The 72,089-nt window shown below is 44.1% G+C and overlaps 3 protein-coding genes across 5 annotated transcripts in view; 2 read left to right on the forward strand and 1 right to left on the reverse strand.

Annotated features, from left to right (window-relative positions):
• The first annotated feature begins 982 nt into the window (after positions 1–982).
• On the forward strand, positions 983–54,113 carry LOC112226845 (solute carrier family 22 member 23-like). 3 transcript variants are annotated; one of them, XM_042308152.1, is made up of 10 exons: positions 983–1,831; positions 19,525–19,628; positions 19,829–19,983; positions 35,940–36,108; positions 38,307–38,434; positions 43,962–44,064; positions 45,221–45,459; positions 46,196–46,228; positions 48,130–48,253; positions 48,833–49,402. In XM_042308152.1, the coding sequence occupies exons 1-10, from the start codon at positions 1,385–1,387 to the stop codon at positions 48,879–48,881; spliced, it is 1,551 nt and encodes a 516-aa protein (XP_042164086.1). In that variant the 5' UTR covers positions 983–1,384; the 3' UTR covers positions 48,882–49,402. The 3 variants fall into 3 exon arrangements, with proteins under 3 accessions (XP_042164086.1, XP_042164083.1, XP_042164084.1); XM_042308149.1 differs by lacking the exon at positions 48,833–49,402 and adding an exon at positions 49,412–54,113 and having other exon boundaries at positions 1,002–1,831; XM_042308150.1 differs by lacking the exons at positions 983–1,831; positions 19,525–19,628; positions 19,829–19,983; positions 48,833–49,402 and adding exons at positions 22,122–22,362; positions 49,412–54,113.
• Positions 54,114–55,053: 940 nt separating this feature from the next.
• Positions 55,054–61,248, forward strand: LOC112226844 (tubulin beta-2A chain). Its single transcript, XM_024391444.2, has 4 exons — positions 55,054–55,262; positions 55,714–55,822; positions 57,370–57,480; positions 59,803–61,248. The coding sequence occupies exons 1-4, from the start codon at positions 55,206–55,208 to the stop codon at positions 60,894–60,896; spliced, it is 1,371 nt and encodes a 456-aa protein (XP_024247212.1). The 5' UTR covers positions 55,054–55,205; the 3' UTR covers positions 60,897–61,248.
• Positions 61,249–70,770: 9,522 nt separating this feature from the next.
• Positions 70,771–72,089, reverse strand: part of LOC112226846 (desmoglein-2) — a 7,768-nt gene continuing 6,449 nt past the window's right edge. The window contains exon 14 of the mRNA XM_024391446.2: positions 70,771–72,088. Within this exon, the coding sequence (XP_024247214.1) occupies positions 70,883–72,088 (1,206 nt within the window). The 3' untranslated portion in view covers positions 70,771–70,882. The remainder of the gene's footprint in view (position 72,089) is intronic.

The raw sequence follows: 72,089 nt of genomic DNA on the forward strand, positions 1-72,089 counted from the left end.
GGCACACCTGTTAGTTGAAATGCATTACAGGTGACTACCTCATGAAGCTGGTTGAGAAAATGCCAAGAGTGTGCAAAGCTGTTATTTCATCATTTTGATGTCTTCGCTATTATTCTACAATGTAGAAAATAGTAAAAATAAAGAAAAACCCTGGATTGAGTAGGTGTGTCCAAACTTTTGACTGGTACTGTACTTCATATTGATTTTGTTGTGTTGATTTCAATTAAGTAATTTCCTCATAGTTTACATTATTTTATCTGACCACACAAGACAGTGTAGCTGAGAGTTACAGTTAATCATTACTTAAATAATAATGTGATAAGATCATAAAATAATGTGGTTGACTGACTGTATTGCACAGGTGATATTAATTACTCTCTCTGTATATCTGTGGTAATAATAAAATACCCCCTGTATGTGTGTGTGTGTGTGTGTCTCCACCCCTACATTTTTCTTCTCAACTCTCAATTGCATTCTCTCTTCTCCTTTCCCTTCACTATGACAGTCCTATTGTCACAGAACTATAAAGGGCAGGCGTATGGCCTACTAAACGTCTCCTACACACATTACAATGGGGACGTTCAACAAAAAGAGCTGTTAAAAAAAGCGACGTTCTTCGCAAACGACCCACCACTAGTATATTATTATGCACCTTGTAGGTGTATGCGACGGACAAGGGTGGAGGGTTGCTCAAAGTCCTGCCTATCTTATTCTGCAAACAGAATCCGTAGTACTCCACCGCTGTGTAAATTATTAAAAAAACATCAACTTTCGATATAGCGGATGACTTGACAGGAAAGAGGGAATAGGCTTGTGTTTACAAGAAGTCAGAGCTCAATGAGTGTATTGTACTCTGTAATTACATCTGCAACCTTGTACATGTGACTATTTAACTCTAAACGCTATAGGCTACTCTAAAGGACTGTATTTGGGCAGGTGTGTTACCTGTACGTGCAACCGTGTAAGGGACAAGGTTGTATTCCCTTCCTTGGTTTACTACTTCTTCCGGCACAGCTCACACAGATAGGTTGATCAAATTCTATGCAAATTAGATGTATCCAGCAGATGGGAAATATTGGTGATTAAAAACTTCCCTCGCCGCATGTTGTCGCGCTTGTCTGTTCTAATGTAGGACATTTGCCAGCCTGCATTTAAACCTGCTTGCTGTCAGCCAAATAAGCGCTTTTCCTTCAGTGACAATAGTGCGGGGAGTCCACCTAAACAGGATCACAGGGAGTGAGCAGCTTCCTGGTCATAAAGAAGTGCGTCTTGCTTCAATTTCAGTGATTGCCTACGTACCGCAGTCACCATCAGAGCGGGGTTATTGACGCAGTGTGGAGTCTCCCGGCAGCATTGCCAACTCGGCTGCACTACAGACGCATCCATGAGCGAAACCGCGATGGCCGTGGTACAGCTCGATACCGAGGACCATCAATCGGAGAACGGCTTTGTGTCCCCCGAAACCGAGTCGCCGGGATTGCTCACACGCATTGACAGTTGTGTCTTGCCTTTTCTTGGGGGATTTGGGAAATACCAGAGACAGCTAATCGTGCTGACATGGATTCCGGCGTTATTTATTGGATTCAGCCAGTACTCTGATGAATTCCTTCTTGCCCAACCGAACAACACATGTGTTCCGCCTATGGCAAACACGACCAATTTGAGTAGAAGTCCTTTATTTCATGGGGCAAATAATAGTTTTCCGCGAACAGCGGCGTACGTTTATACCAATGGCACCCACAATGATACGGCTAGGCATCTGCAACATTGTATGTGCAAAGAGTGGACGTTTGAGCTGCATACCGGACTCATTCAGAATGTGGTTACCAAGGTAAGTTTCGTGGCCTGACATTGAGCAATTAGGACTGCATTTCCATAGTTTATATTATGTCATATACATTCCTCCCTCTTTTCAGACGAGGTGCATTGGGTCAATTGATTTATAATAGGCTATTAGCATATTGTTGCGGGTTACCCACAGCCACGAGTAAAGGCTGTTACCAGAGGGCTTTTGTCGTTTTCACATAGGTTAATAGTCGTACAATAAAACAATTCCATGTATTGTGGTCTCACAATATAATGTTTTGATTACAGACCAGCACCTGGTTTAACCGTCACACCTTCATATGAGTCAAAACATATGGCTGGTTCATGCATTGCAGCCTCCAATACTGGCGCAACAAGCCCAGGAATGGATCATAAAATGAGCTGCTGCACTGAGTACATGAATAACCTGTTCGTGGGGCTAAGAATAATAATGGTCAATAACTGGCAGTATGTTGGCAGTTCTGTGATCTTAATTTTAACATGCCAACAGTATTCTTAAACGAGGGATGGCATGATATTACTCTTCCGAGCAGCTGACGAGGTGTGAGCTAGAGTGGAGAGATCTCTGACCACGGCGGAATGTGCCTGTGGCCATAAAGACCCAGACCAAAGTGATACTCGAGTTTTGATTTAGAGCAAAGGGCATGTACTGTCATGCTCATTAGTGCTCCTCCGCGCGCGCCTCCCGAGAATAATGACTTCCCTGTTTTGCTATTGCCACCTGCCATATATTTAACTTAACACGCCAACACTAGTCTGCCTTTCTTTCTTTCTGAATTTATATCTGAAATGTATACACGACTACTGTATCAAGGACTGTAGTCATCAGGTAATGGGATTTTTGCCCCGTTTCCATTGTATTTTTAGTTGTTGATAGTTCAGATTAGGGCTGGGAGATATGGCCCAAATATTATCTCATGGTATTTTAAAAAACATTGAACGGTATGACGGTATTTTTCGTTTTTGAATAATGAAAGGTCTACATTTGCTTTGAGTCGTTAGTGATCCTAGGGTGGCAACAAATACATTCTAAGTGATTTCAATTAGTCTTTCTCCAGTCTGATTGTTTTATACTGTTCAATTCAACTTCAACAAAACAAATGTCCGCACTTTTATAATTTCTGAAGTTCCTGCACCCAATTGTCATACTTGAGTAAAGATCAGCTATAGAAAATGACTCAGGTGAAAGTGAGTCACCCAGTAAAATACTACTTGAGTAAGAGTCTAAAATTATTTTGTTTAAAATATACTTAAATATCAAAAGTAAATGTCATTTATACAATGTACTTAAGTATCAAAAGTGAAACTATAAATAATTTCAAATTCCTTATATTTAGCAAACCAGATGTCATAATTTTTAAAATTTTACATACGGATAGCCAGGGGCACATTACACCACTCAGACATAATTTACAAACAAAGCATTTGTGTTTAGTGAGTCCTCCAGATCAGAGGCAGTAGATGTCAAGAGAACATCCCTGGTCAAGGGTGTGAATTTAGCCATTTTCCTGTGCTGCCAAGCATTCCAAATTTAATGAGTACTTTTCGGTACCAGGGAAAAAGTATGGAGTAAAAAGTACAATATTTTCTTCGGGAATGTAGAAAAGTATAAGTTGTAAAAATAAAATGACTTAAGTAAAAATACTGCCAAGTACTAAAGTGCTTTACACCACTGCCACGTAGAGCTGCACGATATGGGCAAATAATCTCACACTTATTTTTAACCAAATGTTGCGATTTGACTTGCGAATTAGAGAAACTGTTGGAATCGTGGAAATATAATGACTATTCTATAGTTAGAATATAATAGTGGGCACTTTTGAATACAGTTTTAGATGACAACTAATTAAAATGCCAGGGAGGAGTTATTGTGACAGGGTAGGAACTAAAGTGTTTCCTAGGGGACTCAGGAAGCTTTAGCTGCATTGCATGTTTTCTCTTAGCTTCATGTAGCTAACGTTTTCTTGCTTTGCATATTCCTCTTTGATTTAGAAGATACGTTTGCACAAACAGCATGCTGATTTAGGGCTACACTATCGCTGGTATTATCAGGCCGTATTAGCTAGCTACGTTTGCTCTTACTCATTACATGTATTAGCTAGCTAGCTATTAGCATATCACAAGATTTAGGGCAACTTGCTAAGAAAAGACAAACTCAAATCAATCAAATCAAATTTTATTTGTCACGTACACATGGTTAGCAGATGTTAATGCGAGTGTAGCGAAATGCTTGTGCTTCTAGTTCCGACAGTGCAGTAATAACCAACAAGTAATCTAACTAACAATTCCAAAACTACTGTCTTATACACAGTGTAAGGGGATAAAGAATATGTACATAAGGATATATGAATGAGTGATGGTACAGAGCAGCATAGGCAAGATACAGTAGATGGTATCGAGTACAGTATATACATATGAGATGAGTATGTAAACAAAGTGGCATAGTTAAAGTGGCTAGTGATACATGTATTACATAAGGATGCTGTTTGCTGATGTAAGAAACAAACTAATACTGTCATTATAGAATGCTAGTGGATTGATATTAAGAAGCAAAGTGAAAACAACATTGTTATCAACATTGTCGCATGTGCTGCATTGACCTTGCAGACTGAACGACCGCAAGTCTCGTGGTGAGGAACATCAAATGCTCTCCTTGAATGACAGGGGGCGTGGCTAGGTCTGTGTGGAAAGTGGTGCTGAGGGAGATGACTCAAGTAGCGAAGTAAGCTATAAAAAATGACATTACACATGGCGTATCACATTTAACAAACCAAACATTCTAATACCGGTGGAGAAGTTAAAGTAAAAACCCAAACCGGGCCCTGCATCAATAACAGTATGTCAGAAAATATGGTATACTGCTTAGTTCAGTTGTAGTTCAATTCCTCTTCCTCTGGTGTTTATCGATCCGCACAGGCCTAGATCTAGGCCTCCAGCATCCATGCCTCCGGAACTTCCTGTTTAGCCTATTGCAACACTCTCCTCACTGGTATCCCCACCAAATGACATCAACTGAAATCTGCTGCCAGAATCCTCACCCGCATCAGGCCAACCGAACACATCACACCAATCCTAATCAATCTACACTGGCTCCCTGTGCAATCCCGTATTAACTTTAAGACACTCCTCACATACAAAGCTGTCCACAACCTGGCACCCACCTCCTCCCAGTCTATGCCTCCCACTACCTCTGCTCCTCCTCTGCTGGTCTCCTTGCCACCCCCCTCTCCAACATTGGTGCTCGGCCTTTCAGCTGCAAGGCACCCAGGTCCTGGGAATGCACTCCCCCCACACACACACAACATGCAGAGAGACAGTCATCTCATTCAACATCCTCCTAAGAAAACACCTCTTCAAGGATTTCGATAACATTAAGCCTATAGCAGGGGTAGGCAACCCTGTTCATGAAGTGCCGTAGACTGCGTGAATTTGTTCCAACTAGTCACCACACCTGACCAACTGAGCTAAGGGTTGCCTACCCCTGGCCTATAGTTTAGGATTGATTCTGCCACCCCCCCTTCTGTGTCTTCTCTGTATACCTATGTGTACCCACACCCTTACCCTAAACCTGGTCTGTAACTTATTCACAACCCAACCCCCTAAACCCTTACCCTCTAGTCTAAACTGTATCCTCTATCCAACCACTCTTTTTATCGCTCCTGTTTTGTCTGGTCCATTAATTTAAAATTGCACTTTGAGGCACTTGATTTGATGATCTTATGTACCAACTGCTCTTGATTTGATGTAGCCCTACCTTTTAATATAAGATGTTATTGAGTGCCCTGGAAGGTGTCCACCAAATAAAATGTATTTATTTATTATATACAAGGCTTAGATATACTTAAAAAAAAATAGTGACACAAAACAGGATTTTGCACTTTCAAAATAGACCTCACAAGGCCTACTATTTCACAAAAGGGTGTCTTTCTGTGAGAAGATATTGAGAAATCATTTGGCATTCTTCTCATGGACCCCTAGCGGTATAAAAGTACATCCATAGCAGAGATGCCATTTCTGGAGGGCTGCACATCAGCAACAAAACTACGACTGTAGGCCAATGTTGTACACCCCCAAATTGTTTGCTGGGCTTTGACATTACACTTTGTCCCAGTGAGTCCTTTCTAATGAGTAGTAAGTTCTTACATAGATAAACTAAACATCCTCTGGACTGAGTTAATGATTTTTATCAAAAAGGTTGAAAACTGAACTTTACGGTCACGTATTACTACATTCTAAATGCTATGTCCTGTGTCCCTGTCATTTGTGTTTTATGTGAGTCAATGGTGTGTGTTTACACCTGTCGAAAGCAAACTTTTTTTTTTTTAAAGTAGCCTAGTATCTCCATCTCCGTGGGGCAGGGAAGGAAGGGGCAGTAGAGTTTGTTAGGTTTCTGTTGAAGGTAAACATTCGTAATCAAACACTGTACTTCAAATACACCAGTTTACCCACAGATGCGTCATCCAGTCCAGTGTTTCTCAACTCAAGTCCATAAGTACACATTTTTGTTGTTGCCCCGGGGACAAACAGTCCTAATTCAACTCATTACATGCTTAATTATTAGTTCACATGTTGAATCAGGTGTGCTTGTTGATGCTTACAATTTTTTTTTTACTGTTGGTACTTGAGGACTGGAGTTGGGAAACACTAGTCTGGTCTATATTGACCTGACATTTTGCCACTCAAAGACATAAGAGGACCAGCTTGATAAAGAGGCTGGTTTTGAAGCCTCAGTACTATACGTATTACCGGCGGCCACGTGTCACAAAGGCAGTCAAATTCCACATGACTGTTTAGTCACGGTAATAAGACTTCTCCAAGCTCTGTTGCTGCTGCTGGTAATTAGTAGCTTACCAAACTTGCCTTGTACTCGGCACTCTATTGTTCCTCTAATCACTCTGACATCAATGCAATTGTATTTGAAAATTGAATTCAAACACTTCATGAGAGCCCATGAACTCATGTTGTGCAACATTTCTATAGGCTATGCAATTGCGGGAGGAAACAGAGTTGATGGCCACTATTAAAAAGAGGATCCCATCAGCTTTCTATAGGCTTACTATATTTATTTCTCAACTTTCCTAATATTAAGCACATTGCTTATATTTACAACCGGAGAATAGCCTACCTGGCTGGCATGAAAATGAACCATGGGGAAAAGCGTCCTGCATTCGCTATTTAAGTGCATAGATGACATGTATTTTTTCCCCTGCCCATTTCGATACAGGTGCATGATAATGCTCTATTCTACATCTAAACAAATGTCACACACACACAGACTAAATAATATATATATATTATTTAGTCTATGTAAAGACCAGATTAAATCAAGAATAGTCTGATCGGAGCCAACATTATCCTATCACTTGTGAGTTCTATATTATCACTTTAATGATGCCCTGCATAAGAAACAATGCGTTTTTTTGTGTAATTTTTTCAAATCCGAGTCACACACCTCATGTTGCCTAGCCCATAGGCCTATGTGTTTTAATAAGGTTTGTATAACTAAAGTGGCAAAATAAATTCTTAAACTGAAGCATAATAATCTGCTTTACAAGGGGTGTAGAGTCTAACTGACATATATAAGCAGCGTGTGAGTTTCAAGTTTGAGGAAGATCATTTTCACCATAAATGCACCTTTATAATAAAATCTGTACATTTATAATTTCATTTCCGGTCACTTTTGATAATGGAGTTTCCAACTAATGGAACATTCGAACTTAAAGCCTACCAACGTGCGCATTGCTGCGTTTATTATTTTAGTGTAAGAGCTGTTTGAAAAGACTACCTGTTTTGGTGGGATGGAGTTTTGGCCTGCATGTCGACGTCATCAGAAGGTAAATTAGTTAATAGACCATTAAAGGGCATTCCAAACCTCTCTGCCAATAAGTAACAGCTAGTTTTCAGTTTTCTGCTCGCCACTCAGAATTCTGGTTTGGGAAATTGCTCTTTGCTAAGAAGCTATTTTTGACAAACATTTTTTGAAAACAATCACAGTAAGGTACTTAATTGTTGCCCATAAATAATTTGATAGAGATACAAATGTCTGCATTGGACCTTATTACATTTTTTTTTTTTAACAATATCTAACAATGTTGCATCATTACACCTCCTCTCTTGGACTAAGTAGTATAGCTACTGATATTTGTGTTGGTTTTCCTGTTGACACTGGCACCAGGGCAAGGCAGTTCTTGACACGGCCGAGCAGTTGGTGACAAAAACTAGGTGTCCTTTTTTCCCAAGCAAGCATTCCACAAACCAACAAGGTCGTCCCCAGAAGGAATTGATTCTCGGGCTAATGGACGAATCCAATCCCACTTAAAGGACCTCCATTATAAGCCCACTCCCTTTCCCTAGACTCCTGGTCTGACATGCGATAACCAGGAAGTGACACACACGATGACATAAAGTGATGACACCGCAGTCCTTGGTGTGTTTATATTACATAGGCATAACGGCACATGATTCCGTCTGAATTCTGTGTCTCCCTATCCTTCAGGAGTGGAGCAGAGTGCCGACACCATGGAATGGTGGTTTCGTTTTCCTGTCGCAATGTACCGGAACACACCGAAAACGTCTCATCTCAGACTTAACTCTTTCTAAAAGAAATCAAAGGAATTTCTTTGGCAAAGTCTCTGAGTAGGCCTTGGCATAGCAATACAGTAAGAGGATATCTCCTTGAATAGTAATAGTACAACATAGTAATAATGCAATGAGAGTTTGGCTATATCGTCTTTAAATATTAATAGTAGAGCAACAGAATGGATTTCCATGGTAACGTCTCCTTGAATAGTCATGGCATAGTAACTGTGCTCCTCAGTGCAACTCTCCCCCTCATAGCTTTGTTCAGAGAAGGATTTGATAACGCTAGGCTCAGAGGAGGAGCGGATAGGGGCTGATGGGGGATCCAGACTGGCTTGTGTGGATGTGGAGGCCCATCCTAATTGAGACCTTGGGCTCCTCGGGGAGTCTGTTAATTGGACTGAGCTGAATAAAATAAAACGAGCCTGGATCATTACAGTGAGACAGAGGGTCTCCCACTCTCCCTGCTTAATCTCATGCCGCTCATATATTCTACCTTACATTTAGATGGCAGCAGCATCACACAGCCAGTTTTATGGCTCTACTCCTATCATCACATTCTATCTAGACCAGTGGTCGCCCACCGGTCAATCATGATAGACTGGTCGATCTTCAAGACATTCCAAGTTGATCACCAGACATGCGCTCCGCCTACTGGGCGGGCCCGGGAGATCTGTGCGTCTACTGCACTGGCCAATCGGATAGCTCAAATCCCAGGTTCCTACAGAGCTTCCACGTCCGTGGCCACAGCAAAGTTTTTGATGGGCTACTAGCCTACGTAAGATTTAATACATTTTAAAATCATGACCAGAGAGAGACTGTCAAAGTATACAGCAAAGAGCTGCTGTTTTTATGAGTTCACGTTTAAGTTTTTATTCAGCACTGTATACACTGTTTTCATTCAACACTCTTACAAAACATAAAAGCTGCAATAAATAAGTAGCCAAGTGTATCGATAGCCCTGTGTTTTTATTATTATTATTTATTATCACCTCGTCAAGTGTATTTTAATATCGATCCCGCCAGCTAGCTAATGATAGCTAGCCAGCATACTAGCCATGCATTCAGTAGCTAGCTAGCTAGCTTACCTAACAGATATGCAATAAAAATATGCTCTTACTCAGAGATGCATCAATTTCTTTAAAGTACGGGCAGTAACTGGGGGTTTGAGCAATTTGTTGTTGTGCTTAATGCTCTGTCTAGTTTATTTGTTCACAGTACTTCGCTGCGTCGCCAAATGTTGACTTGACGGCTGGACATTCCTCACACACATGCTTAAATATTTATTCCCAAACTTTTTATGGTTGTGAATCATTTCCTCGAAATGGCGCTGGAAGCGCAGCTCCCCCAACACAGATTTGAGGCATAATGTCTCCTCTCTTGCCCAGTTCCTGGTTTTCTTCGACTTGGGTGCCATATTTTGAATTGCCGCTGCGGTTTCCACGTGTGTTGTTGTGGTAGGCGGAAGTAGTGTGTGACAACTACATCTGGGAACAGACCAAACATACTATCAAACTCCCTCAGTGATATTTGTTTTTTTTTGGGGGAGCCTTATCCCATGAGGCTCGTTCATTAAAATCACTGATGTGCAATAGTGAAACACACATCACCCACATCCTGTAATACTAATTCTGACCGACTAGGGCTCAAGACAACTGGGAACGCTTGGGGAAAAAAACTAGATCCAACTTCCACGTCAGAAACTCTTTCTAGAGCTCCGACTTTCTAACGTGAAGATTACTGACCTCATGATTTGACTTCACATTTTTTGGGGGGTGGGGGAGAGTTCCTAGTTGTCTTGAAAGCACCATGACAATCAGAAGCAGTTAACATCAGTCCAGTAAAATAAAAAAAGCTAGTTATTTCAATTCATCCTCTGCAGTTCCTTGCAAATGCTACAGTAACTGATTTATTTTGTTATCAAAGCATGAGCATTTAAATATAATATGGTCTGAGAATAAAAAGTTTGGCTGGCCAGGCATATAGCCAATATACTGTGATCATGAATTAAGCCTACTGCCCAAACCACATTTCTACAGAACTGTTGTATTAAGTTCATGTTTTTTTAAAGTCATGTAAAAAATAAAATCTGAGGGTTAGACCTCCAGCTTGCTTTTTGACTGTGAAAGTGATCTTGACTTAGAAAATGTTGGTGGCCACTGATCTAGACTATACTGACTTAAAACCCCCAATGTGGTCAAGGAATGTTGTGGTTGTCCATATTAATTGCAGAGTTAGTGGTTGGAGAAGGCAGAGAAGGGGGAACAGCACTTCTTAAAATGTAGCTGTAGAAGTATCTAGGTGGGACTGTTTGTATAGTAATTTCTCTAGCATAAGCCACCTCCAACATCGTTTTAGAGAATTTGGCAGTACGTCCAACCGGCCTCACATCCGCAGACCACGTGTTTGGGCGAGTGATTTTCTGATGTAAACAGTGCCCCATGGTGACTGTGGGGTTATGGTATGGATAGGCATTAGCCACAGACAACAAACGTAATTTTGTTTGATCAGTGGCAATTTGAATGCACAGAGATACTGTGATGAGATCCTGAGGCCCATTGAGCATGTTTGTGATGCTCTGTATGTCAGCCTGTTCCATTTCCCGCCAATATCTGAGGCAATTGGTTATCACACCAGATACTGACTGGGTTTCTGATCCACGCCCCTACCTTTAAAAAATAAAAAGGTTTTTGTGACCAACAGAGGCATATCTGTATTCCAAGTCGTGAAATCCATTGATTATGGCCTAATGAATTTATTTAAGTTGACTGATTTCCTTATGAACTGTAACTCAGTAAAATATTTGAAATTGTTTCGTTTATATATTTCTGTTGTATAACAGCATGCAGTAATTACTCAAATTTAAATAAGAAATGTTAGAATATACAGCTCCCCAAGCTTGCACCCCTATTCTCTCATACACGTTATGTGTATATGTCCAAGCAGATATCTTTTTTGTTTTTTACAAAAGTCTTAATCTTTTTCTACAGGTAAAGAATAAACTGTATGTTATGACACCCAATTCCACTGTAGTGACAGAGTAGCAGGACTGGATAATGGCCCCCACAATGCCCTGCGAGTGAATACAAGAACCCCTAGCCTTAGAGATTCTCAATCTTCCATATATTGGCCTGCCCTGTCTTATCCACAGACCCAGGATCAGGGTGGAACAGCAGGAGACCGACACATCTGTTTTGGATAGACGCAAACACACACGTCAGGTGGGAGGAAAAGAGGCCTGCCTGTGGCACTGAAAGATAAAGCTTTGTACAGGCGTATGTGTGTGCTGGCGGGAGTTAGATTCTGATAAGAGGTGTGTTTTTGAGCAGAGAGGCCGTAAACATGCAACTAAATATGTGACCCGGCTCAGCCTTTGGCCCTGGTCACAGTGGTTTTAGGATGAATTGATGTCATGCAAGGATCAGAGGGAAGTAGCTAATCACGCCCTCTCTCTGCAGGATGACAAACCGTAAGATTTATATATTTTTTTAAACATTGAATTATATGGTTCTTCAGTTCTGGTAATATAGCTGATTAGACTGGAGCACTTTTTGTAAGAGACAGAGAGGAGCTATGAGAGTCAGGCAGTACAGTAATCGTTCACTGCATGCCGACACACTACAAGGACAAAAGCCTCTCGTTTCATCCACTATCCACCCAATAATATTGTATAGTCTCTCTCTACACAGTACATGGTGACTCATACCCAGTATGCTATTACCTTAGTGTACACACACCCAAACTGAAGAATGTCTTCTGATCCTTGATGTGTTTGACTATGTCTTGTGTATACACTTTCAGGATATGGTAAGAATGTCTCGAGTGTCGTCATGCTTCCTGCAGAACTCAAAGACAAGTCTTTTTTTTTTAGTTTGATCTGATCAAGTCTCTCTCTCTCTCTCAGAAAGTGGTCTGACAGACACTGGTACCATTTTTCACTGTGTGCTCTGTCATGGAAACACACACACACACACAGCAGGCCTTCATAATGAGATTGTGGTGTGGTGGTAGAAGACTGTTTTCCCTTTGCTGTCACTGAGCGTGCCATTGTTCTCCAAGGCTAAAACCATTCATTTCAGTAGAGGAATAATGGTACTTTTCTTCAGACTGTTCATTTATTTGTGCCCCCGAGAGAAAAGGTGCCCCGTAATTTCCATGAATGTTAACAGTAGAGACTTGACCTGAGCTGGTTTTTGAATGGATGTCACCATTGTCTGCTCAGCATGTAAATTGTATGTCCCAGACAGTCCTGTTGAACATTTCTGTAATTTGTTTAACCTTTTGTGTAACTTGAGAATTGATTCTGGTATGATATTTATCTGGGATATGATATCAAAATCTTCACATAATAGCTCTAGAATATGGCATTTCTAACCTAGGGGATTTCCAACCTAGGGGATTTCTCAATGAGTTGCATATTAATTATCGAAATGATCTCACTGATGGTACAGTTGTGGGTTTATATTTTTGGATATTCTTTCTATGACAGATGTAATGGAAGGTCTTTGACATCTCTGTCACTCACACCTCCACCTACTCTCCTATATTCCCTGATCCCAGAGATGAAAGAATCCTTCTAAACGTAGACTGTTAATTAGGAAAGAACTGATAACCAAGGTGAGTCTGTTGCTAGGTGGTAACTATGCATCAGTCTCTCCACTCTCCCTCTCTTCACAGTCCCTGTCAGGCATATCATTTCTCGCTCTTTTTCCCTTAATATAGTTCCTTATTCTCTCTCATTCTTTCTCTTTCCAATCCTCATTCACTGTCAAGCATTTGATTACCTCCCCCACCTCCCTCTTTCTACTCCCACTCTTTAGTTAGACATGTACTGTACATGTAGCTGTAGTTGGTGCATAAGCATCCTTGTCAGGGCCAGTCCGAATCACTGATGCAGAGTGACCATTGGGGTTAAACGAATCAGAATCACTGATGCAGGGTGACCGCTGGGGTTAAACGACAGACACAGCAGCGGGGTTTATACAGGGAGGCTCCTGTCCCCCTCTGTCTCCTCCCAGAACTGGGGCTGTCACTCGGGGCCAGTGTTCAGGCCCTGATGCCCTCCACTGCTGCCACACACAGACCCAGAGCACAAATAGGCCTTTTGTCCTTCCACTTGCCTGTCAAACTAATGGATTAGTAAGGCATTGCCTTCTAACACAGAGCCTTCAATTCAGCTCTCTGCAATGACCCTTACAATAGTGTGTGAGTGAATGAGTGCACGAAAGGAAGCATGGTTAGGCTTTTTATTATGGTTAACATTTTAAGATTAGCTTTAAGACATACTGTTCCTCTAACTAAGATGTGGTCAGGCTTCTTGCCCGGTCATCTCTTTCTTTGCTGATTTAATGGTTAAGGTTACTTTCAACCTTGCAGTCGTCAACTGCTTTGAACCGCATTAATCGGTCATGCTTAGTCAGTCACCTCGACCGCGTGGTCTGGTTGGTCCCCCATTCTGCACAGTCATGAGTTCTCCATATCCCATGGTCTTCTTCACAGTCCCAGCGCTGAAGCGCAAACACACACACCACACTTTCAACACGCTAGTTTGACACAGACCAAGACAGAGCAGACTTCCTTGGCTTTTTTTTGTGGTATTGCGCAACATTGAGTAACTTGTTTGCCTCCTGTCTTGGTCTTGATCCATAGTGACATCGATACTGAAGGTATGAATGACATGGCATACATGTGTCTCATGATCACTGCATGGTGGCAATGAGTAATCCTCCAGAAGTTTCCACTCTGAACACAACAGGTCACTATGCCAGAGGTTATAAACCCTGATCGCCTAAAGACATTGAGTTTCAAAGGAGAAGTGCAAACCCAGTCCCCATTTCATATCCATTGTTATATTCCTTCCTCATATTTGTATGCACAGAGGGGGCTCCAGACCAGAGTACCAGGAACCTAGGAACCATCCCCAATAGCCTGCTTCTCAGTTCACAGCTGCATTGGACTCAAATTGTCGGGCGATAGTGGAGTGGATAAGTCAAACAGATTTGGGGTGAAATTATCATCAGTTTTCTCAAAAGTGAGTTTATTCATCTACTTTATGTACTGTACACATACAGTACTTGTACAGGAGCTATGACTCCGTATACGATTAGTTGTACATCATGTCTAATAAAGCTATCTCCTTAATTCATGTTGTGTGAGATTTGTTCAAAGTTGATTTGTTCTGTTCATATATGTATGCACCTACTATATCTATAAATAAATCAAATGCAAATCATCTAGAGTGGCAGAGTATGCTTTGCATTCTGGGAATCCCACTGTTGCTGGGGTAGTGGACTACAGTACACAGCCGGAGGGAGAGTACACAGACGGGGTATATGTAATTATAGCCTACGCACAGAGGGAGATCTAGGCACTGGAAGAGGAAACGCTGCATTATAGGCTATAGTACATTTACATGGCTGAACAATTTTTAATGGAGGCTTTAAAACAACGTTTCTGTGTTTTGCTGAGTCTCTGGTAAAGGCAGGGTTGGCAAAGTGGGAGTTTGGTTAGGGGAAACTGGATTGGGAACAGGGGTTTTGTTGCCTGTTTCAAAGCCCTATAGCAAGGTAGCTAATGCGTTTGGTCCCCATACTGTCTGACAAATAATGTATGTGCTTCATTTTAGTTATTGGATGCATTGAGTAACACACGCAGAAAATCCTCCTAGTAATAGTCTGGGCTTGTTTATTCTTTTGAGGTGCAATGCCTGCTAGAGGGGGGGGATGGGCTGCCCACTGCTCTTACACCATAACTGAAGAGTGCATACTTGACTGCAAACTCTGGACACTTCTCCTAACATGGTGGGGTGCTAGTGTGTCAATGTGAAAAAATGATACTTTTTACTTCCTCCACTTCCACCATTATCAACACTAGTACTAACAATTCAATGCTGTCTGTGTGTGTGTGTGTGTTTGTGGCAATAAATGAGTGACTTGAGTATCTCCTGCTGCATCATTGTCCCTGTGATCGGGGACCCGGGGTGATTGTCTCTAGTTTAAACCTGCACCTTTCTGAGTTCACCGACCAACAGGTGGCACACTTTTTTTTTTTCCATGGTCATTCGAGACGGATTAGAGACTATTAACCCTGCCTGCCTTGCTGAGGCTCAAAGGCAACACCACCACTTCAGGTGACTGCCACTCCGGGAGCTGAACCAAGTGACACCTCTGCTTCTCATCAGTGCTGATTACTCACACCTCATCACACTAGTCCAGCTTGTTCGATCATGTATTGCAGGCAGTCCTGTAGCTGTTAAGACTACAAAGTTGGGCTGGTTGGTCTAGGGACTCACGGGTCTGCCTTCGCGTGTCTGCTCACCGGCATCCTGATTCGAGATGGATTAGAGACAATTAACCTGGAGAAATGACCAGTAGGGGCTAGCCACTGTCCTCTCAGCTCCCCAGCCAACTCTTGGCCTTGGATCAGGGCGGTCCTGACCAGAGTTATGCAAGCACACACTGGCGAGAAGAGGAGGGCGGGAATGACGGCGGCCTGCTCAGGAGGCTCACCTACCCGGAGAGATCTTTTGACGTGCTCATTGAAGCTTTCGACCGGCCCAATCCTTAGTCACAGGCCTCAGGCGTCCAAGGTCTCCTGGAGACGCTGGAGATGGAGAAGCTTACTCTTACCACCCGGATGCAGCCGCTGTGGCTTCCACGTACCCACCTCAGTAGCTAGTACAGCCCCTGAGCCAGCAGCTGCACCAGCAGAGATGACCAGCACAAGCCCCGAGCCAGTAGCTGTATCTAGGTACTACCGCCTACACGTACCCACCTCTGCATCCAGTGTTACCCACCTGACCAGCCTCGGCCCTGGCCAAGGTTGCCACAGTACCTGCCACGGATCGGCGCCTTCTTGCACCTAGAGACACTGTCGCTCCCTGATTTCAACAAAGATGACAGGAGGTTGCTCTCTTCAAGATGGCCCTTGAAAACCTGTTGCTCCCCGATGAGGATGCATTGGTCAAGTTTCACCACTTTCTCGACCACCTCAAGCTGCCTGATCCCCGTCTCATGGCCATCTCACTCCACGACCCAGTGCCATATACCGCTGCCATGGCAGACCTTGAGCAGCAATGGGGCCAGCTACATTACCTGGCCCTGGAGATCTGTCATCATGAAGTTGCAAGACATCCGGCCAGGGGACACAAGGCTACTGTCAGTTTTCTTTTCTCATCAAGACCTTAGTGAGCATGCCCTGTTCACTTTGTCCCAGGGGTAATCGAGTCCTGTGGCTCAAGTTGAGTGTCTTCTGGGGAAGCTCTGAATACAGGGCCAACGTCAGTCACATGCATACATACATACATGCATGCCTGCCTGCCTACCTACCTACCTACCTACCTACAAGCAAGCACTTGTACTTAGCACAATGGCTGAAGATGGAAACAGAGTGCCAGAGCAGCCAGTGCCCTTAAACAATGGGACAAGCCTGCAGCCTTTGAGCAGAAACACCCCGGTGCCGCTATACTATGGGGCTTCAAAGACACCTGCACAGGAACTACCACTTACACAGCCCACAGCAGAGGCCAACGCGTATTGCCCCTGTGCAAAAGCAAGGACGACTACCTCATCAGGTGTTACAGATTCAACTCAATGACTGTCGAGCAGAGCCTCAAGTGGCTGAAGAACAAGAGCCACTGTCGACGGTGCAGCCAAGCTCACCGTGAGGCTCTGTTTAACTTCAGGAGACTATCTGTGGTGGATAGCACCTCGTTGTACTCCATTAAGTGCACATGTAGAAGTATAGGTCCAAATATCCCGACACCTCTTCATATCCAACGGTTGTTCAGATGGCTCAGGCAACACGACCACCTCAGGCGACTGCCACTTCAGGAGCTGAACCAAGTGACACCTCTGCTTCTTATCAGTGCTGATTACTCGCACCTCATCACCCCAGTCCAGCTTGTTCGATCATGTTTTGCAGGCAGTCATGTAGTTGTTAAGACAAAGCTGAGCTTGTTGGTCCAGGGACCCATGGATCTGCTGCATCCACCAGACGAGATTCCCCACAGCAAATGCAGCACCCGCTGCTGTGCTCACAGGGCAGCTATCCAGGCAATGGACACCAGCCTGCAATCACCCTGATCACACAGGGCGGCGCAGCGCTTCTAGAGACAATCAAATTGTATTTGTCACATGAGCTGAATACAACTGGGGTAGATCTAACCGTGAAATGCTTACTTATAATCCCTTATCCAACAGCTGTGACTGAGCCTGGGCTCAGAACCCAGTGTCTCTGGTGGCAGAGCTGGTTAGGCAGTTTTCATGTTACCAGAGCATTGGTGACTGCAACTGTGCTGCTGGCAACAATTTAATTACGCTTTTTTTTGCCGACGTTTACTGACACTGGCCATATTCAACGGGTGTTGAGCGTTTGTAAATGATTTATTCTGCACTGTGGACACTCAAACGCGAGAGCTCCGAATTCAGAGTAAATAGCCAGAGCAAATTTATGGAAGCACCCGATTTGTCAAATGAGAAAGCAGAACAACTATACCATTTAGCTAAGCTAAGAATGATGGGAATAATCAAATCAATAAACGTTGGGTAGGTAGTGAGCCTATAGTTAATATACTGGCAAGTATGATGTTTAAGTAGCCAACTAACATTAGGTAGCTAGCTACAACATACTGCTATACTGAGACGCTATGTGGTTCGTAAGGACAGTGTAGCTAACAAATTGTCAGCCAATATAACATATAAGTTAACTTATTTGAAAAGTAATTAGTTTATTACATTGGCTCAACATTTTCATAACATTTGTCATAATTAGTTAAAGCAATGAATTTGTATCTGCTCTCATTGTACTTCGACTGCATATTTTCTGCCATTTTCTTAAAATCTGGAAACAATGTGAACCATGTCCATTTCATGAAGAATTGAATTATGGTTCTAAACTACAGAATTAGTGTCCTTTGCGTGTGTGCTTCTTATTTGGGGAATTTAGTACGGCATCCGGAAACCTTTGTCATACTATGACCAATAAACATACTATATACTCAATCACGTCACAGATAGTGCTGTAAGTATGAGCACTTGGGTGACTGGAGTCTTTGACAATTTTTGGGGGGCCTTCCTCTTACACCATCTAGTATAGAGGTCCTGGATGGTAGGAAACTTGGCCCCAGTGATGTTCTGGGCCGTACGCACTCAAAGTCGTTAGCATTGTCATGCCCTCTTCACGACTGTCTTGGTGTGTTTGGACCATTTGACGTTTGTTGGTGATGTGGACACCAAGGAACTTGAAGCTCTCAAACCCGCCCCACTACAGTCCTGTCTGTGTGTTCGGCCCTCTTTCCTGTAGTCCACAATCTTCTTTTTTGTCCCTTTTGCCTTCTGGTAGACAGTCATTGTAAATAAGAATTTGTTCTTAACTGACTTGCCTAGTTAAATAAATAGTCAGGGATTGTTTATTTTGTGTTGTAAGGCCTGCTGGAGGGACTATGGGCTGCTCTAAGAACATGCTAGGACATTTCTCCCAACTGTTGAACCAGCCCACCTGATCCCAGGCCAATGGGCGGGTGAGGCAGGGACAATTACAAAAACATAGTTCCACCCTAACAGGTCTTAGTTCTTCCAAGAGAGATGTGGATACCTTCATTCAAGTGGAGTACACTTTAGCAGAAGATTGCATACTGTACTGCAAACTCTGGACACTTCTCCTAACATGGGTGGGGTGCTAGTGCATCAATGCAAAAAAATAAATTTAGCTTCCACCATTATCAACAATAGTACTAACAATTCAATGCTGTGTTTGTGGCAATAAATGAGTGACTTGAGTATGTCTCCTGCTGCGTCATTTTCCCTGTGACCGGGGACCCGAGGCGATTGTCTGTAATTTAAACCAGCACTTTTCGGAGTTCACCAACCATAAGGTGGTGCTTTTTTTCCCCCACCTTGGCTGAGATAATTAATTCCAGTCTGAATATAAAATGACTGATGTTAATGTGTTCTTTCTCCCTACGCCGTATTGTGTGTGTGTGTGTGTGTGTGTGTGTGTGTGTGTGTGTGTGTGTGTGTTTCAGATGGGTCCGGATAAAGCAGAAACAACACATCTGTTGTTTACATTGGATGGCCAATAGTAGCCTAACCTTCATATGTTCTTAATCTTCCTTTACAGTGGAGTTTGGTGTGTGACTCGGCATGGAAGGTCCACATCGCTAAGTTCTCTCTGCTCGTGGGCTCCATATTCGGATACCTGGTCTTTGGGGTCCTGGCAGACTGGTGAGTTTTATTTCTAACCACTACATAATAAAGTTAATATATTTGAATTGACAGTTCAGGAGTGTTCAGTGTGTTTCTTGCTAATGCACCGAAACAATAAAATACCTTAAGGGGCCGACTCGAAGTCTTTAGCTTGTATTGTTTTAAATATGGGACATCTCCTCACCCCCCTTGTGTCTCTCCCCTCCCTCCATCCTCAGGTTTGGTCGCCACCCGGTCCTGATCATCTCGGTCCTGTTCATGCTGGTGTTCGGTCTGACCGTGGCCTTCTCGATCAACGTTCCCATGTTCAGCACCTTGCGCTTCTTCGAGGGCTTCTGCCTGGCAGGCATCATCCTCTCCCTCTACATCCTCAGTAAGTCTTCAGTAAGTCCTGCAGGCCTAGTACACCGTGCTTTTCTCCATGCCTTTGCTATGCTGTACAGTCAATGGATTTATCTGTTTTGTGAGAATTTCAATTAGTGTTGTGGTAATGGATGTGCTGCAGTGTGGGCAGTTGTTGGTTTCCATAGCCTTGTCTTTGTGGAGTGTGTTATATTAGACAGACCCCCATGTCTTGAGTTGGCGTTGGGATTCTATATATCAACAGATGGTGTTATGACTATGAGTAGGGCCATATTACCTGACTAGGGGCTACATCCCAAATGGCACCCTATTCTCTAGGGCTCTTGTTAAAAGTGGTGTACTATGTACAGTAGGGAATAGAGTGCCATTTGGGACCCAGATTAGGGAAAACCTTAGTGACGAGGTGTAAATATGGTGTGAGGGGTGTGTTCTTTCCAACAGCTGCTGTTCGTTCTAGTTGCCTGTAAACTGTTAGGACAGGCCCCTGTATCACTGGAGATGACTGCAAGCGTTTCAGAAGGAGCTGTGGAAACCAATCGCCCCACAGAGAGAGACGCTGCCTTTCCTATGTGGGTTATGTAGATGCTGTTGCAGCAGCTTCCATAGGTCCTAGCTATCGATCTGTGTTGTCACTCATCCCCATTTCCACCAGGCCTCTGCGTTGATAGAGATGACTGCAAGTATATGTACCTGTGTGGAAACCTAAGTTGTGTCTAAAATGGCACCCTATTCTCTATATAGTACCCTACTTTGAACTAGGGCTCTGTGTCAGTAGTAGCACACTATATAGGGAACAGAGTACCACTTCAGACGCAGCCCTAGCCTTTCCAATGTGGGTCATGTTTGTGGAGGGTCAGCAGAGGGTCAGAGGCTGTTGAATATGTACTAAACACAGAGGGAGGCAAAGCAGCAATAAGGTACCTGCAGCCTGTCTGGTCTATTACACGGAACACTGTCAGAGCTGTGTCAGGCTCACCCTTTTGATGGTGTCAGTTACACTAGGTTTGTTTTGGTCTGGGTTATAGTTCTTGGAAAGACGACATCGCATTACTGGTGACGGAGTGGAAAGTTATCAAAATGTTTTTAATTTTTTTAAAAGGTCATCCCAGCTTGACTTTGCCTGTGTTCCTGTGGAGCCAAATACCCTTTGATCAAAGTGCCTTTCAGTGTAAATGTAGCCTCTCATAGCATACAGCTTCTATGTTAAAGGGCGTGACCTCCTGAGGAGGTATCAACTGACAGAGAATTGCTGACTTTCCACTTTTTGGAAGTCCCTCTGAAGCACTCTCAACAAGTGCAGAACAGCTTTGAAATAAGTGCAGTTTTTCTAAATCAAGCTCACTTCCTTGGTTTGTCCTCTCATTACTGTTAACCAATAGACTGAGTGACAGATACTGAGATGGAAACAGAAGAGGTGGCAAGGTGATATCTGTCCGCTCCGCTGTACTCGCTGGCCTTGCCCACTGCAGTGCTTCACTGGAACTGTGTGTACTGTACACTCCATAACAGTCAGAGCGATGAATCCTTGTGACCTTTTCTCTCCACAGTAAAGGTTTGATGAGTGATAATCTGCCCTAGAAAGCCGTTCCAGTCGGTCCTGGCGCTCATTCCCGTTGAAATGCATTTACCCAGCTAGCGAGGAGAGGGTGGGTAGGGGGTGGGGGGGGGATAACGTCCTGATAACTAGTCTTGTGGTTGATGCGCGGGGGGCGGAACGGAAGGGGGGCAGAGCCAGGGGGCCCCTTCTTGTCATTCTAATTTACTCCACACCGTCTACCTTGAAAAGCCTTGCATTGTTCCCAAAATAGACGGCTGGGACCTTCTGTCAGTTTGTTTTGTGTTTGATAGTTGCATTCAATGGTTGGTTGTTTACATAGCTTTCGCAAAGTCGTCTCACTGTATGCTGACTAGATACTGTGTATGTATGGACACACTTAAATTAAGGCCCACCCTCTTGTCTGTCTCGCCAACTCTTTTGTCCCCCTCCACCCTCTTTTTCTCTCGCTCTCTCTCTCTCCAGTCTCCACCTCTCCGCCCTGTCTTTCTCTAACCTGTTTTTCCACTCACTATCAACTGCCATCCCAGTGATTTGCTGAGTAAATACTGTAGAGTGAACGTACGCTCTAAGGAGTGCCACTGAGTCACTCTGGCAACGGTGGTGAAAGACTATGTACGAACCTGGAGTTCAAACCGACTGCTTTTCATTCTCCATCAGTGTTGTTGAGGAACACACAGCGGAGAGGCAGAGCAAGGATATGGGGATTTTCCATGAAGGTTATGTGCTGAGAGGATTCATTATGTCGGGACTACATTGGCTGTCTACTTGACAACCAATACAGTTTGGAATAATTGCTCTATGGAATGGAGTTTTCTTTATTTTTTTTACCAGGTAGTCAAGTCATTTAAGTTGAGCTATACCGTTGCCTATATTGTTGTTCTTAATGTGGAGGCGGTATACATCACATTCTGCGTCTCCCCTCTGTATTGCCACAACTCTACTAATGCGGGTTCTCTTCAGATATTGGCACTGTTGTTATCCAAACCCAATATCACTAAATTCATAATACTGTTATGTACAGGATAGGCATATTTAGACTTTCCAAAAAAGTTCTATTCACAAAACATCTACATTTTTTTTCAGGGCAAATTGAAGAATTGTGTATGCCAGGTATCTAGACTCATATCAACACAGCTGAGACGTGTGGTGTGGGAACCTGGGAAGAACCATGTAGTATTTGGGTCAAGGATAGTTCCAGATGTACTGTTAAGGAGTGTAGGCGAGGCTACTCCTTTATAATGTCCAAGGACTTCATATGTTCTGTTCAGAGGTAACTGGCTCTGGCAACCAAAACTGTCATTCTCAATCTAAACGTGAATCGATTTTCAATTGCCATACGGTTGTAGAAACATAAATCCCTCTACTTTCATATCACATCAATATAATTTCAAATTTTCAAAATTCACTGAGTGTACAAAACATTAAGGACACCTTCCTAATATGTAGTCCCCCCACCCCACCAGAAAAGCCTCAATTTGTCTGGGCATGGACTCTTCAAGGTGTAAACTTTTCCACAGGCATACTGGCTCATGTTGACTCCAATGCTTCCCACAGTTGTCACATTGGCTGGCTGTCCTTTGGGTGGTGGACCATTCTTGATACACACAGGAAACTGTTGAGCATGAAAAACGCAGCAGCATTGCAGTTCTTGACCCAATCCGTTGCGCCTGGCACCTGCTTGCAGACCCCATTCAAAGGCACTTAAATCTTGTCTTGCCCATTCACCCTCTGAATGGCACACATACACAATCCACGTCTCAATTTTCTCAAGGCTTAAAAATCCTTCTTTAAACTGTATCCCTTCACATTTTTTTCTGTGTATTTTTGGGAGGTATTTTATTAGGATCCCCATTAGCTGTTGCAAAAGCAGCAACTACTCTTCCTGGGGTCCACACAAAACATGAAACATAATACAGAACATCAATAGACAAGAACAGCTCAAAGACAGAACTATATAAAAAAAATGTAAAGGCACACGTAACCTACATATCAATGCATACACACTAACTATCTAGGTCAAATAGGGGAGAGGCATTGTGCCGTAAGGTGTTGCTTTATCTGTTTTTTGAAACCAGGGTTGCTGTTTATTTGAGCATAAAAAAAAGAAGTGATTCAGTCAGTCTCTCCTCAACTCTTAGCCAAGAGAGACTGGCAGGCATAGTATTTATATCAGCCCTCTGATTACAATTAAGAGCAAAATGTGTCGCTCTGTTCTGGGCCAGCTGCAGCTTAACTAGGTCTTTCCTTGCAGCACTGGACCACACGACTGGACAATAATCAAGATTAGACAAAACTAGAACCTGCAGAACTTTCTTTTTGGAGTGTGGTGTCAAAAAAGCAGAGCATCTCTTTATTACGGTCAGACCTCTCCCCATCTTTACAACCATTGAATCTATATGTTTTGATCATGACAGTTTACAATCTAAAGTAACGCCAAGTAATTTAGCCTCCTCAACTTGTTCTACAGCCACACCATTAATTACCATATTCAGCTGAGGTCTAGAACTTAAGGAATGATTTGTACCAAATACAATGTTCAGGACCGGTTTATTACTGGCCAAACATTCCAGAACAGACTTAACTCTTTGTTAAGCGTTTCAGGGACTTCATTAACTGTGCTTGTGGTTACTGATGTGTATATGGTTGAATCACCAGCATACATAGACACACATGCTTTGTTTAATGCCAGTGGCAGGTCATTGGCCTAGAGAGCGGTACACCACACGTTACATGTTTGACATTAGAGAAGCTTCCATTAAAGAGTACCCTTTGAGTTCTATTCGATTGCCATATCGTGGATTCAGAGCTGAGGTTGAAAAGCCATAACACAAGTTCTTTTCAACCACCGGTTATGGTCAATAATATCAAAGGCTGCACTGACATCTAACAGTACAGCTCTCACAGTCTTATTATTTATCAATTTATTTCAACCGATCAGTCATTTGTGTCACTGCAGTACATGTTGAGTGCCCTTCTCCATAAGCATGCTGAAAGCCTGTTAATTTGTTTATAGATAAATAGCATTGTATTTGGTCAAACACCATTTTTTCCCAACAGTTTGCTAAGAGCTGGCAGCAAGCTTATAGGTCTGCTGTTAGAACCAGTAAAGGCCGCTTTACCGCTATTGGGTAGCGGAATTACTTTGGCTTGTCTCCAGGCCTGAGGACAACGACTTTCCTCTAGTCTCAGATAAAAAAATATGACAGGAGTGGCTATAGACAGCAACCATCCTCAGTTGCTTTCCATCTAAGTTGTCAATGCCAGGAGGTTTGTCATTATTGATTGATTTTTCCACCTCTCCCACACTAACTTTACAAAATTCAAAATTGCAATGCTTTTCTTTCATTATTAGATTTTTTTTATGCATGAATACAATTGCTCACTGTTCGTTTGTTGGCATTTCCCGCCTAAGTTTGTCCACTTTGCCAATGAAATAATCATATAAAATAATTGGCAACATCAAATGGATTCGTGATGAATAGGCCATCTGATTCGATGAAAGAGGGAGTTGAATTTGTCTTTCTGGCCATAATTTAATTTCAAGTACTTAACAAGTGACCTCAATAAAGGATCATAGCTTTCATCTGGGTTCACCACCTTGTCAGTCCATGTCATGGAAAGAGCAGGTGTCCTTAATGTTTTCCAGACAGTGTACACTGGTTTTAACCTGTGTAACACAGTTGCAGCCGACAGTATTAAATAATTTTTTTCTGGGATCCTTCTTTCGTTACACATGGGTATTCGGAGATGCTAGATGGCTAATTAGAACAGATGGTCACCTCTATCTTCCGTAAACAAGCGCTCTAACATGGAAATATGGCCGCGTGGGAACCCTAACCCTATAAAGATGTGTGGTAATTTATCCTTTTAGTCTTAACCTTCACATCAGCTAGAAAGAATTGTCAAGTTCCAAAACCGTATCGCAAGCGAGGCATAGCCTATTAACGTTTGGACAGAGCTTCGGGGCAGTGTGGGCGCATTGGTGTATATTGTTCCTGTTCCCAAGAAAGCTAAGGTAACTGAGCTAAACGACTACCGCCCCGTAGCACTCACATCCGTCATCATGAAGTGCTTTGAGAGACTAGTCAAGGACCATATCACCTCCACCCTAGACCCACTCCAATTTGCTTACCGCCCAAATAGGTCCACAGACGATGCAATCTCAACCACACTGCACACTGCCCTAACTCATCTGGACAAGAGGAATACCTATGTGAGAATGCTGTTCATCGACTACAGCTCGGCATTCAACACCATAGTACCCTCCAAGCTCGTCATCAAGCTCGAGACCCTGGGTCTCGACCCCGCCCTATGCAACTGGGTACTGGACTTCCTGACGGGCCGCCCCCAGGTGGTGAGGGTAGGCAACAACATCTCCTCCCCGCTGATCCTCAACACTGGGGCCCCACAAGAGGTGCGTTCTGAGCCCTCTCCTGTACTCCCTGTTCACCCACGACTGCGTGGCCACGCACGCCTCCAACTCAATCATCAAGTTTGCTGACGACACAACAGTGGTAGGCTTGATTACCAACAACGACGAGACGGCCTACAGGGAGGAGGTGAGGGCCCTCGGAGTGTGGTGTCAGGAAAATAACCTCACACTCAACGTCAACCACTTTAAACAATGCTACCTTATATAATGTTTACATACCCTACATTATTCATCGTATATGCTGTACTCTATATCATCGACTGCATCCTTATGTAATACATGTATCACTAGCCACTTTAACTATGCCACTTTGTTTACATACTCATCTCATATGTATATACTGTACTCGATATCAGCTACTGTATCTTGCCTATGCTGCTCTGTACCATCACTCATTCATATATCCTTATGTACATATTCTTTATCCCCTTACACTGTGTATAAGACAGTAGCTTTGGAATTGTTAGTTAGATTACTTGTTGGTTATTACTGCATTGTCGGAACTAGAAGCACAAGCATTTCGCTACACTCGCATTAACATCTGCTAACCATGTGTATGTGACAAATAAAATTTGATTTGATTTGGCAGAAATGTTATGTGAATAGACTCTAATGCCCTAGCGTTACCGTCAATGAAATGTGCTAGGTCAACGGTACATGATTGGACCAAGGGAGTGACCATACACCAAAGGTATTTCATCGTGGTTGTGTCACCTTGCCTTGCACTCCCAAGATTTCCCACATCAATGGAATTCTTTCTTCTTCCTTCTCCTAAAGTGTGGCTGTGAGTGCGTAGTCATAATCTTGTAGGTCTGATTTTTGCTTTGTTAATCGTACACAAACGTCAATCTAGACAGAGGGACTGTAATCCAGGTAAAACTTTGCAGGGTTCACTGTCAACAATGGTATTTCCCCATGGAAACCATCATTTTTTAGCGTGGTTTCATCTTACCTAGAGACACGACGCAGTGCTGCACTATATGGAGCTGATTGACATACTTTCTGTGTGTCTTGGGTTTTCCGCTGGTGACTCAAAAGGCTCTGGAGTGTGTGACAGTAATTCCCCTTTAATTACATAGGAAAGGTGCTCCCTTCCATCTAGCTTCCATCTGTCATTCCCTGCCTGAAAGTATTGGACATGGTATGTTTGGGCACTGGCTGCTGCTTAGGGGCCTTACTGTACCTGCATGGGGAAACACTGAGGGTATGGTTAGTAAGAGAACATAACATAACCAAACTCCTCTCTGTTTCCCTCCCTTAATGATATCCCCAGTGCCTGCCAGCCAGCCATTCAGTGAGCTCTACGGCGGGCGGTAAGCCCCGGTAGGGGAGAGGTTTGTGTAAATGCCTTTGTTCGCTGCACTGGCCTGTCAGCTTCAGCCATACTGCAAGGGAGGACAGGGCTGATGTGAGGCTTCTGACACAACCCCTATCATCATCCAGACAAGGGAGAGGGAGAGCAATGGGAGAAACAGAAAGGCAGCGCGCTAGAGAGAGACTGAGGGTGGGGCAAATGGAGCAAGGGATAGGAATATAGCTCACTATCGATGTGATGACTCATTATTACTCTTTTGGTGAGGATTTGATGTTATCAATCTCTTTTTTTTAAATGCTGGCACAAGTTTGAATGTTTGCTGTGCTAATGTGTGCATTTACCTGCAACGCCCAGGATGTGTGCACTCCAAAGCAGTGGGCCATATTAAGACTAGCACATCCATATCCACCCTATTTTTAAAACATAGCAGAATCACTAATGAAATGCAGTGGTATTTCTACCTCAGAGTTCCATCACTGACAAGGCCTACAGTATGTTAGCATTTTTGCGCTGTAGCGTCAGTAGAAATACGGTATGTTAGCATTTTTGCTAGGGTTATTGTGCTCAGGCGCAGTGGGTAGACTTGGCTAGCTAGATTTGTTTCTTTCTCGGTGTTATTGTTAGCTCATGTCTTGCCCCAGCTATGTAGGTCACTTTTCTTCTCTCCCAGCCTGTGATGCGATTTTGAATTCAACTATTTAACTAGTCTTCATTTTTATCATTTTAGCTAGGTCATTGGATAAATTTAGTTGCCTATATTGCCAATTTATTATTTTAACTTAATGAATTGTAAATGTTGACGACCATACTCTTATTCATTTGGCTAATCACAACAGTATACCGTGTGTTAGGGAGATCACAGTATTTTGTATATCTACAGCACATAGAAATCATATCAACCCTGAACATAGGCCTCCAGCTTGTTGCTTCATACTGTATCATTCCAGAGCACATGTGATCCTGGGATGTCGAACAGTGTCTAAGCAGACGATACTTGATGATATCACTCTCTGGCTGCAGTGTGTTCCCCAGGCTTTCCCCCGCCTGCCTCACGACATACTCGTGTTGTCTCAGGACTCTGGCATCTTGCTGAGAGATGAGCTGGTAGAGCTGATGATGTCACCAAATAGCTAACTAGGAGTGCCCCAGCCCTGTGTACTAGTAGGAATCACACGTTTGTGTGTGTGTAGAATTATCCAGATTTGACTACATGTTGTTGCCAAATGCCTAACACTTATTATTGAACACTTGGGTTGTATTTCACAAAGGGTTAAGTTTAGTCAACTTTTACACTCATTAAGAAATAACTTCAAAATAATTGTGATTATTTGATTGACTTTAACTCGTCTATACTCATGTTTATAAAGATGGAATGAGTTAAGTCAGTTACTTTGAATCACTGCGTCCTCTACGTGACCATATTTGTTCATCTATTCAGAATTCCACACCTCCCAGATGAAGGTCATGTGATATTCTCACCGGGAAATCTAGTCTTGTGACTTTTTAATCAGGAGGTGACTTCATCACGGTCTTGCTCTGTTTGTGCTAAAGGAGCAGGGTTGTATCTTGATCACTGTGAAGTAGTGACATTAAATGAAATGTACTATTGACTATCTGATCAGTCCATTCATTCCAGTCTAACGTATTGTAGTCTTTATGCTTCTCAACACTTATTGGACTGTATCGATTATTCTGTGTAGTTACGACTTAGACACTAGAGCCTGCACTCACTTCAACTTAATTACATACACAGTCCTACTCCTAGCTCTAATGTACAGTTAAGAATCTGCTGTACATCCACATTGCTGTACATTTAGCATTGCACAGAGAAACTGAGAAGATGCACAGGAAAACACTTATCTACTCTTAAAAAGTAGATGGATGACGGTGTATCCCCTGTTTGCCATGCTCTATCCTGGTCTGTTTCCCCTCTGGTGATGGAATAGTAAAGCTGGTTTATTCAGGCAGGATTTGGGCTCTGTTCCCCTTCCTGCTGCAGTTTGTATGGCTGGGTTCTGCTACTCAGACAGATTGACTGTCGGTAATTAGTGTGTGTGTGCCCGTCCGTCTGTATCCAGAAGCTTTAATCTCCCAGTACAGAGGGAGAGAAGAGACTGATGTGCAGACAGACATGGAGGGGGGTGGGTTTGAATGAGTGAACGTGTCTGTGGTCATGCTGAGACTGAGTTCATGTCGGTGACCATATGTGAATGTAGGACGCTCCCATGGTGCAGAATGTACGAGTCTGGGATCCTTATACTGTAGCTTCCATGTCATTTTATATTTTTAATTAATTGATTGTCTATGGGTCTTAGCAAGCAGTTGCTTATCAACAGATAGTATGTTGATGGTGTGACCATCTGTAGAGCATTTACAGATGGATTATCCAGACTATCCCCATCCCCCAACAATGTAACCGGATGAGTTAAAGCTGAATGATGGAGGCAAGGATGGAGGACCCCGACTTAGCTAGTTGACTATACTAGGATGAGTTAGGGTTGCACTAGGATCAGTTGAAGCAGAATGAAGGGGCCACGGAGGACACAGGTTTAACCATCTGACTAAACTAGGATCTGTTTGTGCTGAATGATGGAGGCACAAAGGAATAAAGGCTGAATAAAGGCGTAATGGAACATGGACCAGTTAGTGATGTATAGCCCTGGCCCACTAGACATTAATGAGCTCTGAGATCAGCCCTATTTCTCAGAGACGGATAAGGATGTCTAGGCAGGATAAATGGTGTTTTTTCTCAGCCAGAAGAGAGGAGGAAATCTGTGACTGGCTGAGAGATTCACTGGGAGGGCTACCACGGAACCCTCTCCCTTCCTCCCCTCTCTCTGTTCTAGATGAGTTATGGTGGAGACTCGGTGCTTCCTCTGAGCAGGGTAAAGTTCACTTTTGTGCTGGGTGTACATTCCCACCGGCTGCTCTGCAAACTTTCGTCCCTTTATTCTTATCTCTCACCCCTAGGCCCCTTCCTCTCCCCTGGGGCTATATCCCTCCCTATCAGAAGTCCCAGAGTCATGGATGGATGGGGACTTTCTATCCCATAGCTTGATACTGTAGTAGGCCCATATTGCTGACTCAGTTTTATTCAATGTACAGAGACATGACTCAAACTTTCATGATGTATCCAAAGGATGGACGGGCACCTTTTGGATACGTAACATTTGCCCAGTACCGTCCAATGTTCAATACGCACAAAAAGCTTATTTCTCTCAAATGTTGTGCACAGTTGTTTACATCCCTGTTACTGAGCATTTCTCCTCTGCTAAGGTAAGCCATCCACCTGACCAGTGTGGTATATTAAGCAGCAGTCAAATACTCAGGTGCACCTTGTGCTGGGGACAATAAAAGGCCACTCTAAAATGTGCAGTTGTCACACAACACAATGCCACAGATGTCTGGAGGGAGTGTGCAATTGGCATGCTGACTGCAGGAATGTCCACCAGAGCTGTTGCCAGAGAATTACATTTTCAATTCTCTAGCTTAAGCCTTCTCCAACGTCGTTTTAGAGAATTTCGCTGTTCGTCCAACCGGTCTCACAACCATAAACCACATGTATGGCATTGTGTGGGCGAGCGGTTTGCTGATGTGAACAGAGTGATAATGCACAGTCGCATGAATCTCTACACAATTTCTGGAAGCTGAAAATATTCCAGTTCTCCCATGGCCAGCATTCTCACCAAACATGTCACCCATTGAGCGTGTTTGTGATGCTCTGGATCGACGTGTATGACGGCGTGTTCCAGTTCCCACCAATATTCAGCAACTTCGCACAGCCATTGAAGAGTGGGCGGCAGCGTAGCCTAGTGGTTAGAGCGTTGGACTAGTAACCGAAAGGTTGCAAGATCGAATCCCCGAGCTGACAAGGTACAAAACTGTCGTTCTGCCCCTGAACAAGGCAGTTAACCAACTCGATTACTATGCAAAGGAGATCTGTCATGCTGCATGAGACTGGTTTTCTGATCCACACCCCTACTTTAAAAAAAAAAGTATATCCGTATTCTCAGTCATGTGAAATCCGTAGATTCGGGCCTAGTGAATTGATTTAAATGTACTGATTTCCTTATAAACAGTAACTCAGTAAAACCTTTGAAATTGTTGCATTTACATTGTTAAGTATACAGTTGAAGTCGGAAGTTTACATACACTTAGGTTAGAGTCATTTAAACACAATTTTCTACCACTCCACATATTTCTTATTAACAAACTAGTTTTGGCAAGTCCGTTACTTTATGCATGACACTTCATTTTTCCAGTTGTTTACAGACAGATTTATTTCACTTAATTCACTATCACAATTCAGAGTCAGAAGTTTGCATACACTAAGTTGACTGTGCCTTTAACCTGCTTGGGACAGGGGGCAGCATTTTCACATTCGGAGGAAAAGCATGCCCAGAGTAAACTTCCTGCTACTCAGGCCCAGAAGCTAATATATGCATATTAGTAGTATTGGATAGAAAACACTCTGAAGTTTAAATGACAACAGTCTTTAGAACCTTGTTTGAGGCATCTACTGTGAATTGGGGGAGAATGAGAGTTGATTCAACCAGGTGTCTGGCAGTGCCATGCGCTGATTATGCGCGCACACGAGAGGTAGCTGCGTTCCATTGCAATTCTAAAGACAAAGGAATTCTCCGGTTGGAACATTATTGAAGATTTATGATAAAAACATCCTAAAGATTGATTCTGGTTTGACATGTTTCTACGACCTGTAAACTTTTTGAACTTTTCGTCTGAAGTTTTGCCTGGACATGCCCACGCCTTGTGAGTTTGGATTTGTTTACCAAATGTGCTAACAAAATTAGTTATTTTGACATAAATGATGGACTTTAGCAAACAAAACAAACATTTATTGTGGAACTGGGATTCCTGGGAGTGCAATCTGATGAAGATCATCAAAGGTAAGTGAATATTTATAATGCCATTTCTGACTTTTACTGACTCCACAACATGGCGGGTATCTGCATGGCTTGTTTTTGTCTGATTATTGCATGGTTTGCTTTTTCCTAAAATCTTTTTTGAAATCTGACAGCGGTTGCATTAAGGAGACTTGTATCTATAATTCTGTGCTTAATACTTGTATCTTTTCATCAAAGTTTATTATGAGTATTTCTGTAAATTGATGTGGCTCTCTGAAAATTCACCGGATGTTTGAGGCACAACATTACTGACCATGAAGCGCCAATGTAAACTGAGATTTGGATATAAATATGAACTTTATCGAACAAAACATACATGTATTGTATAACATGATGTCCTATGAGTGCCATCTGATGATCATCAAAGGTTAGTGATTCATTTGATCTCTTTCTGCTTTTTGTGACTCCTCTCTTTGGCTGGAAAATGGCTGTGTTTCACTAGGCTCTGACCTAACATAATCATATGGTGTGCTTTCCCTGTAAAGCCTTTTTGAAATCGGACACGATGGGTAGATTAACAAGAAGTTAAGCTTTAATTTGGTGTATAGCATGTGAAAGTTAAATATTTCAAAAAAATATTTTTGAATTTCGCGCTCTGCCTTTTCAGAGGAATGTTGTCGAGGCGGAACCCCTAGCCGTAAGAAGTTTTAAACAGCTTGGAAAATTCCAGAAAATTATGTCATGGCTTTAAAAGCTTCTGATTAGGCTAATTGACATCATTTGAGTCAATTGGAGGTGTATCTTGGATTGATTCCAAGGCCTACCTTCAAATTCAGTTGCTCTTTGCTTGACATCATGGGAAAATGAAAAGTCAGCCAATCACCTCAGTAAAAAACATTGTAGACCTCCAAGTCTGGTTCATCCTTGGGAGCAATTTCCAAATGCCTGAAGGTACCACGTTCATCTGTACAAACAATAGTACGCAAGTATAAACACCATGGGACCACACAGCCATCATACTGCTCAGGAAGGAGACGTATTCTGTCTCCTAGAGATGAACGTACTTTGTTGCGAAAAGTGCAAATCAATCCGAGAACAGCAGCAAAGGACCTTGTGAAGATGCTAGAGGAAACGGGTACAAAAGTATCTGTATCCACAGTAAAATGAGTCCTATAATGATTCAACCTGAAAGGCCGCTCAGTAAGGAAGAAGCCACTGCTCCAATACCGCCATTAAAAAAGCCAGACTACGGTTTGCAACTGCACATAGGGACAAAGATTGTACTGTTTGGAGAAATGTCCTCTGGTCTGATGAAACCAAAATAGAACTGTTTGGCCATAATGACCATCGTTATGTTTGGAGGAAAAAGGGGGAGGCTTGCAAGCTGAAGATTACCATCCCAACCGTGAAGCACGGGGGTGGCCGCATCATGTTGTGGGGGTACTTTGCTGCAGGAGGGACTGGTGCACTTCACAAAATAGATGGCATCATGAGGAGGAGAAAATATGTGGATATATATTGAAGCAACATCTCAAGACATCAGTCGGGAAGTTAAAGCTTGGTCGCAAATTGGTCTTCCAAATGGACAATGACCCCCAAGCATACTTCCAAAGTTGTGGCAAAATTGCTTAAGGACAACAAAGTCAAGGTATTGGAGTGGCCATCACAAAGCCCTGACCCCATCCTGTAGAAAATTTGTGGGCAGAACTGACAACATGTGCTCTATACTATTATTCTGACATTTCACATTGTTAAATAAAGTGGTGATCCTAACTGACCTAAGACAGGGCATTTTTTACTAGGATTAAATGTCAGGAATTGTGAAACTGAGTTTAAATGTATTTGGCTAAGGTGAAAAGTGAACTTCCGACTTCAACTGAATGTCTGTGTGTACTGTATTTTGAAGGAGCGGGCCCTGGGAACACAAATGTGTTACAGACACACCAACCCAGTAGCCGGGGTCAGTGAGGCAAGGGGGGAGGGCATGAGGAGATCATGTGATTGCTGGGGAAAAGACAGTGGTCAGATATTGTAGTGTTCTCAGAACAATGGGCCTTCTTTGGCTCACTGGACGTTCAGTTCTTGAAGTTGCATGCTCTATTAGGATCCCACACTGTTTGTGTTACTCAACTGCTTGTATTGGTAAAGGCAGCAAAATAAGAAGATTATCACTTTTGTTGGTAAGGCTACCCCTAGTCAACCTTCGATGATATCACCCTGACGTTCAATGACCACCTTGTTGTCACCAAAGCCCTTTATTAGTGCATTTGGTCACTCCTGTCACCCTGGCTTTCTGTGAGTGTTTTGCTTGACATCAGCTGAGCACTTGTTTGTTTCAGCAGGCAGGGAAGGGCCCGAGCTGATGGTTGGTGGTTCGGATCTGGAGCAGGGAATTGTGGGACTGCTGATTTTAGGAGGGGTGGGGAAGATTAGGGTCAGCTGGAGGAAGGTGCTCAGGTGGCCTTCACCCCTCAACCCCCATTCTGCCCCTTCAGGAGTTTGTTTGTGTCTGCATGAGTGTCTTACATGTTTTCATACGTAGTCATTCTGTACAGAATGTTCTGTTAGTGCGTCCGTATGTGTGATCCTCACAACCATAACACCAAACCAATGCTATTCCCATTGACCCATGACTTTACTCACAAAACTCCCACTGAGCGTGGTTATTCAAAAACCCAACATTCCCTCTCACCCCTCTCTTCACTCCTTCAGTCATAGCTTGATCGTTCCAGCTGTGTTACTGTTAGTGTCAGGTTGAAGTTACACCAAACCCAACACCCCACCCCCTCACTCCCCTCTTCCCCCTCTTAGCTTGGTGGTTCCAGCTGTGTTACTGTTCCACGAACACAGAGCATTATTCATACGAGCTAGGAGGGGGGCAGATCCTAATTGAAATTCCAGGCTTTTCTTTGGGAGTGGAGCGGAGCTACAGCCTGCAGTCTGTATTATCCCTGGCCTGTCACCTTGAAAGACCCATCTGGAGCTGGGCCGCGTGCTCCGGCTGCAGAATGCGGCCGCCAGAAAATAAAACACAAGTCAAAAAAGACAGGAGGCGATGTAAAGGAAGAAATGAATGGAGGACAAAAGGCTGAGGGAGAGACAGGGGAAGAAGGAGGCAAAGCAACTGTTACAATACCAGACACCTTGCCTGCTTTTAATATATTTTATAATGTGTGCTGCTGCAGCGTCGAGCTAGCCAGCTAAGGGGCTGAGTTGTGTGTGTTTCTGCCGGCTAGCGGCTAGCGAGGTGGTGGCATGCATGCTAATGACTGTATGAATGAACCAGGATCTTTCTTATCGTAGCTGGGGAGAAGTAAGTACAAGTTGGCCATCGTTGGTTCACCGCAATGGGCTCGGTTCAGGGCAGTGACTCTTCAGTGCTCTTAAGACAAAATAAGCAAATATTTGACGTCCTATATTCTCTGCATGATAATTGCCGATTTGTGCCGTGGCGTCAGTCATACAATGTCCCTGATCTTACCTCTGTATTGCTCAGTTCCAGACAAGGTAATTAGACAATGTTCACGATAGTGGCATCCGTATCAGGATACCTCCTCTCCTTCCCAGGGATGGAGCTGTGTGGTGGAACTAGTGCCACCACTCTCCCCTCTGTCCACTCTCTGTCAAGTTGTGAAAATGTGGAGGTGACATTGTTGACCTTTGATTTGACTTGTAGGCTAACCTCTCTCCTCTTTCTCTCTTCGTCCGTCCCCCTGCGGTCGAGCTCTGTCTGGAACTGTGACTGTGCTTATGTCTGTATTGTAATATTACTCAAGTCTTCTCTTCTCTTTTCCAGGGATTGAGCTGTGCCTACCAGCCTGGCGTTTCTCCATGACCATGGTTGCCAGCTTCGTGGTGCTGGGCGGGCAGCTCCTTATGCCAGGGATGGCATACCTCTGTCGAGACTGGCAGGTCCTGCAGGCCGTCATCATCTGCCCGCTGATCCTCATGGTCTCTTATATCTGGTGAGGACAACACCTACTTTACTCCCCATCTCAGGCAAAGCACAAAACAGATTTGGGACAGGCTATACCCCACCACCTGCTTTAATTTAGCATCTTAGTATTGATATATTTAGCTGTTTATTATACGGGTGATCCCATTGAGATTGATATTACTGATTTAATTTACTTGGTTACTTGCTATAGCCTACCACTCCCAATCATCATACACTACAGTTCATGATTGGGTTATATTGTAGGCTAATGTGGGTTCTATTTATCCAATGCTTATATTATGTACACTACCGGTCAAAAGTTTTAGGACACCTACTCATTCAAGGGTTTTTCTTTATTTTTACTATTTTCTACATTGTAGAACTATGAAATAACTATTAAGTAACACATGAAATAATGTAGTACCCAAAAAAGTGTTAAACAGAGATTTTTAAAATAGCCACCCTTTGCCTTCATGACAGCTTTGCTCGCTCTTGTCATTCTCTCAACCAGCTTCACCTGGAATGCTTTTCCAACAGTCTTGAAGGAGTTCCCACAAATGCTGAGCATTTGTTGGCTGCTTTTCCTTCACTCTGCAGTCCAACACATCCCAAACAATCTCAATTGGGTTGAGGTCGGGGGGATTGTGGAGGCCAGGTCATGTGATGCAGCACTCATCACTCTCCTTCTTGGTCAAATAGCCCTTATACAGCCTGGAGGTGTGTTGGGTCATTGTCCTGTTTAAAAAAAAAAATGATAGTCCCACTAAGCCCAAACCAGTTGTGATGGTGTATCGCTGCAGAATGCTGTGGTAGACATGCTGGATAAGTGTGCCTTGAATTAGACATTTCCACCGGTCTGTCCATTTCTCGATTTTCTTGGCCCAAGCAAGTCTCTTCTTATTATTGGTGTCCTTTAGTAGTGATTTCTTTGCAGCAATTCGACCATGAAGGCCTGATTCACACACTCCTCTGAACAGTTGATGTTGAGAGGTGTCTGTTACTTGAACACTGCAAAGCATTTATTTGGGCTGCAATTTGAGGCTGGTAACTCTAATGAACTTATCCTTTATAGCGGAGGTATCTCTGGTTCTTCCTTTCCTGTGGCGGTCCTCATGAGAGCCAGTTTCATCATAGTGCTTGATGGGTTTTGCGACAGCACTTGAAGAAACGTTTCAAAGTTCTCAATATTCCGTATTGACTGATCATGTCTTAAAGTAATGGACGGTCGATTCTCTTTGCTTATTTGAGCTGTTCTTTCCATAATATGGACTTGTATACCCCCCTACCTTGTCACTACACAACTGATTGGCTCAAACTCATTAAGAAGGAAAGAAATTCCACCAATGAACTTTTTAACAAGGTACACCTGTTAATTGAAATGCATTCCAGGTGACTACCTCATTAAGCTGGTTGAGAGAATGCCAAGTGTGTGCAAAGCTGTCATCAAGGCAAAGGGTGGCTATTTGAAGAATCTCAAATATAAAATATATTTTGATTTCTTTAACACTTTTTTGTTGGTTACTACTTGATTCCATATGTGTTGTTTCATAATTTTGTTTTACAATGTGGAAAATAGTTCAAATAAAGAAAAAACCCTTGAATGAGTAGGTGTTCTAAAACTTTTGACCGGTAGTGTATGTATGAAATAGAAGTGGGAATAGCGAGGCATGGGAGAACATGTAATTGGACATTCTGTCTTATCTGTGTAGAATAAGAGGGAAGCTTCTTGGACCCAAGGGAATTTTCCAGCATTGCTTCCCCACTGTAGTAACAGCCATAATAGCGTATGATAATTAATAGCTTAACATTCATTCAAATGACTTCTACTGTTCATGTTACTACAGCTGGTGTCTTTAAGGCGTGGGCAATAAATACTCATTCATTAACCACCATTTACCTTGTATTCACACTGTATACCTGATGAGCGGCAGGTAGCATAGTGGTTACGAGCGAGAGTACAGTATTGCAGTTATTAATGTGTTTCAATCAGCTAGAAAGAAAGCATGAATGCACACACACGCTCTCACTCACAAACACACACACACACACACACACACACACACACACACTTTCCAGTACCTGGGGATTCCCGCAGAGCCTGAGGAAGGAGGATAATATATTGAGGTTCCTTTCAGCCTCTCATTAAATCCCAATGGGGAAAAAAGGGACTAATTGAATTGATTCAACGTATTTTCTTGAGCAGATTGTGCTCTTGTTTCCATGTAGGATCTTCCCCGAGTCTCTGCGGTGGCTGCTGGCCACTCAACAGTATGGCCGCTCCAAGTGGATCATGGGACACATTGCCAAGAAGAACCAGGTTAACACCGAGCTGGACACTGATCACATCCTCACAGGTATAGTACACAGGGGAGAGGAAGAGGTCATCCCTTTTTTAACTGCTCTAGTCACAGGTACACATCTCAGTTTTAAAACTGTTGATATTAATGCTGTGTAACTACACAGCTCAAGACATCAGTCTTCGGGCTTGAATATCTTTCTCTGTGTATTTGCTGTGCTTTTGGTTATTTGAAAGTGGATGAGTTTGTCTTCTTCTGAAGGGAAAGGACTTTAAATCTACTATTTCCCTAGCAAGATCCGCTGGCTTGTCTCTGAGACAGAAGTGCTTGGTCAGTCTGAATGGATCTGGGGAAATCCCCTTCCTTCCTCTATGCCTGGTTCCCATAGTAACAGTCCTCTCTCCTGGGGCCGAGGGAAATTGGCAGGGTAGTAAACCTACACCATGGCCTTCCGGATGGGACCCTCCGGACCCTTAATTAACTTTATTAGGGCCTTTCGAGGGTGGAGAGAGAGGCATTGCTCACAGACAACAGATGGGGCCAGGTCAATCACTTTGGATAGTGACTAGATACAACCATAGGCAGTGCCGTACTGTAGGCAATATCATATTCCTGCAGTGGACAAGAGAGAACTATGGTATTGACAGAGGTTATGGTATAGATGCCCATTTGAATGTAACTGTTATTCTGGGTGATTTGTGTGTGCGCTCATTAATAGTCAAATGTTTGGGCATACCTACCCATTCAAGGTTTTCTTTATTTTTTACTATTTTCTACATTGTAGAATAATAGTGAATACATAGCTGCATACCACCCTGCATACCACTGCTGGCTTGCTTCTGAAGCTAAGCAGGGTTGGTCCTGGTGAGTTCCTGGATGGGAGACCAGATGCTGCTGGAAGTGTTGTTGGAGGGCCAGTAGGAGGCACTCTTTCCTCTGGTCTAAAACAAATATCCCAGGGCAGTGATTGGGGACACTGCCCTGTGTAGGGTGCCCTCTTTCGGATGGGACGTTAAACAGGTGTCCTGACTTTGAGGTCATTAAAGATCCAATGGCACTTAAGAGTAGGAGTGTTAACCCCAGTGTCCTGGCTAAATTCCCAATTGGGCCCTCAAACCATCACGTTCACCTAATAATCCCCAGTTTACAATTGGCTCATTCATCCCCCTCTCCCCTGTAACTATTCCCCAGGTCGTTGCTGCAAATGAGAACATGTTCTTAGTCAACTTACCTGGTAAAACAACGGATAAAAGAAGAGAACTGATAAACAATATAACTCACAGGGCTGAGCTTGTTTTATGCAAGTGTTTTATCAAGCAACTAATAAAACATTTACTCACATCTGTCATCACGACTATGTTGATGAATTCATTCCAATTAATAATTTGGGATTGAAAACATGTAGCCAGTCTAGCCAGCCCGGGTTTGAATATAAACCAAATTTGTTCCCATTCACATTTTCTCCTGACACACAAATGGACTATAAATACATAACGTTACCAATTTTGTTTACCCTGACCAGATGGACAGGGCACATAGTCTGTATGCAGCTGCTATTATTTGTAGCCTACAGTTGATCAGACTGAAATATAGTCTCTTTTTCATCAAATACAGCATGTCCGATCTCTTTTTAGGTAGCCTAGGCTGCTGCAACATTTATGAAATGAGTTTTTTTCTCGTGTCTGTCCGGAGTGATTGTGTTCTCACCTATGCTAAGTAAATACAGAAAGAAAGTGGAAAGCCTACTTAAGCATGTGCGGGGGAAAAAAATGTGCTGCCTCAGCCTCTCTCTTTAATCTCACTTTTAATGGATGATGCGATGGAAGCAATCAAGTCATTCTTTATTGATTTCGACATCCCAGAAAAGACAGTCGAAAGTTCAGCATTTTCAGCAAGTGAAGCATCGTACTGTGCAGTTACCGCTGCAAGCTCCTTGTGGTTGCCGTTGGTAGCAGAACTTTCCGGCTCGCCGTGTCCTCGAAAAGCACATTCTTACATGCCAAAAATGCAGTGGTGTCGATAAGCATTTAAGAATATCCATGTTTCTTCTTCCTTTCCCGTGGTGTTGCGCAGTTTGAATACGCAGGTCCACATGATCAGGCGGTTTGATGAAAGGCTCCTTCTTAACCTTGCGTGGCTAAACAAGGAGTTTTGTAGCTGAAGTCTATGTTCATTAAAAGTAGTTAAAACCTACGCCCCGGTTTGTCATGATACAAGGAACAAATATAACATGGTGTCAGATTGGTAGTCCCTATGACGAGACAGAGAAAAGAAAGGAGTTGCTCTGCAAATTTCTGCGACGAAAAATTGAACATTCTACCACAAGTCAAGTGACGTGAGTAGTCGAAGATGCTAGCTCGCAAGAGCGAGGGCAACGAGCCGCAGCAGCGAGAGTGACAGCAGCGAGAGCGAGGGCAACGAGCCGCAGCAGCGAGAGTGACAGCAGCGAGAGCGAGGACAACGAACCGCAGCAGCGAGAGTGACAGCAGCGAGAGCGAGGACAACGAACCGAGAGTGCAGCAGCGAGAGTGACAGCAGCGAGAGCAGAGGCAGAGTGACGAGCCGCAGCAGCGAGAGTGACAGCAGCGAGAGCGAGGACAACGAACCGCAGCAGCGAGAGTGACAGCAGCGAGAGCGAGGACAACGAGCCGCAGCAGCGAGAGTGACAGCAGCGAGAGCGAGGACAACGAGCCGCAGCAGCGAGAGTGACAGCAGCGAGAGCGAGGACAACGAGCCGCAGCAGCGAGAGTGAAATAAGAGAAATTGACACTGTTCCTGTTCTCCGTCATGGATAGGCTTAGTCCTCCTACTCCTATGCAGTTAACAGCCAATTTAGCTGACAATTGGAAACGTTTCAAGCAGAGATTCAATATCTACCTAGCAGCCAGTGGTGCAGGGGGAGACGATGACAAATTGTAAGCTTCCCTTTTTCTGCATGTTATTGGAGAGGATGCATTGGACATTTTACAATGGCTTTCAGCAAGACGAGGCAAACTTTACATTGACTGTGCGAATGGCTAAATTTGAGGAGTACTTTGTACCAAGCCAGAACGTCACGTTTGAGAGGGAAATTTTTCTCTGATGATCAGAAACAGGGAGTCAGTTTTGACCAGTATTTGGCTGGGCTGAACACACTGAGCAAAACATGTGAATTTGAACATCTGAAAGACTCACTAGTGAAAGACCGGATAGTCTGTGGCATACTTGATAATGGACTTCAGGAGAGATTGCTGCGTGAGCAAGATTTAACTTTGGATAAAGCAGTGAATATGTGTCGAGCAGCTGAAACCACCAGAGCACAAGCTAAAGAGCTGTATAGAGATGAGACGTCAGTGTATGCAATAAAAAGAGAGGAGCAATACACACAACGTCTTACAAAACAGAAATAAGCAAAAAACTACTTGTGATTCATCCACAAGCCAAGAAATTGCCCTGCAAATGGCAAATCATGTAACAACTGGGAAAAATAGTTTCTCAATAGTTCATACAGTCAAGGAGGAGATTGAATAATTCTTTGTTGATTCTGTGGAAGTATGCCATACAGTAAAAGATGACCGTACCATCACTTCCTGTGTCTTCCGAGAGAATGGAGCAGATTAAAAGCGAGACCGCAGCTGACCAAACAATGATAGAGTTGAAAGAAACAACACTGATAGGTTGGCCCGCACAGAAAAACTGTTCAAGGAGAGTACAGGATTACTGGATGTCCAGAGCAGAGCTCACCGTTGTGGTTGACATAGTGTTCAAAGGCAACAAGATTGTCATTCCCATGACACTACGCAAAGAAATGCTACAGAAAATACACAAGGGCCACTTGGGTGAGGAAAAAATGCAAACAACGAGCATCAGAAGTAATGTACTGGCCAAGAATGAACCAGGAAATCAGCCAGACCACTGCTTCATGTAAACAGTGTTTGCCCTACAGGCCAAAGCAGCAAGCAGAGCCGCTAATGCCTCATCCAGTACCCAACAGACCTTACTACAAAGTTGACCTATTTGACTGCAATAGCAAAAGTCACATTGTTGTTACCGACTACTACTCAAACTACCCTGAAGTAGCAACACTGCCAACTACCTCCAGCACAGCTGTAATCACCTACCTGAAATCAGTCTTTTCAAGACATGGCGTTGTGTCTGAACTGTACTCGGACAATGGCCCACAGTTCTCAAGTTTCGAATTCCAATCGTTCGCTAACGACTAGGGATTCCGACACAACACCCCAACTACCCAAGGTCCAACGACTTAGCAGAGAGTTCAGTCAAAATTGTCAAAGGTCTGATGAAAAAGGCACACGATGGAAAGGGGGATTTCCTAGAAACTCTGATCTACCGCAGCGCACTTTCACCTGCACAAATGTTGATGGGACGTCGCATCAGAACCAACCTACCCATCCATGAGGACTTGCTAACACCCGGAGGTGCTCACAAAGTCAAACTTGTGAAGGAAAAACAGAAAGACAAACACAAACAGCGACACAACAAAAGTTCAAGACAATTACCTGAACTGAAACCTGGAGGTCATGTACGACTCTGAGACATCACTACAGGAACCTGGATGTAGCAAGGGTGTGTGCAGAGAGAAATTGCACTGCGATCCTATGAGATACAAACGGAGCATGGATCACAACTGAGACGAAACAGAGTGGATCTAAGGCTTCAGCCATTCACTCAAGGGACTGAGGATCATCAGGAGGATACTGCTGAAGCGTCAAATGCCTTTAGAAATGGACAATTCAGTCAAAACACCCTGACTGACGACGAACGCTGTCCAACTGTTTCAGTTGGACAACTGTTTATGTTCATTAAAAGAAGTTAAACCTATTTTATACAAGGAGCAAACATAACATCTCCAGCTCCCTAAGCTTCTCAACACATAGAACCCCCCCCATAATGCTCTGCAGCACAACCCCAATTAAACGGACTAGATTCATTCTCTGATCCTAATCCTATGATTGGATGGACAACATATCACTTCATACTGCAAAAGCTTTGATTGGTTGGAGGTCGTCCTACGGAACTACTGAATGCCTACTGAATGTAACATAACTAACCCCTGAAAAGGGCCTTCCGTTTGTGGGCCAATTTTTATGCAAGGGATTATGGCTATGCCGCTAGGCCAGAGTATGACTTCAGAGCTCCATGATTGTATAGAGAGCAACTTTGAGTAAAAACTTGTAATGTTGCCCGTCACGTGCATACATGTATGTGTGTGTGCACATGACCAAAGCAGAGGTTTGTTTTCATAGCAACACCTCGTACTTCCAAACATCCATGCCCCATGCTATGATCTGCGCTGTCCTGGGGCATTGTCTTCTGAAAACATTCCTCTTTCAATTGTTCATTCACTCACTTGTTCCTCCCCCACTCATTCCCCCTGTCATTCCTGTTTTCTAACAGAGATAAGTGATGAAATGTCTTGGTATGAATCACAGTTTGCAGCTGAAGGTGTCCTTTGTCTCTTAGTCCTTAGTCTCTTATCCTCCTTAGTCTCGTATCCTCAGATGAAGCCCTTTCGTTGGCTGTGTACAGCCTGTAGATGAGTGCATTGTGGTCATATTTACCTGATTTCTCTACGTTGTTTCAGAGTTGCAGAAAGCTCTTCAGAAGAAGCCCAAAAAGACATGTATTGTGAAGATGGTGGGGACAAGGAACCTGTGGAAAAACATTGTGGTCCTCTGCGTGAACTCGTAAGTATCTTTGTTTGTGTGTGTGTGAGTTTATGTAGTATTGTGTGTGTGTGTGTGTCCATGATGCAGCTGCCAGTCAGACGACTCTGGGTGTTTAAGCGATACTTCTGGATTTTGGCAATGAGGCCCTTTGTCTACTTCCCCAGAGTCAGATGAACTTGTGGATAACATGTTTGTCTCTTTGTTCAGTTTGAAGGACGTTTCTCACTTCCATTTGCTCAATTGCTATAGCGCAATGACTGGAAGTCTATGGGAACAGCTAGCGTAACACTCGTTAGCATTGGCTCCTGAAACTACCTATAAACCGGTGTGCCGTGATTATGGGACTATTGACCTGTCAGCTCGATGCAGTGGCCGTCTGCTTTTAGCAGGCCTGTCTGTCTGTCTATCCATCCCTCTGTCTTCCCGTCTCTGTGCTGTTTGCAGTCCTGCCTCTGTCCATTTGTCTGTCCGCCGGTTTTTCTGTCCATTGGCCTTCAGAACGAGCTTCACCTCTCCTCACTCACATAACCCAGTCATTTGTAGACAGCAGACTTAGACACAGCCCAGGCTATTTCAGTGCACAGTGTCCCTGGCTGTAGTCTGACCATAAATTTTTCATGAGCTGTGTTCTTATGAGAGAACTGGAGACGAGCAAGAGGGTTTGTGTGTTTTAGTTTTGTTTCATAGAAATACACTTTCCTCTTTCTTTCTTTTTTTCCCTTCATCTTCTGAACTCTCTGTCTGAACTCATATGGTCTTTCTTTGTCCTCTCTCCTAATATCCCTCTTTCTTTCTGTCCTCTGTACACTCATCTCCTTACTTCTTTCTCCCTCTCTTGCACTACCACACACCCATTATCCCTGTTTTCATTATTTCTCTTTCTTGATACCCTTTTCTCTCTCTCTCTTATATATATATATATATATATATATATATCTCTATCTCTATCTCTATCTCTATCTCTATCTCTATCTCTATCTCTATCTCTATCTCTATCTCTATCTCTATCTCTATCTCTATCTCTATCTCTATCTCTATCTCTATCTCTATCTCTATCTCTATCTCTATCTCTATCTCTATCTCTATCTCTATCTCTATCTCTATCTCTATCTCTATCTCTATCTCTATCTCTATCTCTATCTCTATCTCTATCTCTATCTCTATCTCTATCCAGACTGACGGGCTATGGGATCCACCATTGCTTTGCCCGCAGTATGATGGACCACCACGAGACCCACGAGTCCACCATGTTCCACAACTTCTACGCTGACTACTACACCATGGCGGGCATCGCAGTGGCATCATGCATTGCACTGTGCCCGGCAGTGTCCCTGATGGGGAGGAGGGGTGGCCTGCTCATGTTTATGATAATCACTGCACTGGCATCACTGCTTCAGCTAGGCCTGCTCAACTGTGAGTAGCCTACAGTATAATACGCAATGGTATAGTGCGCACACACACACACACACACACACACACACACACACACACACACACACACACACACACACACACACACACACACACACAGCTGCCTCTTCCTATATGCCAACTATGCACTGCGTGTAGGGCCCCGTGGCCACTAGGGGGCCCCTGACCAAAAAACATATATTTTTTTCTGTTGAGAGTTAGAAAAGTAGAAGCCACATTTTGAAACTTTGGTAGTGCATCAGTAGTTTTCCTCTTATGTCAGGCAATCAATTAGCCAGTGTCAGCTAACATTGCTAGGTAAGGTAGCCTAGCCAGCTGGTAGGCCTAATCATCACCAAATTACCGACGGCCGAGCACGCAGGTCATGTGCTCAGGAGGCCCTGACCTCCTGGGGGTGGAGGTGAAATAGTCTTTATAGTTAGCTACTGTATAGTTGTTTTGATGATGATGTTTGAATGTAGGTCTGTGGGAGGTGGCCTCTTTACTGTGTAACAAGGACGGATGTTGTCCGAAATCTGACAGTACCTAGTCCTTTTTTTTTTAGAGTCACAAATGTTGAGGGAACATATACCTACAAAATACACCTTGAGATCATTCAAACAGCAAACATATTGTCTTGTTATTGCTATGGTGTAACCAGTGTGTGTGTGTGTGTGTGATCATTTAACTACATATTAACCTGTTTCTGTTTTCCTCTCTCTCCCTGTGGCTCCTATAGTACTGGGGAAATACAGTGTACATCTGAATATAGGTACAGTACAACCATTGATTTCTCTCCTCTTCATTCTTGTGGGAACTCAGCCCATATTTCCCTGGTTGCAGGTGCTCTACCCTAGACTCTTAACTAATCAATAGCCCATCATTCTGGATCTTAACTGTTTACTCCATTTTATAATCCGCTTACTGGAAATACTGCAACTGCTCGATTTGAGAGAAATGAGAGAAATTCGGCAAATGAGAGAATTCCACAATAAATGGATAACCAATCTACTGTCTTAAATGTGGTTCAAGCCATTAGAAACACATTATGATCGCTGGCTAGCTGCAGATGTCTTAACGTGATTTCTTTGATGTGATTAGACAAAGACTGGAGGAACTCTGACATTTGTGTAAGATTGGAGGACACTAAGAAAATGTCAGTGTTCCAACATAGTAGCAGAAAGACAAGGGTGCTTTGTTGTGCAATGGAGGGGGTGTAAAGCAAAGGTTGGTATTTCACCATCACTGCGACCTAAATACTGTGACTTGTCCTATCTCTCCCCTTCTCCCAATCACTCCCACTCTCCCACCCACTCCCTAAGAACAACAAACTCAAACTCATTGCAGAGTTCAGTCAGATCCCGTTAGAGCAAACCATGGCGTGTCGTTTCTGTTTGCCAACTATGAGTGACAGTTCAAACACAGGCACCATGGGGCTCAGAACACCCGTAGGCATCGAGGAATGAATACATCTCTCAAGGACAAGCTAGCTGCATTCTGTTTACTGCATAAACACACGTTCAGATCCAGCCTGCTTGTCCTTCACAGTGAAACATTACAGCTAACACATGGAACCAGCAGTAGGCTAGTCGTGCAAATCTGTAGTACTACAGTCCATTATAACAAATAAACCTGACGTTGACTGTGTAATAACCACACTACTGCATGGTATTATAGTACGTTATATGGTTTTATCGCCATCGTTCATCATAACTTTTTTTTGATCTTGCCTGTTCTTCATGTAACTTCTTGCAACTATTAGAAGTCTTCTTGTCTGTGTTTCACTTCCCGATCCTTGCTTTGTTCTGATGATCCTCTCTGTTTGGCTCGGTCTCATTGACCCTAGCTAACCTAAGTAGCCTCTAGCCCTCTTCTTCCCCTGTGTGTTTATCTAGCTCCTCTCTTCTTTCCGTTCTCTCCATCCCTAGTCCTCCACCTGGCAGCAGAATTAGCTTGGCCTGTTGTCTGACAGCCAGAGGATTAGAGAGGAGCAGCAAACTGATCTGAGTTCTGCCTCAGATGATCTGCTTAGGGCAACTTAAACATGTCTCATTCAGCAACAAACTCATCCGAGACCATTTTCAGATGTTTGAAGTTGCCAGAAGAGCATGTCTCGTTCAGCAACAAACTGATACTGAGACCACTTTCAGATGATCGTCTGTCAATTTTTAACATGTCTCGTTCAGCAGCACCGTGCGAGTTAGTTCTAGGATTGTTTTGCTGCTGTTTAGCTGAGGATCAGACAGATCAACGTCAGGGTAATCCTTCATGGCTAGTTTAGTTAAATGGATAACATGGTCAGGGTGATGGACAACATACAGGATGCTCAACAACACAGACTCATGGGAATTATGTAACAGTCTAAGTACATTTAATAGGATCATCTTACTACTTTAATAACAACCTGCTCTTTGAGAATGTATTAGATACTGTTCCTCAGTGCACTGAGCCTTCTAATATGAGAATCATTCATTCAGGGTTAGATATAGTATTTTTCTTTTGAGTTAATCTCCCCTTTTCTACAGTACATTAGAATGTATTCTCTCTGTATGATGGCTGGATAATTGTTATATTTGCTTTCTTGCTATGCAGAGTACTCGGATACACACATCTCAACTTAATAGTGAGTCGTGTTTTAATGGCTGACTCGTATGTTGCCGTCTGTCTGTACAGAGCGCTCGGATACGCTGAATAAGAACTTCTCCATCGCCTTCTCCATCATCGGCATGTTCTCCTCCCACGCTGTCAGCAACTTGAGCATCTTCTTCTGCGCTGAGATCACGCCCACCGTCATCAGGTAAGCCCACCCACGCGCTGGGAACGGACCACTGGAGCGTACGACAGAGAGGGGCAGAGGGAAAGGTTTCAGAGGGGGCTGTCAGTCAGGATATGTGCAGGCCAGGGTTGAGGAGAAAGCTTCATGGAAATCAAAAACAGGGTTCCATTTTCTTCCCCTTTTATTCAGAGATGGGTCGGGTCAAGTGTCTGGTTAATTTGATAACATTTTACAGAACATTCACTCTGTCAAGCTATGAAAAACATACCGTATGCACATCTGGAATTGGAGAAAGATAAAGAGGTGTGGAGTTTGAAGGTTGCTGTCATGTAGTGTGAAGGGAAAATACCCTGTTTTATGATGCTCACTATCATAATAGAATGTAGTCGCAATCTTTGATCTCAATAGAGAGGTTCATGATTCAGTGTCTCTGACCTGCCAGGATATCACCAGAATATTACTACCCTGCTATAAGCACTTAAAATGAGTGTGTGATCATGGATCTCTTGTTATATGCACAACCATAATAAAGGTGTTGTTCAATATCCATATTTTAAAAAAGTATTATTATTAATTTATTTAACCTTTTTATTTTGACAGGGAGTCAGGCCGAGACCGAGGTCTCTTTCACAGATCAGCCTGGTTTTGAATTAGCCTTTCCCTCTCTTGACAAACTGACACAGCTTTGGATCATCATCATCATGATGCTTGTGTTGTGTTATGTAAGGTATGGTGCACTGTGCTGCCTGAAGAGTGACTGTGGATCGCCACCTGGTGGCCAGTCACAGAGCAGACAGGAGAGAAATGAGGCTACTGCCTTGGCAGGATGCTGTTACATGGTATTGCAGCAGTCTCTGCTGCTGTGGGCGTAAAATGGCAAGGACATGTCAATAACACAGACCACGTGTGTCTGCATAAGTAAATGAGAATAGTAGGGGCTGGAATGTGGAATGTGCTATTGAAAGTGAATATAAAAGAAAGCATTGAAATGGAATGGACTTGGAATGTAACAAAGCAGAACATTGCACTGGAAATGGCAGAGGTTTCAGGGCACACCTTTTCTACAGGATGGATATGGTTTAAAGACGGTGGGGCTTGGAGGTTGGTTTGGGATCGGGTGTAGTCATGTTCTTCAGAGAGAGTGACTTCCTAACTGATGGTCCTTGTCTCTCTCCGTAGGGGTGGGGGTCTGGGCCTGGTGCTCGCCAGCGCTGGCTTCGGCATGCTGACCGCCCCCATCATGGAACTCCACAACCAGAAGGGCTACTTCCTTCACCACATCATCTTCGCCTGTTGCACCCTCATCTGCATCATCTGCATTCTCCTCCTCCCCGAGACGCGCTACCAGCCCCTGCCCGAGACCCTGGCCGACGGGGAGTGTTACACCCGCCAGCCCCTGCTGCCCCCCAGGAGGCCTGGCGAACAGCGCCTCCTCCTGGCCCAGGTGGAGAGCAACAGGGACTACACCCGGGTCCATGACACGCCGCTGCACGAGGCGGCCGCCACCGCCGTCTCCACAATGGAGTTCACGGCGTCCTCCGCTGTTGACCGCGCAGCACCATCGGTTATTGATATTTCGGCGCCCTCCGCTAGGACGTTAATGTCACACCAGCATGAGTCTGATGGCAAATCCACTGAAGACTCCACTGATATACCCCTCATTAATTCTGTTGCCCCTTCATCCACTTTCAATGTTGATGATGAGACAGCTCCCTCCCCTACTAAAGACATTACCACTGACCCCCTCACAGAAGATACCCATACATCCATCTTGGTCAACACCATTTCCCCTGTCACTGAAACTCTTCCCATCTCTTTATTGGAATCAACCATTCCGCCAGTACTTGATTCAACCCCTACCTCCGCATTGTACCCTTCCACTCCTAGTTCCGCAGTGGATCCTTCCACTCCACCTGTTATAGAATCCACCCCCACTTCATTGGATGCTCCAGAAGTAATTGAAATTCCCCCTACCTCCACATTGGACTCTCCCCCTGTCATAGAAACCACCCCTACATTGGACTCTGCCACTCCCCCTGTACTTGACCTTTTACCCCCTTCTCCAACACCCTCCCCTGGTCCTGTCATCAGTGACATTTTTCTCCCTCCCCCCATGGCGGACTGTACGACTCCTATTGATTCTGCTGACCACATAACCACAGACCCGATCATATACTCTCCAGATGACAAACTCCCCGCTCCTCCTCCCCCTACATCAGACTGTACCATTCCCCTTCTCATAGACTCTGTCCATACTCTGGAGTTGGACTCTTCTTCCCCATGTGTTAATAATGTTATTGTTTCTCCCACTTACCCTGTTGTAGCTCATTCCCCTGTTCATCCCCCCATCTGCCCACTACCACCACCACCCAATGACTCAGGTCATATCCCCACAACAGTGGACTCTTCCATTCCCCCTGTCATGGACACTGTTCACAGCCCCACTGTGGACTCTACCACTCACCCCATCACAGACATTGTTCAAACCCTTTCATTGGACTCTACCATTCCGCTTGTCATAGACTCTCAGCACCCCAAAGTAACAGACTCTGAGACCACAGAGGCGGCCACCGCTTCTACAATAATGGACTGTACCATCTCCTCCCCCATAGACTCGGGAATCCTCCCTATAATGGACTGTACTATCTCAGAAAACCGCGTCATCAACGGGGTGGCGTCGTCATGATCCAAGGCTCTACCTCTGGAACAAGGAGGTGTGCCACTCCCTCGTGGAGGAAGAAGTCCTGGACATCCAGGTCACATGTATGGAGTCACTAACTGGCTGATCAGGCCTCAGACATTTTGGCTGCTCTGTAGGGAGAATGCCAGTGACCGACAGGAGAGGGAACAGCTTGATATGGGGACGAGTGTATCTCTGACACCTTTTACTGGGAACAGCCAGAAAACAGGACAGGGGGACCGTGCTGCGGTGACAGTAATGAGTGGTTACTCTGCCACAGTGCGGAACTGTAAATAACTGACATCATCAGCGTTTTACATAGTTGTTGTTGGAGGAATCTGTATGTGTCATTTTAGACTGAGATACTGCCAGCCAAAACTCCCTTTGACTTCCTCTGACACTTTATCCCAATGCTTAGTTGGAGATGCTATACATACCACTAAAAACCATTTGACTGTACATTTGCCTCAATTGCAGACTTAGATGTACGCCCAATGTGTTTGATGTACATTTGCCTTATGTAGAAAAAAAAATACTTTAAGAATACAATGCAGAATTTTGAATGTCAACAGTGCCAGATATCTAAACCGAGTTTAGAGTCACCCAATTGTTTTTGTTGTCAGGAACTGAATGGAATCTGTGTAGGGAAAAGAGCAATTTGCCAAATATGAAAAAACCAAAAAAGGGCAATAAGTTTTGCCCCAAGTATTGGAGGTGTTTTAATGTATGATGCAATGAGTTAAAAAATGACAAGCGAAACATCTGAAGACTTCAGTCCTTAGTGTTATACAAGCATGGGTGTATGAGAAGGTACTAGAGAAAGAGAATGTTGCGAACTGAAGAGACATGTTCATACGTTTATTAGGACTATGGACTGTTTATGTCGAGAGAAGGAGAGCTTTACCGGTGACGTGGTAGAAGTGAGAGGTCTGTTGGTCCTTTAGGACTATGTTGTGCTTGTTGACGTTGCGGTCCTGTAAGTGAAACATTTGAGAATTTACAGACTATATCAAATGTTTCATGGGACATTTGTTTCCACTCTTAAAAAAACGTTAATGAATTGTACTGTAGGCAATTGGATCTTGTAAATGTGATACTCTAGGTCAAAATGCGTAGTTTGTTGTTGTGCTACTGATGTTGCGCTTGATCACAAAAACAAAAAAAAACTATTGCCATTATTTCACGAGGAAGGGGGGTGGGGGGGGTTGTCCTTAGTGTATAAAGATAGGCGGCACTGTTAACATTATTTGTGTGAATGTAAGTGGCACTTTAATCTTCGCTACGGGGACTGAGCATGTAAACAAAAATGTGAACTTTTCCATGAAACAAGGAGGTGATGTTCAAATGTTACCTAAAAAAATCACAAGAGCTATCTCTGAAATGGACACATGAATGACAAAAGGATTTTGTCTTCATTACGAATACATCTGTCATTGCCACCATCTTGTGTGTGTTTTCTACATGTAATTAGCATATTTGGTGAAGTAAAAATATTTGAAGTATATTTCCCTAATAATATACCAGAAATATTTCAACTTCACCAAAGTATGCAAAATTTATATTTGTGATATTGACTCAAATTCTGTTGCGTTTTGAAATGTAGGCTTATCCCTCTTTTTTTCTCTTTACTTTTTCTTTTTTTTTTTTACTTCAAAACTTTACCATTTACTTGAATTACTTTCATTGTAATCAATACAGACATGATAGCGAAATGTCATCATTATTGGAAAAGCTACAACAAATGTCTCTGATTATTTTAATTAAAACTAAAATATATGAAGAGCTTTCTTTTTCTTTGAAAAACCCAAATGTCTAGTGTCAACGTCATGTTTTACCAACGTCTGTGAATGACTGACTATTGACAATAGTACATACCGGGCAAACAAAATGGTGGCTGTCAGTTCACTGGTTAGGCAATTGCATCAGATTGTGTTGTTAGGCCACTGTTTTACAAATACAACATCACTTGTTGTGATGTAGAGCTTCTTTCTTTTCAAAAATCTTTGACATATTGTCCTTTTTCAAATGCCATGGAGTCCTGTCTTTTACAGTGTGTTTAATATCTATTTAAAATGGAAAATACAATGGCTTTGGAGGTGACCAAAATATCATGCAATAGCAGCCACTGATCACTCAACTGTACACTAATCATAAAGTGGTCATCACAACACACACTGTCATGTAGTTCTGTGGATATAAAAATGACTATGTAAATACTAAAAGTGTAACGACCTACTTTCCGTATATTCTCTGGTTATTTCCTGGTCAATAAGCACACTGTTAAAGAAGATCTACTTGTTGCTGTGGTCTTCATTCCTAATACTACATACATAAAATTCAAGCACGGTAGAGAAAGGATATGTGAATCAAGTAAAACTTCATTACACCCCTGTATGAGCCTCTTAGCTTCTTTTAACATCTACTAGACTTCACGGCTCAAACCATAATGTCTCCTGTACTCCCGTCGAGTCAGATTAGTACATTTGGTTAGCTGTGATGTGAGGACGGTGTTACTAACGCACTAAAGTCTATTGACACTGGAACAACAGAGGTCAATCGTACAAATGTTAAGAGTATATATTGTCTGCAGCTGTAGCAATACTTCTCACCCCACATTTCTTGAACTGCAACTGCTCTTGTCTTAAAATGTCACAATACAACACATTACAACCTTACATTACAGTCTCCGATTTCATATGTGACAGCATCGTCCGCACCAGCGATGGTGTATGCTTGGTCAGAAGTATAATGACACAGTCTATTTCTATGGGTAGAGTGGGGTGATGGCTTGGAAAGTGGCTACACTAAAACGGTACAAGTAGATGGACAATATAATACATTGAGTATACAGTGGTAAAGAAAATGCATTTGGAGATGGAAAAGCAGACTGATATGTAAACTAACTTTGATTTGCTGTGCATTGATAGGTTGTGCTGTGATACAGTGGTCTGGAAATGGTTCTCAACTGATCAAATGGCTCCCCTCATCCTAAATTGTCCCCACTGCAGCCAAACTATGTTGCGGAAATGAGAAACTCCTGATATAACAGTTTCTGTTTTTACATGATTTGAATGCATTAATGAATGTAAAAACATGGATTTTACCAGTTTAATTTTCCCTTTTTTGTTTTAACTTGAATAATGCATTTGTATATAAGCCATACGTGTCGTAATAAACTTCACTATTTATTGATCAATGATGCATTCTGGGTCTTGGTTGAGTTAATTGGTCTGCAGACAATTTTCAAGCCACCTCTTGAATCTTGAGGTGTTTTTGTGCAAGGTTCTTGTTTTATGTTTTTTTTTTTTTTCACTTGATGATGTCCTCTCTAACCCAAGATAATGACAAGGGCATAAACGGTGTCAATTCTGTATGTAATGGATCAGTTGTCAATATTCACATTCTTAATGAATTGTGGATTCATGTTGGTGTACTGCTGTGCTGGAAAGTCATCCCCTAAATATGATTCAGTAATTTAGTTCTATTGATTAGCACTTCACTACACCCACAACATCTGATACACATTTTTTTTATGTCAGCAATAAAATTTGATTTGATCTTTATATTTTAAGGCCATATACTAGCTAACCAAAATAGCTTACTCATGCTGCCAATAGATTTTTCAGCATAGAATACTCTGATTTGAACCACTTCCTGTTGCATGATGTCATACAATAAAGCAATACATGGCGAACGTGCTCCCAGGTGAAGGCTTTTCCTGTCTCTGATAAACAAGTGATTAATAAGAACAAATAAGTAACCTGTCTTTGATGGGAACATTGTGGACGGTATAGTTGCAAAGCTCCAAGCTGACCTCTATTGGACAAAATATAGGCTACACCTGAAGCAGATTCAGGACTGCAAGGTACATGGACAATGCCTTGGTTATATTGAAAGGGGGCGTATTTATCGACAATTAGGCTGTATTTCCTTAACTTGTAAACTAACAGCTAGGCCTATGCGCCACGTATTAGATTAAAAGTGCTTGGCAACAACCCGCATTTTGGCCCGGGACAGGGTGATGTCATGGAGAGTGATGCAGCAGGATCCTCATCCCGTCCACTGCATCAAACCGGTGCCCGCTGATAGGCTGGTGCACACATTTGGGATGCAGCACAGGTGTGACGTCACCCAATCAGCATCAACATGATGAGTCTCCCTTGGTTTACCGATCGCCATAAGAATGTAACAACTGCTGAGAGGCGAGAAACACAGTGGTCGCAACCAGGTTGAGGGCACTGTTGTTAGTTGAGACAAAAGGCTGCTATCTGCGTGCACCCAAAAGGCATCATCATGAGGGAGATTGTTCATATCCAGGCCGGGCAATGTGGAAACCAGATTGGTGCGAAGGTAGGTGTTATGTGTATATTTGTCTAGACGCAGAGGTTATTATAGAGCAATCCTTTTTTTTGTTAGATGTTTACAATTTTGTCCCAACATGAATCGCACTACATTTTCCAAGAGAACACAATCAGCCATGCAGTATTTTGGGGTCATGTTTTTGGACGAATGTCTCGTGGAAATTAGTGTTTCATTTATTGACAACTATAAGATGCCATTAGGTTGATTATGGGGGTGTTGCTTTTGGACTTGGGCTAGGAGCCAAAGGGTCTGCAGTGGTGTCGCGCACCTGCGGGGCTGGCGCGTCATGCTGTCGCCAAAAGGAGCTGCGCCATAGCGATAGACTACGCACAACGGCCGTCCAGTACTTTTCCATGTCTTGATCAGGTTATAGCCAGATCTCTTAGGTCAAACTATAAAGCATCACGTTTGCATGACCTATTCTCTGTCCCATTTTTAGTTCTGGGAGGTGATAAGTGACGAACATGGCATCGACCCCACCGGCAGTTACCAAGGTGACAGTGACCTGCAGCTGGAGAGGATTAACGTGTACTACAATGAAGCATCAGGTAAATACATCTCAATTTACTATCTAGATTGGTCTTTAAGTAATCTCTGCATGCATCTAAACAACAGGTCTAAGAAAATAATCAACCATAAACTGAGTGTACAAAACATTACAAGCACCAGCTCTTTCCATGACTGACAAGGTGAAAACTGTGATCCCTTATTTAAGTCACTTGTTAAATCCACGTCAATCGGTGTAGATGAACAGGAGGAGACAGGTTTAAAGAAGTATTTTTAAGTCTTGAGACAGTTGAGACATTGATTGTGTGTGTGTGTGTGTGTGTGTGTGTGTGTGTGCCTTTCAAATGGTGAATGAGCAAGACAACATATTTAAGTGCCTTTGAATATTTAAGTGCTTTTTGGTAGTAGGTGCCAGGCGCACTGATTTGAGTGTGTCAAAAACGGCAGCGCTGCTGGGTTTTCACGCTCAACAGTTTCCTATGTGTGTATCAAGAATGGTCCACCACCCAAAGGACATCCAGCCAACTTGACACAACTATGGGAAGCATTAGTGTCAACATGGGCCAGCAATCCCTGTGGAACGTTTTTGACACCTTGTAAAGTCCATGCCCTAACAAATTGTGTCCGTTCTTAAGGCAAAGGGGGTGCACCTCAATATTAGGAAGGTGTTCCTAATGTTTTGTACACTGTGTGCTTTGGCCTTGCCCTAAATAAACTCAGAATAAAAACTATATTCCCTGGTGATGAAAATTGCAGACCTTTTTTGACTTGCAAACTCATGCACTGTAGGCCAAATTTTAAATTGAGAATGTGACATTGTGACCATAATATCTGTCTGGGTGCAGTGGGCCCTGTGGCAGGGCAGGGGAAATGAGGACAGCAGCAGGGACCTGTCAATCTCTCTCCCTCCCGGTCTCTCTCTTTCTCTCCCTGTATCACCTCTTTCTCTGCAGCATCATCTCTCTTTCTCTCTCTGTCTCTCTCTCCGTCTCTTAAGAGCCCGTTGCGGAGGGGTGGCATGTATATATCTGCAGTGAGTGCAGTCTTTGTAAAACCAACCCAACCCTAATGCTTGCCTTCTGTCTGCGTTGGTCTGATTTTTTTATTTTTTGTTGCCCAGGTATTTGAAGGTCATGGCCATGCAGAATCTCAAACTTTGTCTCTGTCTCTCTCTCATACAGAACAGTCAGTCTCCTATGGCAAACCAGCCAGACTGCAGATTCTGGGGCCTATAGTAGCCTGCATGTCCTGTAGTTAGCACCGATCCTATTTCCTGTGCGTGCAATGCTAAGCACTATTGACCTCTTGTTAACGTGAATCTGATTGAATATCTACTCATAGAGAAATGCGCATAGCAGCATGATAAGATGATATGACGATAAGAGAGAAAATGTGTCATGTCTACTGGGAGATGCCATCTTGGTCTGAATGAATTCAGCTTAGCTCAGCCTCCTTGGACTGGAGCTAGCAGTTTTTCTGTGCTGCAGTCTGCAAGGGAGGCTGAGTGAGTGAGTGAGAGAAAGCGAGAGTGAGAGCCCATCCTCCTTCCCTCCCTAAACCTGATGTCCCTGCCTCTCCTCCCCCACAGGTAACAAGTTTGTCCCCCGGGCCATCCTAGTGGATCTGGAGCCAGGCACCATGGACTCTGTCCGCTCAGGGCCCTTCGGCCAGCTCTTCAGACCAGACAACTTTGTCTTTGGTGAGTAGTGGTTATCCAACCGGGTTCCAGATTGTTTTATGCTATCTTGCCCAGCCTGGTCCCAGATCTGTCTGTACTGTCTTGCCTTATGGGTCATCATCATGTCCTGTCAGCACTTCCATCCTCAACCCACAGCCTGTCACATCTGTGTCAGCATCCACTGTCATCTCCTCTGAAGCCAAGCTTAGTTTAACTTTGACATAGATAGACGGTGTGTTCAGTGTGCAACTTTTCTGCAACAGCTCAGCAATGTACCAGGAAGGGAATGCAATGGTCGGTCGAGCGGTTGTGTCAGGCACAGACAGCTAGCATGGCGCAGCAGAAAACAGGGCATAGACTACTACTGTTGCAGTGCCCATCAAGATGGGGATATAGCGTTAAATCAAATCCACCCACGACACCTTGCCAATTCTACTGCATAAAGGATAGTAAGGCTACATTCCACATCCTATTGTATATGCAGACTTCTACACTATAATATTTTAGATCATGGTAATGGTACTCTTGATCATGCTCAATTAAGGTGTTATTGTCCACTCTTAACAAACTGGAATTGTCTCTCTCAATGGAAACTGACAAATAATATGCCCGGTGCATTTGCTTGTTAACTGACTTTTCATGCTAACTGATGTGTATTGCTACAGTTGAAGTCGGAAGATTACATACACTTAGGTTGGAGTCATTAAAACTTGTTTTTCAACCACTCCACAAATTGTTAACAAACTATAGTTTTGGCAAGTCGGTTAGGACATCTACTTTGTGCATGACATAAGTCATTTTTCCAATAATTGTTTGGAGACAGATTATTTCACTTATAATTCACTGTATCACAATTCCAGTGGGTCAGAAGTTTACCTACATCAAGTTGACCGTGCCTTTACACAGCTTGGAAAATTCCAGAAAATGATGTCATAGCTTTAGAAGCTTCTGATAGGCTAATTGACATAATTTGAGTCAATTGGAGGTGTACCTGTGGATGTATTTCAAGACCTACCTTCAAACTCAGTGCCTCTTTGCTTGACATCATGGGAAAATCCAAAGAAATCAGCCAAGACCTCAGAAAAAAAATTGTAGACCTTCACAAGTCTGGTTCATCCTTGGGAGCAATTTCCAAATGCCTGAAGGTACCACGTTCATCTGTACAAACAATAGTACGCAAGTATAAACACCATGGGACCACGCAGCCGTCATACTGCTCAGGAAGGAGACGAGTTCTGTCTCCTAGAGATGAACGTACTTTGGTGCGAGAAGTGCAAATCAATCCCAGAACAACAGCAAAGGACCTTGTGAAGATGCTGGAGGAAACGGGTACAAAAGTATCTTTATCCACAGTAAAATGAGTCCTATATCGACATAACCTGAAAGGCCGCTCAGCAAGGAAGAAGCCACTTCTACAAAACCGCCATAAAAAAGCCAGACTACGGTTTGCAACTGCACATGGGAAAAAGATTGTACTGTTTGGAGAAATGTCCTCTGGTCTGATGAAACCAAAATAGAACTGTTTGGCCATAATGACCATTGTTATGTTTGGAGGAAAAGGGGGGATGCTTGCAAGCCGAAGAACACCATCCCAACCGTGAAGCACGGGGGTGGCAGTATCGTGTGTGTGTGTGCTTTGCTGCAGGAGGGACTGGTGCACTTCACAAAATAGATAGTTTTCCTTTCTCATGATGCCATGTGGATATATTGAAGCAACATCTCAAGACATCAGTCAGGAAGTTAAAGCTTGGTTGCAAATGGGTCTTCCAAATGGACAATATACCCCAAGCATACTTCCAAAGTTGTGGCAAAATGGCTTAAGGACAACAAAGTCAAGGTATTGGAGTGGCCATCACAAAGCCCTGAACTCAATCCTATAGAAAATTTGTGGGCAGAACTGAAAAAGTGTGTGAGCAAGGAGGCCTACAAACCTGACTCAGTTACATCAGTTCTGTCAGGAGGAATGGGCTAAAATTTACCCAACTTATTATGGGAAGCTTGTGGAAGGCTACCCAAAACGTTTGACCAAAGTTAAGCAATTTAAAGGCAATGCTACAGAATACTAATTGAGTGTATGTAAACTTTTGACCAACTTGGAATGTGATGAAAGAAATAAAAGCTGAAATAAATCGTTCTCTCTACTATTATTCTGACATTTCACATTCTAAAAATAAACTAACTGACCTAAGACAGGGAATTTGTTATAGGATTAAATGTCGGGAATTGTGGAAAAACTGAGGTTTTTTTGTGTAAAAGTAAGTAAACTTCTGACTTCAACTGTAGATGTGTATTAGCACACAAAGGTGTGATGTCTCTAACACAGGTTCACCATGGGTCTTTCAGGTCAGAGTGGAGCTGGTAACAACTGGGCTAAAGGCCACTACACAGAGGGAGCCGAGCTGGTCGACTCTGTCCTGGACGTAGTCAGGAAGGAGTCTGAGAACTGTGACTGCCTCCAGGGTTTCCAGCTTACCCACTCTCTGGGAGGGGGCACCGGCTCTGGCATGGGCACCCTGCTCATCAGCAAGATCCGCGAGGAGTACCCCGACCGCATCATGAACACCTTCAGCGTCATGCCCTCACCCAAGGTGTCAGACACTGTGGTGGAGCCCTACAATGCCACTCTGTCAGTCCACCAGCTGGTGGAGAACACAGATGAGACCTTCAGCATCGACAACGAGGCTCTCTACGACATCTGCTTCCGTACCCTCAAACTCACCACGCCCACCTACGGAGATCTCAACCACCTGGTGTCGGCCACCATGAGCGGGGTTACCACCTGCCTGCGCTTCCCTGGTCAGCTTAACGCTGACCTCCGCAAGCTGGCTGTTAACATGGTGCCCTTCCCCCGCCTGCATTTCTTCATGCCCGGCTTCGCCCCTCTAACCAGCAGGGGGAGCCAGCAGTACCGTGCCCTCTCCGTGCCCGAGCTCACACAGCAGATGTTTGACGCAAAGAACATGATGGCCGCCTGCGACCCTCGCCACGGCCGCTACCTCACCGTGGCCGCCATCTTCCGCGGGCGCATGTCCATGAAGGAGGTGGACGAGCAGATGCTGAGTGTGCAGAACAAGAACAGCAGCTACTTCGTAGAATGGATCCCCAACAACGTGAAGACGGCCGTCTGCGACATCCCACCCCGCGGCCTCAAGATGTCTGCCACCTTCATCGGCAACAGCACGGCCATCCAGGAGCTGTTCAGGAGGATCTCTGAGCAGTTCACCGCCATGTTCCGCCGTAAGGCCTTCCTTCACTGGTACACCGGAGAGGGTATGGACGAGATGGAGTTTACAGAAGCTGAGAGCAACATGAACGACCTGGTGTCTGAGTACCAGCAGTACCAGGACGCCACCGCTGACGAGATTGGCGAGTACGAAGAAGACGAGCTGGAGGATGAGGAGCAGGATGTCCAGCCGCACCATGATGTCCGCCACTGAGGGATGCCGGGTAGAAGCAGCACAGCAGTCTGTATGTTATATCCACCAGTCATTTTAAATTATCAATAGTTATGGAAGGATAGAGGCGCAGATGAGTTATCGTCGCGTCAAGATATATTATAGCTGTTTCGCCTAAACTACTACTAGTGCATTTTCATTGTTTCGATTGTCTTGAAGACCATAAGTGATATTAGAAACATAACAATTATGTGAGTATTTTAAATGACGTCATTGGTTTTCCAATTCATGCTGTATCAATGTCAATAAAACAACAATACAGTATTGTCAAAAACCGAGTTTTGTAACATTTACCTCAGAATACATTCTTTGTCGTGAAATAAAATGGTGCTGTTGTCACGCCCTGGTCAAAGTATTTTGTGTTTATCTTTATGTATTTGGTCAGGCCAGGGTGTGGCATGGGGTTTTTGTAATTGTGGTGTGTTTGTCTTGGGGTTTTGGTGGTGGTATTGGGATTGTAGCTTAGTGGGTTGTCTAGCAAGGTCTATGGCTGTCTGGAGTGGTTCTCAATCAGAGGCAGGTGCTTATCGTTGTCTCTGATTGGGAACCATATTTAGGCAGCCATATTCTTTGAGTTTGTCGTGGGTGATTGTCCTTAGTGTCTTACTTGTACTCTCTGTTAGTTTGCACTAGATAGGCTGTTTTCGGTTTTCATTTACGTTTATTGTTTTGTAGTGTTTAGTGTTTAGTCGTGTTTACGTTTTGTTTAATAAATATGGATCGCAATCGACACGCTGCAGTTTGGTCCGACTCTCCTTCATCACCACTAGAAAACCGTTACAGAATCACCCACCACCAACGGACCAAGCGGCGTGTCAACAGGCAGGAGCAGCCGAAAGAGGAGAGGCAACAAAGGCAGCAACAGCGGCGCAATGAGGATTGGACATGGGACGATATATTGGATGGCAAGGGTTGCTACACATGGGAGGAGATCCTGGCGGGAAGGGATCGCCTTCCATGGGAACAGGTGGAGGCACTTAGGAGAGCAGAGGCAGCCGGAGAGAGGAGCCGGCGATACGAGGGAACACGGTTGGCAAGAAAGCCCGGGAGTCAGCCCCAAAAATTTCTTGGGGGCTTACAGGGAGTATAGCTATGCCAGGTAGGAGACCTGCGCAAACTCCCTGTGCTTACCGGGGGCTGGAGAGACCGGGCAGGCACCGTGTTATGCTGTGGAGCGCACGGTGTCTCCAGTGCGGGTGCACAGCCCGGTTCGATATATTCCAGCTCCTCGTATCGGCCGGGCTAGAGTGGGCATCGAGCCAGGTAAGGTTGGGCAGGCTCGGTGCTCAAGAGCTCCAGTGCGCCTGCACGGTCCGGTCTATCCAGTACCACCTCCACACCCCAGCCCTCCGGTAGCAGCTCCCCGCACCAGGCTTCCTGTGCGTGTCCTCGATCCAGTACCACCAGTTCCAGCACCACGCACCAGGCCTTCAGTGTGCCTCGCCTGTTTAGCGCAGCCAGAGCCTTTCTCCTCTACAGCGCTGCCGGAGCCTCCCGCCTGTTCAGCGCAGCCAGAGCCATCCTCCTCTACAGCGCTGCCGGAGCCTCCCGCCTGTTTAGCGCAGCCAGAGCCTTTCTCCTCTCCTGCGCTGCCGGAGTCTCCCGCCTATCTAGCGCTGTTAGAGCCTTCCTCATCTCCAGCGCTGCCGGAGTCTCCCGCCTGTTTAGCGCAGCCAGAGCCTTCCTCCTCTACAGCGCTGCCGGAGCCTCCCGCCTGTTTAGCGCAGCCAGAGCCTTTCTCCTCTCCTACGCTGCCGGAGTCTCCCGCCTGTTCAGCGCAGCCAGAGCTGTCAGTCTGCAAGGAGCAGCCAGAGCTGTCAGTCTGCATGGAGCAGCCAGAGCTGCCAGTCTGCATGAAGCAGCCAGTCTGCATGGAGCAGCCAGAGCTGTCAGTCCGCATGGAGCAGTCAGAGCTGTCAGTCTACATGAAGCAGCCCGAGCTGCCAGTCTGCATGAAGCAGCCAGTCTACATGGAGCAGCCAGAGCTGCCAGTCTGCATGAAGCAGCCAGAGCTGTCAGTCTGCATGGAACAGTCAGAGCTGTCAGTCTGCATGGAGCAGCCAGAGCTGTCAGTCTACATGAAGCAGCCCGAGCTGTCAGTCTGCATGAAGCAGTCAGTCTACATGGAGCAGCCAGAGCTGTCAGTCCGCATGGAGCAGCCAGAGCTGTCAGTCTACATGAAGCAGCCCGAGCTGCCAGTCTGCATGAAGCAGCCAGTCTACATGGAGCAGCCAGAGTTGTCAGTCTGCATGAAGCAGCCAGAGCTGTCAGTCTGCATAGAGCAGCCAGTCTGCATGGAGCTGCCAGTCTGCATGGAGCTGCCAGTCTGCAAGGAGCTGCCAGTCTGCAAGGAGCTGCCAGTCTGCAAGGAGCTGCCAGTCTGCACGGAGCTGTCAGTCTGTAAGGAGCTGCCAGTCTGCAAGGAGCTGCCAGTCAGCACGGAGCCGCCAGAGCGGTCAGTCTGTAAGAAGCCGCCAGAGCTGTCAGCCTATATGGAGCAGCTAGTGCCGCCAGTCTGCCCAGCGCCGCCAGTGCCCCCAGTCTGCCCAGCGTCGCCAGTCTGCCCAGCGTCGCCAGTCTGCCCAGCATCGCCAGTCTGCCCAGCATCGCCAGTCGGCCCAGCACCGCCAGTCTGCCCAGCACCGCCAGTCTGCCCAGCGTCGTCAGTCTGCCCAGCGTCGCAGTCTGCCCAGCGTCGCCAGTCTGCCCAGCGTCGCCAGTCTGCCCAGCGTCGCCAGTCTGCCCAGCGCCGCCAGTCTGCCCAGCGCCGCCAGTCTGCCCAGGGTCGCCAGTCTGCCCAGCGTCGCCAGTCTGCCCAGCGTCGCCAGTCTGCCCAGCGCCGCCAGTCTGCCCAGCGCCGCCAGTCTGCCCAGCGCCGCCAGTCTGCCCAGCGCCGCCAGATCTGCCAGTCAACCAGACTCTTCCAGATCTGCCAGTCAACCAGACTCTTCCAGATCTGCCAGTCAACCAGACTCTTCCAGATCTGCCAGTCAACCAGACTCTTCCAGATCTGCCAGTCAACCTGACTCTTCCAGATCTGCCAGTCAACCAGACTCTTCCAGATCTGCCAGTCAACCAGACTCTTCCAGATCTGTCAGTCAGCCAGGATCTGCCAGTCAGCCAGGATCTGCTGAAACCACCAGCCAGCCAGGAGCTGGTAGATCTATCTACCTGCCTGAGCTTCCTCTCACTCCTGAGCTTCCTCTCACTCCTGAGCTTCCTCTCACTCCTGAGCTTCCTCTCACTCCTGAGCTTCCTCTCACTCCTGAGCTTCCTCTCACTCCTGAGCTTCCTCTCACTCCTGAGCTTCCTCTCACTCCCGAGCTTCCTCTCACTCCCGAGCTTCCTCTCACTCCCGAGCTTCCTCTCACTCCCGAGCTTTCTCTCACTCCTGAGCTTTCTCTCACTCCTGAGCTTTCTCTCACTCCCGAGCTTCCCCTCAGTCCCGAGCTGCCTCGGTCCCGAGCTGTCCTTCAGTCCCGATCTGCTCCTCAGTCCAGTGGGGTTCTGGGTGGGGACTACTAGGCCATGGTCGGCGGCGAGGGTGGACTATCCAGGGACGAAGGGAGAGGGGACTAAGACATTAAAGGGGTGGGGTCCACGTCCCGCGCCGGAGCCGCCACCATGGACAGACGCCCACCCGGACCCTCCCTATTGTTTTGAGGTGCGTTCGGGAGTCCGCACCTTAGGGGGGGGGTTCTGTCACGCCCTGGTCAAAGTATTTTGTGTTTATCTTTATGTATTTGGTCAGGCCAGGGTGTGGCATGGGGTTTTTGTAATTGTGGTGTGTTTGTCTTGGGGTTTTGGTGGTGGTATTGGGATTGTAGCTTAGTGGGTTGTCTAGCAAGGTCTATGGCTGTCTGGAGTGGTTCTCAATCAGAGGCAGGTGCTTATCGTTGTCTCTGATTGGGAACCATATTTAGGCAGCCATATTCTTTGAGTTTGTCGTGGGTGATTGTCCTTAGTGTCTTACTTGTACTCTCTGTTAGTTTGCACTAGATAGGCTGTTTTCGGTTTTCATTTACGTTTATTGTTTTGTAGTGTTTAGTGTTTAGTCGTGTTTACGTTTTGTTTAATAAATATGGATCGCAATCGACACGCTGCAGTTTGGTCCGACTCTCCTTCATCACCACTAGAAAACCGTTACAGCTGTCCTATGAATATCTGTAGGCTTTTTTTCATGGGAGTGCTAATCGTATTCAGCAGGTGAGATACAATGAACACTCCAGACTTGAAGTAGGTGTAACCAAAATTGAGTAACTCAGTTCTCCATGCTGTAGTGATGATACTGGATGAAAGAGATGTTTTCTGGTTTTAAAATGCAAGGTGAATGTTATTACCATACCCCAAGAAGCTTACTACTTTTATAGTCTTGTGAGTGTCCTGGGTCATCATGACTGTATGTCTGTCTGGGACAGGAAACACTTCCTCAAAGACTCAGAGAGAAAAGGAATATCTGTTTATTCCTCTTTATCATGTTTTGATCTGAGAGCTAGTAAATCCGATTAAGGGCTGGCCAGACTTGGCAGCTGTTAGAGTATAGAGTTAAATGTGTGGAGAAGTAGAGCACTCTCCATATACAAACGTATACGACCAACAACTTACAGACTCGCACAAACAATGACGACATCATTAGGGCGCTCTTTCAATGCCTCAATATTTTGGCTAATAATTAAGAAAATCAAAGTACCAAGGTTTGAACATATAAGCCTAATCAGATCTTCACATTGGTTCAGCACAATATCGCACCTTTATTCAACCTGTTTAATTTGCTTGATATCATTTACAAGGTCCTTGGTAGAATATGAATTGCAAGGCTAGAAAGACTCACGGCCAAGAGTTTCGACTTACGTTAGAGGTACAGTAAATAACGGTTACATTTTTCATTGCGCTGAGGTCCATAAATACTTGAAGACTGAAGTATTCTGCAACTGAAGTACTATTTTGACAGAAAACGTCTAAAAAGTCTGACCAGGAGGAATGCTGCCAGTGTTCAAGTTGCCAACGTGTTAAAATGAGGTCTTATGTTTTCACATTCAGACAACTGGGCGGAAGATGCTCTCGTCAAATACATCATACATTGAATGAATGTGTGGCTACCAAGGAGGACCTATCAGAAACATATTCATTAGAAACCAATAGGTTCACCCAAAACGACAGGTTAGGCCAGGGTGAAGTTATGGTTAGAATTAGAATGTGGACTTGAAGTTAGGGATGGAATCATGGCTAATGTTTGATATGCCAATGATGACACCTAGTGGCGTGTTACTGCAATTGATTATATTCTCTGGACTCAGGCTTTGAAGCCAAACAAGTACGGTAATAACACTCCAAGGAAGAGAATATTCCCTGAGATAAAAGGACTTGCTCTTGTATATTTTTCACAACATTTCCATGGAGATATTTCGATACGTTCTCAGTGCCTTTTGAGAAGCAGTGATTAAAAACCACTCAAAGTCAAATCAAAGTTCACGGTCGTGTACGCAGATTTGAAGATGTTACCGTGGGTTCAGCGAAATGCTTGAGTTTCACCTGTATTATCTTCTGCGCCTGTGCGTTGTCTCCTTCATCTGAAGCTATTCAGTGAAAAACTATTGCCATTGTTCTTTTTGTTACAGAAGTGTATGTTATTAATAATAAGAGTCACCTGGAGAAAGTCGGACCTCTCTGAAATGAAAATGGATGGCCGTCCCTTCAGCAAAATATATTACAACCAAACCCTCCCCTATAACTGAAATAATAACTAAAACATACAGTGAATAGCAGAGAACATGCCTACCGTTTACCCTCACTTCTAGGACAAACCAGAAACTTAGATAGGCCTATGCACTTTTAGACATTGTTCTTCGTCCTGTAAGTCACAGGGCTGCGGGCCAGAAGGTTGTGGGTTCTCAGACTTTATTGCTTTACAATAAAAGCATTGCATGAATCTATCATTGTATTTGCGGGTCTGTAAAAAATGAATGCATTTCTACGTCATTTTACGTGGCTAGAGACCTTAGCAGAATATTTTTTTATACCACACAAATGACCAAAATTACAGGCTAAGAATGGACAGAGAGATAGGCCTATGCATTCATCTTATCATCTTTCTCCAATGCCAAATCAGTGTGTCTTGTTTGCAAATAAACCGCTTTCAAATCATTATGCATGGTACTATCAAAAGTTAGGCCTTCCTTTCCACCCCAGATAGAGTAGGCCTACCGACGCAGTTTTTTTTAATAGGTGGAACTGCTAGCTACTCTTATTCTGTGGCATAACCCAACGGGAGATGGTCACAAGTGTTTCCTCAAAAACTGTGTGTTAAAACATCTTATATTTTACAGAAAGGGAATAGCTCAATCAATTGATAGCGACAGAATAAGATGACTTTACAAGCAAAGCACGTTTTTTGTCTCCTCGGCTGTAGAAGGTTGTGGCTCAGCCAATGATTGTCATAGAATCTTAACGAAGATATCCACATATATGCATTCAGAGTCATGTCTTTCCCAGGTATTTAACCGCTTGTTGCTAGCATTAAGCATCATGGACCAAAGTGCTGTTATAGATCACATTATATAATCAGATCTATTTTATTTTATTCCAAATCTTAAGCTAACAAGGTCAGGCGTATGCTTTTTGCTATGGCATGATACCCATAACCTCTCATACTCCCTCCCCTCTCTTCCTGGTTTTACTTCACTGACATATATAGCATAATAACCAATTCAATCTAAAACACTGAGGAAAATAGAAATGTCATCAATTGCAAATTACATGACCCTCCACTAGACTAGACTTAAACACTAAACCCTCCACCTGACTGAAATTGAAAAACAATGAGCCTCCCCCATTTTCCTCCAGGTTCCCATTCTGTCCCTGCCCTAAAGTAACCTGGCAACGCTACTTGCATTACTCCTTTGTTGCCCATTGCTTACAGCAACAGTTGAGATTGCTCCCCCCTCTCATTATATTGTTCTGTATTGTGAATCCAGCACTATATCATGCACTTCAGGTCCATGCACAGCAGCAAGTCAGAACTGGTTTCAAACATCCTTATCGAATCAAATAGAACTATAGACCTAACATTCTCCTGGTAATTCACCTGTGATAATATTGTACCTGTCAGACTTCTGTGGGAAACAACTCTGAAAGATCAAAAGATACCCCCATTGCATCCTTGAAGGGTGTGGGAGGTGAGTCAATATTTCACTGAAGACTGGTAAAGACATGTAGTCCTCTCTTGTAGAGTCCCCTTTTGTTTTTGTGGATGAGCAGTGACAACGTCTGAGATTACAAAAGGTATGTAAACATGTCGAGGTGTGATACAGGAGTGATACTATAAAACGGGATTTTCCACTCTCTCTCCCCAGAAGAATCACTTACAGTACCGGGGTAGAAAGGATCTCTTTCCAGCCACACGACTATAACATATGGGTCAATATTAAACCTTTACACATGACTAACAGAGCGTGTATGTTATCACTCAAGTTTTATTGTTACTCTCAAAACATTTGATCAAACTTTTTGATACAGAATGAGACACACAGCAGGAAAATCCCTTACATTGCCACAAAGCATTAAATGTGAAATAACTGGCAAAAAAAATATCAGTAGCATTAAAAGCAATATCCGTGTGATACTTTAATGCATATCAGTGCATAATAAGTCAACCTCATGGTAAATATCCTATGTAATCTCTATTTTTATATTGCATGAACGGAAAAAAATATATGCAACAATTTAAAATCCATTTTCTGTAAATGATATTAACTTGGCATCAATAACACACTTTTTTTTTTCATGGGATAAGTTAATGCATGTGAGGCCAAACGGCAAAAACAAGGCACTTATTTGGCTTAAAATGTAAACTATTTACAATAGAAAAATAGGATCTGTTTGAGGGGTCCCACACTTCTATGTCACAATATTTTTGTATGTACCGTTTGTACAACTGTAACATTGGAAACATTGGCCTACTCAACTATGAATTAGATCAAGAATTGACCATCCCAGAAAGAAAAGCTAAATCAAAGATACAGAAAGATTTTGTTACCTGAACAATTACTACATCATCCACCACAGCCACAGATTTATCAATTCATCATATCAAGGATGAAATACCCGCTGGTAATCGCAATAAAGCCCATCGCTCCAGTAAAAACTAAAATCATTATAAAACAGTAGTGTTAACAGTCGGTAGACGTATTCATGAATCTTTTCAGACCAGCAGAGAGCACCAATCCCTCTGTCTCTCCCTTGACTGTTGTTTCATTGACTAAAAAGAAAACATATCTTTTAAACCCACAGTGACTTGGCTGTACTGTACAGTGCCTTGCGAAAGTATTCGGCCCCCTTGAACTCTGCGACCTTTTGCCACATTTCAGGCTTCAAACATAAAGATATAAAACTGTATTTTTTTGTGAAGAATCAACAACAAGTGGGACACAATCATGAAGTGGAACAACATTTATTGGATATTTCAAACTTTTTTAACAAATCAAAAACTGAAAAATTGGGCGTGCAAAATTATTCAGCCCCCTTAAGTTAATACTTTGTAGCGCCACCTTTTGCTGCGATTACAGCTGTAAGTCGCTTGGGGTATGTCTCTATCAGTTTTGCACATCGAGAGACTGAATTTTTTTCCCATTCCTCCTTGCAAAACAGCTCGAGCTCAGTGAGGTTGAATGGAGAGCATTTGTGAACAGCAGTTTTCAGTTCTTTCCACAGATTCTCGATTGTATTCAGGTCTGGACTTTGACTTGGCCATTCTAACACCTGGATATGTTTATTTTTGAACCATTCCATTGTAGATTTTGCTTTATGTTTTGGATCATTGTCTTGTTGGAAGACAAATCTCCGTCCCAGTCTCAGGTCTTTTGCAGACTCCATCAGGTTTTCTTCCAGAATGGTCCTGTATTTGGCTCCATCCATCTTCCCATCAATTTTAACCATCTTCCCTGTCCCTGCTGAAGAAAATCAGGCCCAAACCATGATGCTGCCACCACCATGTTTGACAGTGGGGATGGGGTGTTCAGGGTGATGAGCTGTGTTGCTTTTACGCCAAACATAATGTTTTGCATTGTTGCCAAAAAGTTCAATTTTGGTTTCATCTGACCAGAGCACCTTCTTCCACATGTTTGATGTGTCTCCCAGGTGGCTTGTGGCAAACTTTAAACAACACTTTTTATGGATATCTTTAAGAAATGGCTTTCTTCTTGCCACTCTTCCATAAAGGCCAGATTTGTGCAATATACGACTGATTGTTGTCCTATGGACAGAGTCTCCCACCTCAGCTGTAGATCTCTGCAGTTCATCCAGAGTGATCATAGGCCTCTTGGCTGCATCTCTGATCAGTCTTCTCCTTGTATGAGCTGAAAGTTTAGAGGGACGGCCAGGTCTTGGTAGATTTGCAGTGGTCTGATACTCCTTCCATTTCAATATTATCGCTTGCACAGTGCTCCTTGGGATGTTTAAAGCTTTGGGAAATCTTTTTGTATCCAAATCCGGCTTTAAACTTCTTCACAACAGTATCTCGGACCTGCCTGGTGTGTTCCTTGTTCTTCATGATGCTCTCTGCGCTTTTAACGGACCTCTGAGACTATCACAGTGCAGGTGCATTTATACGGAGACTTGATTACACACAGGTGGATTGTATTTATCATCATTAGTCATTTAGGTCAACATTGGATCATTCAGAGATCCTCACTGAACTTCTGGAGAGAGTTTGCTGCACTGAAAGTAAAGGGGCTGAATAATTTTGCACGCCCAATTTTTCAGTTTTTGATTTGTTAAAAAAGTTTGAAATATCCAATAAATGTCGTTCCACTTTATGATTGTGTCCCACTTGTTGTTGATTCTTCACAAAAAAATACAGTTTTATATCTTTATGTTTGAAGCCTGAAATGTGGCAAAAGGTCGCAAAGTTCAAGGGGGCCGAATACTTTCGCAAGGCACTGTATGTTTTCAAGCAAATGTGAGGTTTTTTTCTACGCTATAGTACTGGTCTCAGTGTATTTCTCAGTGACAGAGGATTTCTTCTCTTGCACAACAGCGGTGTGGCTCCTGCTACGTGGTGCAGCCGTGGGCATGGGTGTGGTGGCGACTGTGACAGCAGCAGCAGAGGCCTGATTTGACCCCATCGAGCCACACAGGGAGCTGGAGGTCAAGGTGGAAGCACCCCTCTGACCTATCACCTCTACACTATGACCACCTGAGGAAAAGGTGGAGGATGACCCCTGGCCTCTCTGCAGGGTGACCTGGGGTGCCCATAAGCCTGCACTGCCCCCTACTGCCGAGGCTGGCCCGGACCCGCTCTCAACAACCAGCACTTTCCTAGAACCCTGTGAGAAGCTTCCTCCTGGCGAGAGATGGCCTCCTCCAATCATGGTCTGCCCTGCCCCCTGTAGAATCTGGCCTCCCTGCGTAATGGTTTGGCTCATCTCTGTAATAATGTGACCTCCCCCAGTAGTAGTCTGGCCGGCTCCCTGTAAGAACTGGCCTCCGCCCGTAACGACATGACCATGGCCTCCCCCACCACCACCCACCCCCATCTGCTTCTCTACTAGCAGCATACCCTGAGAACCATGGAGCCCTCCTGTCTGCACCATCCGCTGACCGGTCCCTACCCCCACATGGCCTACCACCTGCTGGGCATGGACATAACCACCTCCTCCTCTCTGCTCCACCAGCAACAACTGGGGCTGAGGCTCCACCATGTACATGGTGGGGGCAGCGGCATAGTACATGGTGGGCTGCTGGATGAGGACGGTCTGCCTGGGGATCACCACGTTCTCCTGGATATGAGACCTGGGGATGGTGACTGATCCCTGGTCCCGAGTAATCAGGCTCTCCTGTAGGGGGACGGAGGTGGTGGAGGTGGTGACGGAGGTGTTCAGGGTATTGACATTGAGAGCAGTATTTCTGCTGACCTCTGTGTGAATGGATGTGGTAGGTCTAGGATGAGTGGGTGACACAGACACATTGACAGTCTCCGCCTCCATAGCTATCGACCCCTGGCAGATCTGGGCCAGGGTCTTGAACTTGTGCCCCAGGTCGTTGAGGAAGTCCAAGTCATCATCAGCCCCCAGTAGACTGCAGCAGCCCACAGACCCTACCGGTGACCCCTGACCTTCATAGTCGTAAATCAGCAGGGCATCTCTCTGTTGGTCGATCTGCGCAGTGTGATTGGCTTTC

The sequence above is a fragment of the Oncorhynchus tshawytscha genome, linkage group LG28 (assembly GCF_018296145.1).
Source record: "Oncorhynchus tshawytscha isolate Ot180627B linkage group LG28, Otsh_v2.0, whole genome shotgun sequence".
In the NCBI taxonomy this organism is placed as follows: domain Eukaryota; kingdom Metazoa; phylum Chordata; class Actinopteri; order Salmoniformes; family Salmonidae; genus Oncorhynchus; species Oncorhynchus tshawytscha.

Excerpts from the sequence above, each read along its gene's own strand:
- LOC112226845 (XM_042308149.1), top strand. The coding sequence starts at position 1,385 with ATGAGCGAAACCGCGATGGCCGTGGTACAGCTCGATACCGAGGACCAT. Across the intron at positions 19,984-35,939 it reads CCTCTCCCTCTACATCCTCA|GGATTGAGCTGTGCCTACCA; the intron begins GTAAGTCTTCAG and ends TCTCTTTTCCAG. Across the intron at positions 45,460-46,195 it reads TCAGCTAGGCCTGCTCAACT|TACTGGGGAAATACAGTGTA; the intron begins GTGAGTAGCCTA and ends TGGCTCCTATAG.
- LOC112226844 (XM_024391444.2), top strand. The coding sequence starts at position 55,206 with ATGAGGGAGATTGTTCATATCCAGGCCGGGCAATGTGGAAACCAGATT. Across the intron at positions 55,263-55,713 it reads GAAACCAGATTGGTGCGAAG|TTCTGGGAGGTGATAAGTGA; the intron begins GTAGGTGTTATG and ends TCCCATTTTTAG. Across the intron at positions 57,481-59,802 it reads ACCAGACAACTTTGTCTTTG|GTCAGAGTGGAGCTGGTAAC; the intron begins GTGAGTAGTGGT and ends TGGGTCTTTCAG.